The 70,718-nt window shown below is 39.5% G+C and overlaps 5 protein-coding genes across 11 annotated transcripts; 2 read left to right on the forward strand and 3 right to left on the reverse strand.

Annotated features, from left to right (window-relative positions):
• Positions 1 to 575: 575 nt before the first annotated feature.
• On the reverse strand, positions 576 to 8,126 carry LOC118246265 (protein phosphatase 1 regulatory subunit 3E-like). The gene has a single exon (XM_035543196.2). It carries the CDS (start codon positions 7,932 to 7,934, stop codon positions 6,969 to 6,971), a length of 966 nt encoding a protein of 321 aa, XP_035399089.1. The 5' UTR covers positions 7,935 to 8,126; the 3' UTR covers positions 576 to 6,968.
• Positions 8,127 to 13,748: 5,622 nt separating this feature from the next.
• C12H16orf46 (chromosome 12 C16orf46 homolog) lies at positions 13,749 to 15,347 on the forward strand. Its single transcript, XM_035543657.1, has 2 exons — positions 13,749 to 13,871; positions 14,316 to 15,347. Exons 1-2 carry the CDS (start codon positions 13,749 to 13,751, stop codon positions 15,345 to 15,347), a joined length of 1,155 nt encoding a protein of 384 aa, XP_035399550.1.
• Positions 15,348 to 20,640: 5,293 nt separating this feature from the next.
• ATMIN (ATM interactor) lies at positions 20,641 to 35,615 on the reverse strand. 6 transcript variants are annotated; one of them, XM_035543195.2, is made up of 7 exons: positions 35,455 to 35,615; positions 30,761 to 30,886; positions 29,682 to 29,881; positions 26,732 to 28,716; positions 26,455 to 26,533; positions 23,704 to 23,741; positions 20,641 to 21,576 (listed from the first exon to the last, which is right to left on the reverse strand). In XM_035543195.2, the coding sequence occupies exons 1-4, from the start codon at positions 35,482 to 35,484 to the stop codon at positions 26,886 to 26,888; spliced, it is 2,187 nt and encodes a 728-aa protein (XP_035399088.1). In that variant the 5' UTR covers positions 35,485 to 35,615; the 3' UTR covers positions 20,641 to 21,576; positions 23,704 to 23,741; positions 26,455 to 26,533; positions 26,732 to 26,885. The 6 variants fall into 6 exon arrangements, with proteins under 6 accessions (XP_035399088.1, XP_035399085.1, XP_035399084.1 ...); XM_035543192.2 differs by having other exon boundaries at positions 26,886 to 28,716; positions 35,455 to 35,603; XM_035543191.2 differs by having other exon boundaries at positions 20,641 to 21,533; positions 26,744 to 28,716; positions 35,455 to 35,603.
• Positions 35,616 to 36,532: 917 nt separating this feature from the next.
• On the reverse strand, positions 36,533 to 46,294 carry CENPN (centromere protein N). Its single transcript, XM_035543188.2, has 11 exons — positions 46,161 to 46,294; positions 45,829 to 46,011; positions 43,928 to 43,973; positions 43,154 to 43,210; positions 42,702 to 42,778; positions 41,175 to 41,351; positions 40,338 to 40,439; positions 39,736 to 39,787; positions 39,159 to 39,271; positions 38,085 to 38,208; positions 36,533 to 37,801 (listed from the first exon to the last, which is right to left on the reverse strand). The coding sequence occupies exons 2-11, from the start codon at positions 45,997 to 45,999 to the stop codon at positions 37,686 to 37,688; spliced, it is 1,035 nt and encodes a 344-aa protein (XP_035399081.1). The 5' UTR covers positions 46,000 to 46,011; positions 46,161 to 46,294; the 3' UTR covers positions 36,533 to 37,685.
• An 85-nt stretch (positions 46,295 to 46,379) lies between these two features.
• CMC2 (C-X9-C motif containing 2) lies at positions 46,380 to 60,043 on the forward strand. 2 transcript variants are annotated; one of them, XM_035543186.2, is made up of 4 exons: positions 46,380 to 46,483; positions 52,777 to 52,896; positions 56,638 to 56,709; positions 58,236 to 60,043. In XM_035543186.2, the coding sequence occupies exons 2-4, from the start codon at positions 52,816 to 52,818 to the stop codon at positions 58,308 to 58,310; spliced, it is 228 nt and encodes a 75-aa protein (XP_035399079.1). In that variant the 5' UTR covers positions 46,380 to 46,483; positions 52,777 to 52,815; the 3' UTR covers positions 58,311 to 60,043. The 2 variants fall into 2 exon arrangements, with proteins under 2 accessions (XP_035399079.1, XP_035399080.1); XM_035543187.2 differs by lacking the exon at positions 46,380 to 46,483 and adding an exon at positions 46,593 to 46,834.
• Positions 60,044 to 70,718: the final 10,675 nt, after the last annotated feature.

The raw sequence follows: 70,718 nt of genomic DNA on the forward strand, positions 1-70,718 counted from the left end.
AAAAGCACAATTGTATTCATGTATCTCACACCTTCCCTCTATGAGAGCCACTCTCTCACCACCTGAAATACTGCAGTTTCTGCACCACCTACCGCCTAGCGCAGGCTTTTGGCAGCTGAATACCAAATTGCACAGACTGCTCCAATTGTTGCTGGTGACCATAGCAATGCAAAACTGGGAAGGATTAAAGCCACAGGCAACTGAAGTGCAAGCATCCCTGTCTGAACTACAGACTGCTACACTGGCTATCTTTGAAACTGCGCCGAGATACAAGACTGTAAAGATAGCTACCTATGTTTATGCCAACTGATAATCCCATCTTATCTTCCTGAGAGCTGATTGCACTTCAGGAGACCAGACTTCCAACCCAACTCAGCATACAACAGCTTCCAGAGAGAATATTCTGAACAGAGACTGCTTGAAGACATGCAGGCTTGAAAACCTGGCCTGAAAGCTGAATATTTGTCTTTGGATGTGCAGGCACATCACCCAAAGCATTCCTACGTGCACTACGGATGAATCAGAACATAGTTGTTTGTTGGTTAAAAAAAAGAGGTTTATATATGCTTGCAATTTGTATCATTAATCTTTAATGACAGCAAGAAGCTACAGGTTTATAAATATATATTTTTTCATTATTGTGACAACCAGTGACTAGATGCAGTTTTGGTGGAAAATAATCTGAAATACTGTAAGGCTAGGTAAGTTACAAGGCATTACTAGAAAAAGTTGATTTTGAACTTTTGGTGATATCACAGTATTGTTACAAATATTAGAAACAAACATTACTTAGTGAAATACAAACATTGCAGAAGAAACTGCAACCAAAAGTAACTTACTCGTAAAGTTTACAGTTAAGAAACAAATTCTTACTTTTTTTTCCAACAAAGTCAAGGTAAATCGAAGAAACAACAATAAAAGCTTGCACGTAAGGAGCCCACTCTTGAACAGACAGCATCTCCATTACCAAGAGAAACAATTTACCACTGTGCAGGAGGAGTTAGGTTTGTTTAAACCTCTTCAAGAACCTTAATTTTTTTGTCGCACATTTTTTTGTTAGCTTTCCTGCACTGCAACGTGGATTCCAGTCCTGATCAACTTTAAAAACATATATATATATTAGCTTTCTGAGTTTAAAAGTATAATACAATTTGGTTTATTTCTAAGATACAGGAATACAAAATTTTAAAACTCACAACACTAACACAGTGTTTTCTCCTGGAAGGTGACTAGAGAAAAGTATAACGCATGAGACTTGCATAATTGTATGAAATATTATCTTGCTACTGTTACTTGGAGTATGCTTATGATTTAGTGAAGTCAGATTGCACAAAAAAAGAGCCTAAAAATATAACACCATTTAAGACATAATTTCCTTAATGACACTTTAACAGAATATTCTACACACAACACAACGATACAGCAACCATAGCAATCAAGTCAATCGCTAAAAAAACAGGTGCACCATAATATTGCATAGAAAGAAATCCCTGGTATAAATACACTTGCACTGGAGACTAGGACTTTTTTCCTGCCTTACTAAATCAACAGACGTAAGTTTTTAAAAAGCACATCTGACATTTGACATTTTTCTTGGCTATATTCTTTGGAATTACTAGTGCATATGTTATTTCAAGCACAGTTTTATTCTGCATGCTATTGTTTAATATTAAAAAAAAAAAAAAAAACACAAACCGAGAGGAAAGCTGTTTGCCTATCTCCCCCTAAAAATGAAATGTAAAATGTAAAATAATTGTCTAATGTTGCGTGACAATACAATCAGACCTTTCTCAAAAACAGAAAGCTCAAACAAAACTCAGAATAGCTGAATGAAGAGAATATCCATACAAGATAGGAAACTCCTGGGTTAAAAAAACCTGCCTGTAAAATAATTTAAAAGCAATATTCAAAAGCTGGATAAAGAAAGAGTCGAACCTCAGGAACAACCAATAGTTTAATTCCCTTTGATTGTGGAAGACCTACATTCAAGTCCATACACTGATTAAAGAAGTACTCTTACCACCTAACTATTTTGGGACAATTCTCTCATATAAGCTAAACCTGAGAAATCCTTCCTATTGAAACACATACGTTTCCCTGAACATGCTCCATTTTGAAAAATGTCGCCATCTTTCATTAAAAAATCGTGATCCGCTCTACATAAGGCTATTTTTTTTTTTTTACTTTACAGCAAAATTGACTACATTTACTTCCTATATTAAACTATATATGCTCATAAAATGTTAATTTTGGTGCTCACAAAGTTTTTAATTTCAGTAGGTAATCCTTCCATATATTCAGAACATGTACACATGAAATGCATACAGGAAACAGAATTACAGATGACTTGCCAAAAGGCCATGCAGTATATAATTGGAAGGTAGATGTCATTTTCTTTAGATATTCTCTATAGTGAACACTTTAATCCCATGATACAAACTGTGCAGAGAGATCAAGTCCAACTATAAGTTTTAGCTATATGCATTATGCAGCATCAGGTAAATAACAGTAAAAGCTGTAAAGACCATCATGTCTACACAAATAAATTTAATAAAAAACTAGAATTTCTGGTTTCAGATAGAATATATATTTAGAATATCTGTGTAAGTGGTGAATATATACAATAAATATATTTTGTTATATTAACTATGGTCACAGTTTTTTTACCTAGCTAAATAATTTCAGAGGTGTACCAGGAAGACGCGGTTCTGACAGTAACTTCTTTCACTGTAGTATGGGAAAATATGATCAAATTCTTCTGGCTGTTACAGGTGCAGGACTTCTGGCACAGCTGAAAGAGTGTCAGGAATTAGAATTGATTATTAGATTTTTAGTATAAATTTCATTTTAATGAGAACGCCATAGCTGGACTTTTGGTGGGAGCGTGAAGGAACAAATGAGATTTCTTCCTAGGAAATGTTGAAAGGCACATAAAGATTTCAATGTATAGTTAATAATATGTTAAAAAGCAGATTCTGAGTATTTCTGTCGGTTACTTTATGTTTAAAATACAGAATTAGATGTTTGCCTGTTGGCGCTACTGAAAAACATTTCACGTATCTGTAGAGATCACGCATATGCATGAACAGACAGCTGTTTGTTCAAGTGATGCACCTTCCCCTCACATACACTGCAATAACAAAACGTGTGCACTTGCTCTGCTATTTAATACGATACTGAGGCACACACATTCACAACAAAAAGTTATTTGCAAATGGTAAAAGGAGAAAATAATTAGCCTGAAGTAATGTACATTTATTGAAAATGAGCATAACATTTCAATTATTCTTTACACTAATGAATAGTAACGTGGTTAGCTAGCTGAAATTCAGTTTACAGTCACTTAATTGTTTTGATCCCTGCTAGGGCTTCTATTGATTAGGGTAGATTTCACAAATATTGCCATAAGAGGCATGGAACCACATGCAAAAACTCTATCAGTTTAAATGTGCACCAGCAAACGTGAATGTGCATCAGACACACAGTACGATTTGACTTACTGTAGGAAGTATCACTATTGCACATAAAATAAGATGGCACGTTTCATAAAGCTACAACTTTGTACAATAAATGGCAGACAGGTTTTTACACCTCCAAAGACATAATGAATGTGATTATGAATAATTCACTTAAAAGTGAAGTACGCTACCTAAGGATTATTGCCTTGCCTACACCTTCTAGCATCACTTGGAAAGGAAGGTGGCATGGGCTTTATCCATGCAAATAAAAACAACTGAGCTGTCATTTTTTCCAGAAAAAAAGATTGGCTTGAAGAATTTGTATCCTGAAACATAATTCAAATATTTTACTTTGCCTTCTAAAGTTAACTTTGTGGAACTATGTTCTTTAGAAATGTGTTTAAAAAAAAAAAAAGTTGTCTTGCTCCTTCTTCCATTAAAATTACTGATGCCCTGCCAACTTGAGAAGTACCCTGTTCAGCACAGGCTTTTCTCCTCAAAGTTATCATTTATGTAGATTGTAAGTTCTATTTGGGATTTTTATTTTATTTCACTTCCATTTATACAATGCTTCTAGCAAACCCCGCCTAAATAGCATCAGGCTGAAAACTAAAGGACTGGAAACCATACATGGATGCTGCCAGTGGAAAAAGTACTCGCAGTCAGTGCACCTAGACATGTTTTTGGAAATCTTGAGAAGAAATTAATGTGATAGAAGTGAAACTGTAATCAAAGCAGTGCAGCTTCAGCATATATCACTGATAGGTTTCTGTTAGAACACCTCACACTTCTTCCAAAGATGTCATCAGTAGCATCCTCCACTCAAAGCTGGCCGGGCCAACCTCACCTTTCGAGGCTTTAAATGGAGGTGTTTTTAAGTGCTTCCAGAAGACCAGGTCTTCTACTGGAGTTGAACGTGTATCACTGATAATCTGTGATCAAGCTCAAGCCCATAGTTACCCACGAAACTGAGTGTTGAACTAAACATCAGCTTAATTGCTTAAAAGCTCAGGAGTCAGCTTTCCAAAACATTCTTCTGGTGTATTACATCCTCAAAAGGTTTAATATTCAGATGTATATTGGACAAAGGGGTTAAACGTTCATAAACACATTATAGCATTGGTTAACCTAAAGCGCACAGAAACTACTTCTTTTCCCTCATATGACATCATTAAGATGCTTCAGAAAAACTGTTGCTGCTTTAGTACATGGGTAAGAAAGGCCAAGCAAAAAAATGTTTTGGAAAGCTCTAACACATAAATAAGGTGTTTGGCTGCATTTCCACCGTATTTCAAAGTGCTTTCAAATGGAGACAAGTTCGCTTCCTTCTCTCCAGTATTAAGGCTCTCATAACAAACTAGGTTTAACTAGAAGACACTTGGGCTTTCTTTATCAAACATACTACTTAATATGCATTAATCACGAACAGTTTAAGACCCAAGTTCTGCAATTCTATCTTTATAGATGTGTGCTAGTGATACATAGGGTTACTTCAATACAAGATCAGGGCCTTAATATTCTAAAATGTGAAATACTCAGTAGGTGCTGACAGTATATTTCTTTTATATTCTATTTCTATGAAGATCACATTGATCAGAAAACTTGTTGGGGAACTAAAACCAAGCTACCAATACTACAGGAAGGCTACAGTTGGTATGATTTCTATTAAACCAGAAAAAGCGGTATAGAGAAATTAAATTAAATGCTCTTTTCCCATCAACTTGCCAGACCATTTTTTCCAGAATTCACAGGTTTAATTATTCTGACTCAAACAGACCCTCAGGAGACAAAAGTGCTCTCAATTCCCACTGAAGTTGAAAGGTTCCATGAGAACCTGGCATTAATCAAGCTGTTTGGGATACTTAACCCTCACAAGGAGCACAAAGAATACAGTTAGAATTACACTTCACTCCTAAACAATCTACAAAAGGTCCAAAATGTTGAATGCCTGATCCTACAGCCCTTCATAATAGGAAGATGACACCAGCATTTGTTCTGCCACTCTCAGAAGTCATCTTTGTAGAAGTCCCTCACCTGCAAACGCAAACGTGCCTAAATCCTGGAAAGCCAGCACCCAGATTTGGCACCAGCACAACCTGTATTCAGCCAAACTCCTGAAAAAGCAAGTTTAAAAAGGAAAATGCTGTTCTCTGCTAGTAACATCCAAAATAGATCTTTGAGGGCAGAAGTCAACATACTCTGCAATTTCAATGTTTTTTATTGGTACATCTCTACTTCTATGCAAAGGTACTACTTTTCCTCAATCTGACTGACTACATATAGCTAGCCTTGTGAAATCCGCCACTTTCCGGAATTATTCTAAAAATCTGGAACGTTTTGTTTTGCAAAAGGCAAGCTCCTGCCCTTATACCTTAGCATAACAACTTCAATTAGACTGTTAACAGAAATAAAACTGGAAATGTTGCTTGGGATGCAAACCAAAATTATGGATTCAATTCCTGTCACCTCTAATTCTTTGGTGCAACTTCAGGACTATCCTGCCAACCTGATCATGAGCAGCTTTATGGGAACAACCCTACTGAAACAAGCATGACAGATCTTTACAATGTATCACGTGGATTTTAAAACAAAGTGCTTGCTTTATAAAACCTGTTAGTAGGCTGTATTTCCATTACTACGTGACACTATTTTTCTTAGCATTTTTCTAAATACGCTTGAATATATGAAACAGGGTTCAAAATTTTAAAACTTTAATCTTTGCTACAAACCCATCGGCCATTTTTACAGCATGAGAAATACAGCCATACCTGGGGGTATCTCTTTTGGGGTTCAACACCACCATCTGTCCCCTGCAATTAACATGAGTGACTGCGTCCGCGTGGACGCTGGGGTCTGTGGGGTCTGGGAAGGGACCCAGCACCTCAACGGAGCCAGGCTTGGTGAGGTGGGCTGAGGAAAGAGGATGGGTGCCCAGGGCAGTGCTGCCTGTGTTTCCAGAACCCAGTGCTGTGGGCACAGCACCCAGGAAGATCTGTTTGCACCAGTGGATCCTGATTTTCACTGATAAGTCCTGCAAATATTGACAGCCTCCCTCCCCTCATTCCAGACCCTCACTGTGCAGCAGCTTTGGTCACGAGCTCGAGGCGGAAAACACCGCACACACTGCTGCTGTGGGACTTAACACCTCGCACCCAGCCTTCGTCCTGACTGGAGCCTGAACGCTTATCCATACGCGGCGTTAATAAGATAGAAAAGATAAATAATTTATCTGTAAACGGAATTCAAAAAAATATCTTCTGGCCGCTTACGAAGAAGCTTCTGGAAAGGTGGGCTGGGTGGGGCTGCGGTTGGGACGGCGGGAAGGGTGAGGTGAGGTGAGGCGAAGCCGGAGGGTGCTGGGGCGGCTCTGTGAGGCGAGGCGAGGCCGGAGAGTGCCATGGCTGTCCCGTGAGGCGAGCTGCAGCCGGAGGGCGCTGGGGCCGTCCTGTGAGGTGAAACAGGGTGCCGCGGCCGCCCTGTGAGGCGAGTCCGGAGGGTGCCGGGTCCCCCTCAGATGAAGTGGATCCAGGCGGTGCTGTCGGGGTCCTGCGGCGGGCAGACGGCGGCCGGGGACAGCGGCCGGCCCCGCAGGCGGTAGTTGGCGCCGCCGTTGTTGTCCCAGTACTCGGCGCCGGCCACGCGGTAGCGGACGGCAAACTCCAGCGTGGCGTGGGCGGTGACGGCGGCGCCGAGGGGCAGGTGGAAGGCGAAGCGGTCGGTGCTGCCGTCGGGGGGGCCGGAGGGCTGGTAGGCGGCGGGCACCTCGGCGCAGCTGGCCCAGCGGTTGAGCGTGTAGCGCACCGACACGGCCTTCTCGTAGGCCAGGTTGAGGACGCGCACGGCGCCGCGCAGCCCCGCCGGCTCTGCCCGCACCCACTCCAGCCTCACCTTGTGCTGCCGAACCCGCTCCGCGAAGCCGGGGCTGGCGCCGGGCTGCGGAGGGAAGAGCGGCTCCAGGAGCGGCGGCGGCGGCCCGAAGAGCACCGGCTCCAGCTCGCCCAGCGCCGGAGGCTTCCTGGTCTTGAGGAGGTCGGCGGGGCGCGGAGGCGGCGGTACCCGCGGCAGGTCGGCCTGGCAGAAGTGGCGCACGGAGGTGAGCTCCAGGCCGAGCGAGTCGGCGAAGCGAACCGTCTTGCGGCGCGCCGGGCTCTGCTGCAGCGCCGGCCGCAGGCTGCGGTCGCCGGGCGTGGGCAGCGACTTGGCCCGGCGGCGCTGCGTGGGGCTGGGCGGCACGGCGGGCACCGACGGCTCCCGGCCCCGGGGCGCCGCCGGGGGCTTCTCGGCCGCCGCTTCCCGCACCACGGGCGGCGGCGGCGGCGGTGGAGGAGGAGGAGGATCGCCGTCGGGGCTGCAGCCGCCCTTGCACTGCTCGGCCAGGCTGCCATAGAGGCAGGCGCTGCAGCTGAAGTTGCGCGGCAGGTAGAGCCGGGGCGGCGGGGCGGGCACGGCGCTGTGCAGGGAGCCGGCTTTATCCATCGGGGCGGATGGCGACGGGGGCTAGCGCCCTGCTCGCCGCCTCAGCCCGGCGGCCTCCCCGCTGCGGCCGGCCCCGGGGCCCGCCGGTGGGTGCGGGATGCGCCGCCGCTCGTCATCCTCCTGCCCCCATCGCCTCCTCGGAGCGCGGCCCCGGCTGCTGCCACCGCTCTGCGGCTGCCCTCGCTCTCCTCCTCCTCTTCTTCCTCCTCCTCCTCTTCTTCCTCCTCTTCTTCCTCCTCCTCCTCCTCCGCCTCCGCGCTGCGTTCTGGGTCTTTCCCGGAGGATCTCACCCAGCAGGAGGAGGCGGGCAGGATTCCCCGCTTACGGTTCATTGCGGCGCTCTTCCCCGTCCGACCCGTTACAGAAATAGCTGCTGAAAGGAAGAGGCAAAAGGCTCTGGCAGATTAGAAGGGGGCGATAAGGAACGGCTGGCTCGCGAGCTGGAGCCCGCAGTGTACATTTAAAGGAAGAAATCCAGCTAATCCGCTATAATGCGATTAGGGTGCATCTGCCGAATAAAATACACCTGCCAGAGCCCGGCTACAGATTGCCATCTGTAGGGAAAACAGCTCCGGTCTAGACGCGGAGGGCTGATGAAGAAAACACAAACAGCGTTTGTTCTTTTCAGAAGGTTATTTAATAATTGCCAGGCAATATTCAAATGAATTAGAAGTAATGAAAACCAGACCTGGTGCGGGCAGTTCAAGGAGCTAACAGACTAGTTTAGCAAGCCGCTTCATTCCAGTCTTTCCGTAATCTGGTGCTCATTTTTAATTAGTAAATTGCATTAAAAGCAATGATCCTGCCAAAGGCTGAGCCTGAACTGTGTTGACATCTGATTCTCATTTAACTTCTGAGCAGGAGCTTTTACACCTTCGTCATTTTATTTGCAGCACTCGGTGTTCCTTTGCAAGTCTAGGCAGTGGAAATAACGGCTGATGGGATTACCAACGGGACAAGTGAGCCCGGTAAGGACCAAGAGTTTAAAAAAAGCCACCAGGACACAGGGAAAAGCTTCCTGTTGTCTTATATTAAAGCTATTGGCTTTAATTCCTTTCTTAGTAGGTAAGAAAATAATTCCTATGTTATTTCCACTGAGTCCCAAATCTTTTTAATGGCACATGGTTCATAAGTAGGGAATGAAAAAAATATGCCCAGCAGTGTTGAATTTGACAATGTTATACTTCCCAATGATTTGTGGTGGCATTCTCTTAAATTCACAGGATGATCACAATTTTTGAAAAGTCAAATAGTAGTAACATAAAGAATTACATCTGAATTCACTACCACAGGATCTTATAACTGTCTTACATGTACTTTAACTCATACTACAGGAAGGATTCATTAGGCCGCTTTTCCATGCTTCCCTCACAAAAATGAGCATTTCAAGAAAACGTGAACTCATGCTTGGTTTTCATCTGCTCATATTAATTTAGGGGAGAAAAAGAACTGACCCAAATAGTTGTTGAAACAGGCTTTAAGGCTGCATCCTTTAAAATGCTTTTAGTAATTTATCTGTCACAATGAAAACACTTGATTCTTTTTTTTTTTTTGCTAATGTTAACTTCACTTTTAAACCAGTGGACAGTGAGAAATTTATTACATTGATGTGTAAAGTCTTTGTGTTTTTAAGCTATTGTGAAACTATCAGGACTAATAAGTTAAAGTGGCTTAAACCTGATTTCATATAGGAAGGCTTTTCAGTCAGTTTTGGACACGTCTGTGGTATATACTGGCAACAAGACTGGGGTAAGTTAGTTTCTGCTGTATTTTACACAATAGGGATGCTTCAGCAGTGTTCAGCTTCCCCTCTTCTGGTAACTTTAGTTGCCTAACTTCTTCTTGTCATAAACTTGTGTAATACTCCTGTTTTTTGGCCTTTTCAAGCCTCTTGTTGCAGCCCAGAACCTTGGTAATATTTTGTGGAAAAACAAAACAAAACAAAACAAAAACACAACAACCAACTCCTTTCTTCACTGGTGATTGTAAGCCATGTAGCTCATGTGAGTGAGTTAAAAATGTAGATTCCCCAAAGTCAGTAAACCAAAGACTGGCATAAAAAGTGAGAAAATCCTGTGATAAGAAAACAAAAATATAACACAGTGAGCTTTGGACTAGCGAGGTCAAAGCAGCATGAGATGCAGATGGACAACCACATAAACTGATTAATGTAATGAGAATGCTTCAGAAATTTCAGTTCATCATTTTTTTTCCTGTCTCTTTTTTTTTTTTGCAAAAGAAGGAGTAGAGGGAGACTTCATATAAATGAATGCCCACTGTAAAAAAAATCACAGAATATCCTTGTGGAGTAGAGTTAAAGAAAGCCTTTTACAGGGAATGGGAATTAAATGGTAACTAAATCATCAAAACATCAGTTTACCAGTTAATCCTGGAGGTGCTCAAATTTTCACCTGTGATTTCCCCCAGTGACCTCAAGCTCTGGCACACACAGGCACCTCAGCCCTGTCTCTCTTGAGCACTGTCACCATGTAAACTCACCAGGAATACCAGGATCCACCGCAGAAGTATTTCTCACTGTAATTTTCTTGATCTAAACATTCTGCTCATGTTGTTCTGAATGTACCATAGGGGTTGCGCTGCTGCTTTTTTTACGCTTTTGCTCATTTCCAAACAGTGAGGCTGTGGGGACATGTACCACATCTTTCACTTCTGAAGGTGTCTTTATTACTAGGCTGGCCTTGCTCTTCCTTTGAATTTAAGAAAGATGTGGTAAATTAAACAGTTTGAGGCACTGAAATTTAACAAACATACACAGAAATTCCCTCAAATAGCCCGTAGCCTTGTGCTGTGATGTGGAAAGTGTGGCAAGAGTTTGTAATGGGAAGCGTCAGACACCTTCACTTCTAACAGGAAATTCTTTCAGCTTTGCCTGCTGTAAATAATTGTACACAACAAATGCTAACATTCTTAGAAGTGAGCAAGCACTACCACATATGCAAAAACTATGGCTTAATATATGCAGTGGTAGGCACCCGTATACCACCTCCTCTCTATTTAGTTCACAGAATTACGAACATGTAAGTTTAAAAGTCTGTTGTTTTACATTGCTAGCTACATTAAGGACATTATCCAAGGCTCTTTTCTAAATATTAACGTCAGCAGCAATTTGATAATGAAATAATTAGTTCTGACATAGCTAGCCCTTCGAAAGCAATACCCTCTACCTTTTCACTGGAAAATAGTATTTTTATGACAAGACAATTTTGAAGGTTCCCGCAGGACTAGATCAGTCGTCATGTAAATCGTTGAGCTCTGCAGTGTTGCATAAGAAAAGAAAAGGTGTTACATTAAAATTAGTCTCCATTGACTGAGGAAATGGCAATCAGGCATTGTTTTTATTCCTACAGCCTCCTCTCCTTTGGCAGATTTAAATAGCACAACCGTAGAATAAAATTTTGTCGTAATAACATTGTCCTACTAACTTTTTGTAGACCAATCACTGCATCTTCCAGCTGGCATCAAAAATTTTAAAGACAGCCTCTTGTTCTGCCTGTGTAGCACTGAGTGACCCTGACATTTCCGCAGTGCCAAACTGCATTTAAAATCAGTCTGATGCTTGAGAATTTCCAGCTAACCAAACGGAACCTGGTCCTCTCTTTTAATACCATTTAAACAATGTGGAGAGCAAAACTGATTCAAATCACTGAAGGCAATGAACTGGGAGCTTTCTTCTGTTGCATTTATTTATTGTCTTGACCCCAGGTAATCTAGGAGAAAGCAGATGCTGGTGCTGGGGAGCATTAAGCAGAACTACGATGGAACCATTAATAGGGGAGGAGTGTCTGAGTGCTGGGGCTTATCCAAAGTGGCCGCTGTCACATGTCTGCTCCAACTTTCCAGAACAAGTTTATTTTTAGTAATGAGAATTGTCGGGAGATAAAAGGGATGTAAAGGCGAAGTGCATTACGATTACATCAGCTTTTGAGATGAAATTGTGACTCAGTACGTGAATTCAAAAGGTCAGCTTCTACTCTCATTTACATCTGTGCAGCTCTTCTGATGCTGATGAACTATGTAGGTGTTACACTCAAATATCACCCAAGAGTTTAATGATTTTATGTGACTACATGAATCTGGCACTGATATTTACATTCACAGTTTGTAAGCCTTGAATGATCCATTTGTTCTGCATGCATATATTTAAAAAAAAAGACACCCCCCCACACCATTTCATGTTAGTGAATAACTCAGACCTCTAATTTTCCCTGAGAAAATATCTTAGTCAAATCTCAGAGAAATGCCAGATTAGAACTGGGTAATATATCTGAGCGAGGCATAAAAAATTGAAGTATTCTGTTAAAGAACAATTTGAATTATATTGATCTTTAATAGCAAATATTACCTTCTCCTAACCAGGATGTGCAGTCTTTAACTATGAGGATGCAAGCTGTGTGATTCACGGAGTTGTATCCAGGATGTTTGGTCTCAGAGATCAGTGAATGTTTTCCACAGGACTGCATGTTCTGACCAGCAGAGCTGTGACACTTTGAAGGGTAACTTTGTGGCTGGTTTGTGGGTTGCTTTTTTTGCTTTTTACTTTAAATATCAAGATGCAAAGAAACCTATAGTAATAACAAGAACATAGAATACTAAGAGTTTACCTCAGTTCACGACCTTGTGAATCTGCCTTCTGTACGTCTTGAAGCTCACACACAATTTTATTAGTTAAGCATTAACCACCTCTGTTGACTTAAGTGATTGGCTTAAGACTTCAGGAAAGTGTGTAAGCTATAAAAAGCCCAAAATTAAGAATGCAATGGAAAAAGCAAAGAAAAAAAAAAAAAAAGGATCTGTCATTTTTCGGAGAAGATGATAAAGAGCATTCCACTTAAAGTATATTTTCTCATACAAATAGTTCTGCTCTTTTTAAACAGATTGCTTGTTTTCAACAAGGATAAGTAACAGCAGTGCTGAGACTCTTTTGGTCCTAAAACTTTTAATGTAGAATTTCATGAAAAGATCTGAATAAATGCACTTTGGGATGTCCCCAAATCCCATTTTCTGCTAAGAGTGTTGCCAACTGTCTTAATGCCGTCCTATAAAATAAACACAGGACTGTTTCTAGCAACTGCAAATGGTCTCAGTAGTGCTTGCTAATGATTCTAGGAATTAAAACATGCACCTCACATCCTTGATTTTAATTTTTACATTTTTCAAATTTAAAGGTCTTTTGGTCAGGCAGCGATTCATTATAAGTGATGAATTGTAATAGATTATTTAGATTCATGGTATTGTAAGATCAGTTTGTCTCCTCATTTTGTATTTGTTTCTTCATCACTTTTTCTTTCATTTCCTCTATTTGGCCATTTCACATCCATTTTCCTCCTGCACACAACTCTTGCCCTATTCATGTTTTTAGACTTTATATAGACTCCCTCCTTCCTCAGTGTGCATTCAGCACTTTGCTTTGGTTTTTCCCCCTTTCAAGCTACCTGGTTCTGTCGTTTCTCCCATTTGTGGTTCTTGGCTGCCCGTCCAAGCCCTCTGAAGGGCTTCAGAGCCCATTCCCACTTGGCATCTCCAGCCACCTCAGCTTCAGGTACGAACACCCACATCCACCTACAGGTGTGTATTTCCCATCCACACCCTCCCCCCCCCCCCAGCATCCACGGGAGAAGCCCAGCTCGGAAGGGAGGCCCGGAGCTGAGGGGCAGCCGCCGTCCCCGCCTCGTTTCCTCACAGACAGATCCCCCCGGGGACCTCCCCTCGGGGGCCCGGCGCCATTTTCCCGCCCGGGGCGTTGCCGTGGCGACGTCCCCTCAGGCGGCGGTGGCGGGGCCGGGGCCGGGCGGGATGCGGGACGCGGGTGGCGGCTGTGGCGGCGGGGGGCGGCGGGCGGTGCGGGCCCTGCTGCGCCTCAGCGACCGCGGCGCCGCCCCGGAGAGCCGGGCCCCGGGCTGCGGCTGGGAGGAGGCCGTGAGTTTTACGGCAGAGTGAATCTTTGACGTTATTTTATAGGGGGTTGGGGCTTTTTATACTCGTTTTTACACGCAGAGTGAAGAAAAAAAGGCATCTGCTTCTCTGAGATGCTGAAGGAGTGACCAGTGCTGACCTGTGACACATAAATGCGTCAGAGGTTACACTTGTCTCTTATCTCTGATGGTAAAACGGAAAGTCTGTGCGGAAGGATTATGATAACTCTCAGTTCCTTCTTTCAGTTCAGGAGTTCTTTTCATTTTTTTTTTTTCAGTTCAGGTGTATGCAACACAACAGACTAGGCCTGCTTAGGAATTAAGCTCCTTGTTTTGTACTCAGAAATAACATTGCTGTGTTCATTTACATCAGCCAAGACTATTCCTCCTACGTTTTCCTTACAATGCTCTACCTTGTCTTAGATTTAACATGTTTCTCCATTACCAGGTGCAAGGCTGGGGTACCGCCGATCCACTTGCTTGCTTTCAGCTGCAAAAACAGATCAAGAAATCAAAGGCAAGTGAAACTTCCAACAATTGCCTGCTTTGCTTAGACATGTTGCAAGCTACTGACAAATGTTCAGGCCAAGAAGTCAAGACTACAAGAAATCAATCAAAATCAGAAAGCAAGTTAAGCGTAGAGGCTGATACTGCTTCAGAAGAGATTTCAATCTATTCTAGTAAGTCTAACTGTTCTACAACATATGGCAGTAAAACAGAAATACGTAACAAAAAGGTACACTCTTTCAGAACATGCCAGGGTGAAAAGAAGAACCTGCCAATAAAAGAATACTGTATGTGGAACCTAGAAGATGTGAAAAATCCAGATGCTGTAAAGCATAAAACGATAAAACCCCAGGCACTTGATGTGCTTGATCCAAATGGCTGTGAATCTTTGACTTCAAAATCTTCACAAGTACTTCCACCTGTGAAACATGCCACTCCCAAGGATACTTCAGACCCTTCCTGGAAGAACAAGCAAGCCATTATCCTTCTGAACACACTCAATGGTACTTCAGTTGAGATTGCTTCCTGCAGTCATGACGCTAAAGGAACAGAGCAAAAGGGTAAAAAAGGAGCTGACACCATGAATGATAAAATGAAGGAAAAAGGAGAAATTCATGAACCATCAGCATTTTTCTCAAGTCATTCAGAGGTCTCCCTCCTGCAGGAAGATCCTGAACAGTTATCCTGGGACTGTGCTCTTACATCTGACAGAAGTATTGCAACCATTCCTAATCCTATTGCTTCCAAAAAGAACATTCATCACGCTTGTATGCAGGTTCCACACACAAAAGGAATACAATACACAAAACATGACATCCGAGGCTCTTTAACCTACAATGCCAGGAACAGGTATGCTGAGGTCAAGGAAGGAAACAAATCAAAAATGCAGGCGGCTCCCCTGCTTTCTGGACTATTACCTTCCCTAAAGGCCACTCACACTGCAAGAGCTGAACTGCCACCTAGACTGAACTAACACTTCTATATTGTAATCTCATGCCTTTTTTTTTTCCTTGTTAACTTATGGGGAAAAAAAATAAAACTTCCTTGTGAGCCACTGGGATATTTGTAGTTTTTTAAAATGCTATTAATAGCATAAGCTGATGAATGCCAATTATTTTCACATAGGTTTAGTTTCTTCCTGACCACAAGATAGATCCATTAGTCTTAACAGCTTATTCTGGGGATGAAGTGCAGCCTCTTCATTTAGATTCACTCTGAATGACTACTGTAGCCTACTGTGATAATTACGTATTTGATACTGCTGATCACTGAAACAATGTCTAACTATAAGAACATTCTACTCTGCAAGGCCTTTAATAATACCCTTAAAACAGTGCTAAATCCTACTGAGCTTCACAGACAAACGTTTGCATACATTCCTTGCTAATTTGGCACCTAGAAGAAACAGAAATGATCTGGAAAGCAGACAGTGGTGAGACTGACAGTCATTTACAATGTTTGTTCTTGTTTAAAGTAGATTTATTTTTTAATCCTGTTTTCTTTGCTTGTTTCTGTTTAATAGATGTGTATTCATGTATTCTTGTTTCATCTCATCATACTAAGTAGGGCTTCCAGATCAAGTTCTGTTTTGTTTTTGTGTTAAACAAAAAGCAAATTAAAAACCAGCGGTCTTTCCATAGAGACATCAGTAACTGCAATTCAATTGTAGCAGCTTTTTCCCCACAAAGAGCATGTTCCTTCACATTCAGGACAGATTCACTGCAACTTACCCTTCCCCTCTTCTGATGCTTTGATTAAGATTCGGAGTAGGGAAAGATAATATCAGTGCAAGACCCCAGTAGGATATAGTTTAAAACAGAACTTTACATTGAGGAATTCCATAGCTTTTTAGATTTATATCTTTACGAATTAAGCATGTGCATAAATGTAAAGTTTTTAGCAGTTTTTAGCAGTTTTCTGGCCTCAACTTGTTAATTGTGTTCAAGTATCCAAACATCACAGCTAGAGAATAATCACCTTCCAGACGTGTAGTTTCAGAGGAAGAAAAGAAAAAAAGATGACAAATATTCTGTGTACCTAAATAAACTATTGTGTGTTTATTCCTTTAAAAAAGGGAAGGATGATGTGGTTTTCTCTCTTCCCCCAGTACTGAAGTGACATGACCTCCAGAGAAGAACAGAGGAGTTGAGCGCTAGTGTTAAGTAACAATTCCAAGCTGTTCGCTTTGTCTCATAACGTTATTCTTCTGGGAATTGCTTAGGGAAATCTAGAAACCTTTTAGAACAGTAATTTGTATAGCAGGTGTGTAACAATTCTTTAAGCATGTACAGCGGCGTATCAGCTTGAGGTGCAGAGCCCTTGCACTGGAGGTTAGAACAGGGCCTCCATTTGGAGGGCAGTAAACTTGATTTTTCAAGCTACAGCACCTCTGTATGGGAGGGGAGTGCCACCTACTGAATGGCTAACAAAATAAGCACTTCTACCAGAAATAGCACAAAGTTGCTCTCAAGGTGTCTTCCGCACTCCTTCACTCTTCTTGAAGAAGAAAAGCTAAGTATTTCAATCTGAAATGGTAGTATTTTTTTGTACCTGTTTGCTATTTTGTTGTGAATCAAGAAGGAAAATTCTAAAGGTGTTGCTTTGGACAAACATATAATGTGATTATTGTTCAAAAAGTGAACAAGACGTCCCTCTGTTCAAATCTTGACAATGTAGTGGTACAGTTTCTCAGTGTTCTTGTCAATGACCTATTTCAACTGTTTTTGCCCAACAAATAGCTACAAAAATTTACTATCTCCCCACTACAGTATTTCCCTCAAAAGTTTTAGCGTAGTTACATTTATAGCAGTCGTGTAACGGATCTTTGATAAGTATGCACAACGATATATCAGCTTAAGATATGGAAAATGAGACATCAGGAGAAATTCACTCTACATAGATTCATACAGGACAGTAAGTATCAATGCTTTGTATTACCTCTACTTAATAAATTACTTAGATTTCATAAAGTGCCTGTATCATAAATTATGTTGCTTTTATGTTGCAAAGTCAATTTATATATACCTTAGGGAAGAATGTATCAATAAGGTTTTGTTTCAATGTGATGCTTTTGTGATATTAAAGAAACAGAGCAGTCAGTGATTTTAGAATAGGGAAATAGGGTAAGTGGGAATATTAATTTCCATTCATATTTTGATGCAGAAGAGTTATCCTTATAGCTGCTACTAAGATCTATACGCGTCTTTTATCTCTTTCAAAACTCTAGGTAACTGAAAATCTCCAGCAATGATTTTTTGCAGTCAAGATCTTAGTTGTTAATTTCCAGGAAACATACTTTTTTTGTAGTAGTAGTAGTAACTTTTGCCTTACCTGTTATTCAATCATAGTGCTGCAATTACTCATTCTGACAGAACAGAGACATCCTCTAACAAACCATATTCTTCACTTCTTTGTCCCCTTCCCTCTCACTTCTCTTTTGGCAGTGTCTTTTCCAGTCCTGTGCTTCATATTTAAATATAAAATACAAGCTCTCCAGTGGAAGGATCCTTCACAAACAGTCCCAAGATAAGTAACTTGAGTCCACTTATACTTGTTTCAAGTCCTCTGTTTTTCACTACATAGAAAATTCAAATGTAAATGCATCTATGAAATTAATAACATTAATAACGGTGAGGAAGGAAAGATAGTCTCTCCCACTCAGAGAACAGAAAATATTGCTGCTTCAGCAAGCAAACTGAAAAATGAACTGCATTATCAGTTAACAGTAAGTAAAGCCAAACGTTCATTATAGTGCTTACAAGATGCAGCCACTGCAGACAGCTAACCTATTCTTTATAGAAAAAAAAGTTCAAAGTTGAACCTAAAAATTATATTTCCACTAGTAACTAATGCAGAACTTCTGTACTTTGTTTCACAGGTAAAAGTCTTGGGCAGAGATGCTCCTTTCATTGCCATCAGGTACAAACCAAGTCCCCACTCCCCCAAATACCAGTAAGCAAAATTGTTACTTACAATATGGTTGTAGTAGCTCATGGAGACTTGGCCCAGTCAACCGAGTTTACAGGAGATTCAATTAAAAACTAATTGCAATTTAATCGCCAGCAAATCTCCTGCAAGAAACGATCTTTCCAGGAGGGGAACATTTCTAGCCTACCATAGCAAACCTTTCCATTGTGCTCCCTTAACAAATGGCTTTAAAGAAGAAAGGGATACTGGCCAATTTTGTTCTGCTCACACTTCTCAGGACAAACAGAAGGATTTGCCAAGAAAGGGGTGTAACAAAAGTCACCCAGCAAAGCTGCTAAGTAAAGAATTGGAACAGAAAGATACAAATTCACAACACTTCAGTCATGATAAACATAATTAAGTTATGTGACCTTGAAGACACTGGGTTCTTCTACCCCAGGAAACAGCAGCTTCTTGTTTACATGCAGATTCTCTCAAGAATAAAACCATTCCTGCTTAGGGAAAGGAAATAAACTTAAGTGCTAGATCAACTGGGAGTGTTTCCTGCATTCAAGGTGCCAAAACAAAACAAGCGAAAGGGAATTGGTAACAACAGTGTAAAAATACAATGAGAGAACACCTGAAAGCTAAATCAATGCTTCTGTCTTTTTGTCTTAGGTCCAGACTTCCAAGGGACTGACTCCAGAGAACACTTTGTCAAATCCTGAAGCCAGAAAGAAAATCTGCCTCTCTTAAATTCAATTGTTTTGACAGAATGCAATCAATCAGCTTGCCAACAAGCAATTTCTTTAAGTGAAGGAAATTCAGAATCTAAACACAAACTGATCCGGGGATGCTTTTACTGCCAACAGAAATAACAGTAAGTTCTCAGCAACACCAAACAAGAAAGTAGTTCAAAAACACGTGGGGCTGATCTCTGAACAGCTATCGGCTTCTTCTCGATCTGTTCTTAATCAAGAGTCAGAATTTGTCCTGCCTTTTAGACTGCCTAGCCATCTTTGCAAGTTTCATGAGGACAGTCTGTTCAAAGTAGCTGACTTTTGTCCACAGGCGAAATCTGCTCTATCTGAATAACAAGCCTGAAATAACTCAACCCAAACTAAGCAGAATATAATTCCTACAGCAGGAATAGCCTGTTATTCCTGCAAGGGTAGTCAGTTCCTAATACACTGACTCTTTCAAAGATAACTTTAAATGCTCTGAATGGGAATTTACTTTCTAGATACTTACCACATACTGCCCCCTGGAAATACCTTCTATATTTTGCTACCACTGGGGCTGAATGCTGCCTCACACACTTACCTCAGTGTCTGATGGCACTGAAAACAGCAGCCTGGTACACCACAGAGAGCGTTTCAGTTGTGACTATAGCTGCTGTAATAGCACAGATGAACTTTCAGTCACAGAGCATCTGGTCGTTCACCTACTCTGAATTAATATGGAAGTCTGAATTAATATGGAAGTTGACAAGATACACAAGTAAAAATTCAAACATTTTATATTCTCCAACAGAGAATGGTGGGATCATTATTATTAAGCATGGGGACTATACAGAAGGGGACAAGTATCATCCATGCTAGCATAATAGTATTAATTTTTAATAGTATTTTTAATACTATTTTCTCAATTACATACACCATATTGCAAAATAATATGGGCTATTAGAGAAGATTGTGATTTTCTAGCAGGGTACTTTGAAAGCTATTAGTCACAAAGCAGTTAATTTCTGCTTAGGACTTGAGAGATCTTGAAAATTACAGGAGTAGATGAGAGTGAAGAACTTAAAGTAATCCTTCTGTCCTGACAGTCTGCTGTAGAAGAAAGGCACATCAGTGAGCTGCAACTGGAAAGGTATTCCATTGTGCATGCAAGATAATTTAAATTTTGCATTCATTGCTAAGAAGTTTGAGGTGGAGCACCACTACTGCTGCCAGCCTGGATGCTGCTGGTCAAAAGAACCCAGCCCCAGCTACAGACATCCAAGTCAGCACAGAAGTCTATGCACAGGCTCAGCTAAAGAAGAGAACGTCTCTAATGGGTGTTCCAGGTTCATAAAATGTAGCACCTTGTTATTCTGATTACATTTGTGTTTTAAGTTTAAGCTTCCTAGGATTCATTGGGAAGTAGGAGTACATAACAAAACTCAACTTTTTTGCAGCCTCTGGAGATCAAGGACTGATACTGTAAGATCGCTGTAAGTTACAAAACCTCTACCAAACCAAAAGATAACCAGCTTTCAAAAGGTAAGATGTTAAGGAGGAATGGGTGGTACTTCCTAACAGGCACTGTATGCCCAGGCCTCTAGAGGAGATCACAGCCATTAAAACAGAAAGCAAAAATTGGTTGAAGTTAACTTTATTCCAAAATATGTATAATTTACAGGACTAAATAAGTGCTTCATTTGTGAACAAAATGTTTCAATACTTGTGAATAACTTACTAGTAGATTTGTGTAACACTTCAGTTTCCAACATCGGGAAATATGAAACAGTATTTTGGCACAGGATTTTCTCTGCATGCATTAATATACTTGAATGTTTCACAATTGTTAGGACAACATTCCTTCTTTGGGATTGTCACTTGTAAAACAGGTATAAGAAATGAGAACTTGCTTTTCTCTGCTCGTTGCAAGTTTATTGGCTTACATAGCAAGAATCATACATGAACATCCTTTGAAAACTAAATTTGTCCACTAGATCAAAATCCCACCAGTGATGAGAAAACACATTTTAAGGTCATTTTCCAGACGTATTAACTCACACATGCTTTGGGAAAGGCTCACCCGTGAGACGTATTACTCATCCATCCCAAATAGTTACAAGTTTAAATTAGATCATAATCAGTTCTTGAGTTCTGTAAGCTGGAAATAAAGGCTATCTTTCATATCTAGCTTTATTTTATCATAGATGCATTTGCAAATATCTGTAAAATAGAATATTATCAGTCTAGCTCTGCATGCGAGTGCTTGAAGCATGCATGTAAAGCATTACTTGTTGTAAAATGGATGCTGCATGGTCTACATCATCACAAGTCATCTATTATATTCCATCGCTAGTTATGTTGAAGACACTCCTGAAAAGCCAGTATATGAAAAAGAATCAGAAGTAAAGGACTTCTGTTGTTCAACTAGAGATCAGCAGCTCCTTCGGGAATTTCCACTGTTTCAGGCTGTCTGATTACATTTTCGGTGAAGCAGAAGAGTCGCACACGAGACAAACATAACATCACCCTGACTGCAAGGCAATGCAGAGTTGAACGACGTAGTTCCTTCATGCTCTTCATTGCATAGCAATGGCAATTTAAACAAGAAAATGCAATCATGCTCTAAGCAGCAAATCCTTCTAGCACTCATTTTGATTCGCATCAACCGTAAAAACAAACAAAAAGACAGTAACAAAAGGAACAGAATATGCAGGTTTGCACCATGCATTGAAGCAGCAACCCTATCCTCATAGTGTTCATACAAAATCATTAATGGAGGTCTGTTTACAGTAGATCTATTCTATTAGGAACTCAAGTATAGCAGCACCTTAAAACAAACATGAATGAAAATGCTTACAAGGCCCACAGCATTAAAAACATTTTGGTGTGAATGTATTTGGAAGAGTATGTTGTACATTAAGGTCATGTTTAAAAAAAAACAACACAAAACATTTCAAAAATAGCTTAAAGGAAGCTACACAGCCTTCACAATAAAGGCAAGTAAGTTTGGTGAATTGTCATGAATTGTCATTTCAGTAACATGCTATTTTGCAAGTTGAGCACCTTATGTTGATTCACTGTGTATTATATTTGTCTTACTTATCCCATATTTGAAAAGTTATTTAAAAACAAACAAAAAAACCTCAAGATCTCTAAGATCACAATCCTGTCAACGCTTACATCTCTTTTCCAAGCCTCACAAAGATCAATTTACATCTGACTAACCATGTGAGCGTGTTACCAGGATAAAGATTTAAAACAGTGGAAGGCCGTCACCTTTCTTTGTTCCATTGCTTCTACACTCTCAGGGTACATATGGCTAACAGGGAAATTTAACCTTTTGTTTTCAACAGAAAACATGACTGAGAGTGTGCCTTGGAATAAAATTTTGAAAGGAGTGTTGATTACATACATAAGTTACAGGTGCTGAGATGGTTAACAAGACAAGGTCTCCTAAGGCTGTCTTTACAGCTTTTTAAGTTAAACAGCTGTATTATTATTATTATTATTTTAAGATTTCATGTCATTTGGAAGTGAGAAGTTTCTAGACACAAACAGCTTTGCATAGCTAAGAACATGTGTCGTTAATAAACTGACTTTAAACTAGCAATGTCTTTTAAGCTGACAGGAAGAGCTAGGGGAAGGATTCGCTCCCTACTCAAAGCAGAAGCAAGTATTTACAAGAGTATTAGGGGAAATAGACGTAACCCTAACTCCTAAAGTAGAAGAAACTTATCTACTCTCATACAAGCTTTTAGCATCAAGTGACAAACAAACAAATATGGAAGGCAACAAGACAGGACTTATATTCTGGCTGCTTTGTGCTTCTCATAGAATGCACGTCCCAAATTTGCTTATGTTTCATTTCTGATTTTTCATATGCCTTCGAAGTGGAATGTATTTAACTTTTATAAGTCAGTGTTCTCTCAGAAGCGGAAAGTTTCAAGCAGAACCACTCAATTTTGCCTACACATGTACACAATTGTATTATTCTTAAACACCACAAAACTAAGTTCTGCTAAAATGTATCTGTGACTTATGAATATCTTCAGCTATCTGAAAAAGTGTAAGACACTGATACGTTTATTTTGAAATTGCTTGGAACAAGTTGGATCCATTAGACAGCACAGCTAGCGAATACACCTTTCCTGACCAATTCTTAACAGATTGCTGTAGTCTCAGTGAGGCTGAAATTATAGTAAACTGAAGGCAAGATTAAAGTTTCTGACAACCTGATGATCCAGAAGTCCCGTGAAGTCTTTGGAAACAGTATTACCACTAGTAATTTGTCAGGCTCTATAGGCATTTTCACTTGTTTTCTGGAGCACCAACTATCCTTCCCAGAGACAAAAGACTGAACTTGCTGAAGCAGCAGTTGATACACAATGGTAAATCTCAGGCTAACTTTCTCCTTAAGCACTATAGAAAAGCTCAAGCCAAACTACCAAACTACTGACTAATCCAGTTTTAGAGTAGTATTACACAGACATCCAGATTGAGATCCAGTAATTGCAGCATAACATAATTAAGCAGGAAATGCAAAGAGTAAGCACAAGTAATATTAGTATCACTTCCAGATAAAAATATGTGCTAAGAGGCTGTGGAGAATCTGATGTTACTTTTTGTATAGCGGTTCAAGTGGCAGTAGAGGATACAAAAGAGAATTAGCAAAATAGTAAGTCGCTACTGATCAATACTTACAATAGAGACAGTGCCTCGAAAATCAAATCAGAGACAAACTGCAGAAAAAGGGAGATAAGTATCATTTCAGTACTACCAAGAAATAGTTCTGATTGAAATTTATTTTGAAAACAATGGCCAAAATAGAAAATTAACCATTTAAAAGAATCTGTTTAATTTTTAAGAGTAAGTAGTATTGATCAACAATTTTTCAGATCAGGTTTCAATAGGTATCCTGTGGGATTCAGGAACTATGAACAGTCTGTTTTAGTCTTTGCATTTACACAAAAATAATTAACGTATCCAAAATAAGGGACATATGCCACCAGTGTAGGATCCAAACTTGTTTCTTTTATGGGGAACCAAACTTCTGAAAAAAATACATTAATTTAGGGAAGCAGCTCACTGACAAAAAATGTGGGTACATTTAATGATTTTTTAATACTTTCAATAAGTAACTTCATGTTGTAGTATTGTGTTCATCTAATTAAAGTTCAAACTTTTAAACTGATGAGGAAAGGAAATGGTATTTGCATGTTCTAACAAAACACAAACTTATAAATAATTTTAATTACAAAACACAATAAATGAGTAACAGTCATACTGTAAGACTGTCCACAAAAAATCCCCCCCCCCTTTTTTTTTTCTGAGAATCACTGATGTTAAAAGGTTTGGCTTACACCTTAACAACATGGTGATTCTCATTTGGATTTGTAAATTAGCTTCAAAGTCCTTGAAATGCCAGCTGGTCTCTCAGAAGGCTGAAACTCAAAGCCTCCCATAATTCTGTTCCTCATCGCTACAGTCCTTCTCTTGCAGAAACAGACCAGCTTTCTATATTCAGAGGTAACAAAGTTTCTCACTTCTGCCTTCTACAGCTGGGGAAAATAGTCTTCCCCAACTCTCAATTCCCTTTATCTCAGTAACCTAGGAATCAGATTTATAGCAGCTCGTGTCAGTCTAGACAACTCGCACACTGACGATGAAGAAGCCTCCGCATGCAGAAGCGCTCTCTGCTATTCCAGCCAGGGGGAAGAACGGAAAAGGAAAAACACTTCTGAAGCCCAAAGATGTAACACGACTAGACAAACACTGCAATGCAATAAATTAACTCAGTTTTGTCATTTACCTTATTTCTCAATTTCAAAGCAGGCAGGTAAACACAAATCAGTCATACCTTACAAAATAAAGAATTAAAAGCTATGTCTTCCTTTTCCAGTATATCCCACCCTCAAGATTAGAACTGTAGACCTCGTGAAAACTGGTGGGACTTTCCCCAAAGCAAAATTCTTGTACTTTCCCTTGGAAGTACAGTATTTATTTATGCAGTTTCTTCAGCTAGTGCCTGGAAGTGTCTGAACACCCACCTAGAAATGCTGAAAAACTAAAAAGGCAATGCATCCATGGTTTCAGGCCTTTTTTTTTTTTTCCTCCTCTCTCCCCAGGAGGAAAATGGAAGTTTCAAGGTTGAAGAGATGATCTCCAGCATCAGTTGAGATACTTATTAGTGTGTTGACTTAACTATGGCAATTTAAAGAGTAGTGGGAAGAGAGAATAAAATGGGAAGGTATTGCTCATTTTCAACAAAACAAGCTAGCTGCACTGGATGAGTAACCAAACTCCCACATCCTTGAGCTGAGGATATGGAGCTGCACACAAAGTGTAGTGAGTCTTCAAAAACTAAGGCTTAGACGAACATCTACTGGTGGGCTGCCTAGTAAATACACAGCCAATAACTCTCCTCTCATAATAGAGGAGTAAAATCTGTTACGGGCCCAGGAATTTGACACAAAAATGTTTTGCTTTTCATTAAGGTAACAGAAACTAAAACTTGCCCAGGACAAAACCAGAGGCCTACATTTTGCAAGTATTTTAAGGAGACAAAAATCAGTTAAGGCCGAATTCCAGCATACATTCACAACTGGCTTACATTTTTCATGTAAATGCATCTACTGCCAGTATGGTACCAGGGGTAAAATAAACATAAAATCGAGGGGTCACATGTTTCTCCTTGACAAATCAGTCTGAGTTTTTGGTTACACTCAGCAAACCCTCCAAAAGCTGCAGGCACCACCAGCTGCAGATCCATGTGCAAAAGCAAAACACACCTCCTCTTCCCAAAGGGTTTTGGTGAGCTGATCTTGCAGCTCGGTTGTACAGAGCTCAGTCTGCTTTGTTTCTGGAAGCAGAAGTCCAAATTCCAAAACCAGTAGAGTAGGTGCAGGAGTATCTTAGAGAATTTAATTTCTCACCTTTAATGGTTTTTGTTAAGGTAGTGGAAATATAAACCATTATAACATTTCCCATCTCATATCTTGGTAGAGGCTAGGGGAACTTCAGCAAAAACAAATTATTCCAGTTTTTGAGGCACAAGCATTATAACATTTGCATCTAACACTCAGAAATAATTTAAGCAGATCTCTCCTGAAGACTCTAAAAATATTTTAAGTCCCGTTTATTACACTAGCTAAAAGGACAACATATTTTTCTCTGTAATTATGTATTCTAAGTAATTTTCCTACCATTCAAAGGGCATCAGTGCAACCTGGGGAAAAAAACCTACTGCTCTCTACATTTTTTCTTTTAAAAAAACTCAATGTTCAATAATTCAAGAGTCTATGTATATCTAAGCCTGTCAGACAGGTGTTTGGAAAACTTATACAGGAGAAAGAACTGTGAAGGCATGAAGTAAAAGACGACAATACAGCTTATTACGTTCATTCCAGATTTAAAATACAAGCTACTAAAAAAAAGTAAACAGAAGTAGCTTACACTAAGAGAATCCTCCCCCGTAAGTTCAGGGAAGCATCTGAATTGGACAGGTCAGGTTTTGGTCCAGCACAACGGAACCCTATATATAAGCCAGAAATAGATATATATGGGACACCTTGGAAAGTTCTTCCGTTTTAACGAAGCAGTATCGGCTTTGTAAAGTCTGAGCAAAAAACATAGGCACCACAAACTTTTGTTTAAGGTTCAAACTTACATTAATGTTATGCCCTCCCCCACCCCTCTTTATGCACACATAGTGTATGTTGAAGTTACATACTCAACAAAGTACCTTCAGCATGAAAAGTCTCTTAGGCCATCTGCACGCAGTAACTACATTCAACAATGCAAAATGGGTGACTTGGTCAATCTCTCTCTCTCCCACCCCAATAATTTAATTTCAAACCACACAAAACAGTTTTGTGACACAGTACTCAATGGCTGGGCTTGTCAGAGCTCTGAAACAAGGAGCACAGCTCTTCACAGGTCTGTGTTTCTACCGAACTGAACTGGGACTCCATTGTATTCCAGGCTAAGTCAGCCAGAAGAAAGTCATCCATTGCTGTCTGTGTCTCGTTGCTGGTAAGGAATAAATTCCCCAGATTCTCAAAGCAGCTGTCCATAGTCTGTGTTTCAGCGCTATTGAGCTGGACTTTGCTTTCTATGCTCTGATTAGGTATGTTTTTAGTGGCAGGATATACTTCTGTCTGGGTTTCTGTATCCGATGAGTCAGTACTCATGGAGAAACTAGACTGCTTCAGAATGCTTCCTAAAGGCAGGTGGGTATTACTGTCCAAGAAGAAATTCAAGTCTGTCTGTGTCTGCGTATCAAACATCTCCAAACCTAAGAAGTTAGAATTTCCTCTGCAGCTATACGATTGAGTGGCACTGTCTGAAAATAAGAAATCAGTCTGAGTTTCAATGTCCAGCGACTCCAAAACTGGCTCAGAGTTTAGGGTACCAAGCTCACTCTCTTCAGTCTGAGTTTGGATATTGGATGCTGAAAAGAACTCTTCAATGTCAAAGTCTATTCCTGTGCTCTGTGATGGACCAGATGGCAGATGTGTGTCAGCATTAGAGCTAGTCTCGGACAAAAGGCCACGATTATCCAGGGTCTGGCCAGACATGTTTCCTGAAAAGATATTTTCCAGATCACTTAGCAAGTCCATTGTCTGCGTTTGATTATCCATCGTATTTTGAGGTGGAAGTATATTAGTCTGGGTATTAAAGCCGATAAGGGATTCAGACTTCACTGTATCTTGATTGAGGCTCTTGCAATTACTCCTCTGCAGCAAGGCTTGATCTATATTTGCAGCCATTAAGTTGTTTTCTGGAAGCTCAATCTGAGTAGAAACATTATATGATGGATGAACATTGTCAAAGATGTCACCGCACATTACAGCCTGGTCCATTTGCACTCTTCCATCAATGGAGTCCTGTGTTCTGTTGGTTTGAGTCTCTCTAGAAATGCCACATGTAGGGAAACAAGCCTGACTGAAATCATCAGTCTGAGCAGCTATGGATGAAGTCAGTTTGGAAGCAGGCAGCAGCGTCTGCGTTTGTACACTGATGGGTAGTGAAACCTGTGAACTAAATGACAGATCTGTCTGAGAGCAAGAAGACACAGAAGAATCAGGAGTCCAGGCTGCAGCCGGCACAAAGTTCTGTGAAATATAAGATAAGTCAGTCTGTACATTTATTGAAGAAATGTTACTCTTATGACAACCATTCCCTGGTTCTTGACCTGGGCTATTTGGTGCAACCTTGTCCAAGTCAACTTGCACACCAGTACTTACTGGTTCGTTATCACCAGAATTTGTTACTTTTGAGACAGGCATAGTGTCTTTAAATACAAGCGTTTCTGCCTCCAGTGCTGGAATCAGAATCCCTACAGACTGAGGCAAGAAATGAACGGTACTTAAAACTGAACCTTGATTATCAACAGCCACTACAACAGGTTTGACAGAAGAATCTGTTGCAGACACATACACAGGCAAGTGAGCGAGCTGCATCACTGGAAGTTTAACCAAAGCCACCTTGGGCTTTGGCAAAAGCATCTTCGGTGTACATTTTGGCTGTACTTGCTTCGTGAAGTTAGAATTGCAGGAACCTTCAAAAGAGGCCACTAGTTTCACTTCAGATGACTCCAATTCCTGAGTGCCAGGATTACTATTATGTGTATCGATGAGTGCTTTATTTGCTTTCTCTGCCAACTGCTGATTATGTACGGAGGTTTCCATTTTCCTTTTCTTACTAGGAGGATCCCTGTGAATATGAGATCAATAATTTATATTCTCTTCAAGCATAAAACATCTGCCTTCCATGTTTTGAGTCACTGCATTGAAAACAAACTCACGTCCCAGAGGAGGCTGGAGATGACAGGACAACCAATCCTGATTAACATACCAAAAAACCTCCATGCACTTCAGTTTTGTAAAATTTCATTCCTTACCCTCCCATTTATAAAAAAAAAAAAAAAAAAGAAATTACTTTTTTTTAATGAAGACCTATGTTCTAAACGGAGGTTGAGGTTTAGAAGCTTTTTTTCCCCTTTGTATGTTAAGCACTCTGATTTGAAGATGTTTACTCTGTTATTTTGATGTGAACTCTGACTGAGTATCGATGAAACAGAGTTTATAAAATCAGCACACAGGTAAAGGTCTCTCATGGAAACAGGATACAATTAGCACTCCTTCACACAAAATTTTGCAGCAGTTCAATCAAAGGAAGACAGGCTAGGCCTCAGGAAACAGACTGTCCTTTACGAAATATATATACACACCTTAAGACAACTATGAATCAAAATATGTATATATAGCTTTTTTTTTTTTTTTTTTTTTAAGAGAAGAATCCACTAAAACTTACAAAGGTGACTAGACTATTCAGGAAAAACTCAACTGCATTGCACACCATTTACCAGCTGTAAACATTTCCAAATCATCTCTACTTTCACAGAACTGTAAAAGCACTTCCGACAAGCGTTAGCAGTAACTCACTGTTTTATATACAAGGAAAACTGAAAATTGATCTTATTGATTAGACAATCATCACTGCCTGAAACAAAACAGAAACTGCTAAAAGCAACAAAACAAAGGAACTGCTGGAGAGTTAAAACAATGTGAGCCAATCTCAAAAGTAATCAACAGAAAGGAGACAAAAAGCCAGTACGTGGGACACCGAGGACTCGGGGATGAATACAAATAGCATTATTTTAATTGATTCTCTTTTACCTGTGCTCCGCAGGAATTTCGTGGCCAGTTCTGTAAATATGAGACAATAATGCTGGCCTGCTGGCATACGGGCACCCACAAGTACACCGGAAAGTCTTGCCACAGTCCTCTATGTGCCGTTTCAAATACCATTCTGTACCATAGGAGTTACTACATTTATCACATTTGTGCTTCTTTTCAGCATGCATCTTCATAAAGTGCTACAATACACAATGAAAAGTAAACATTAGCCTTCAGCTAAGTTAAAGATGATTTAGAGGAAATATTTACATTTTTTCTTTATTTGTTAAATAGTACTGAAGAGTAGAATTAGAATCTTTTGAAGTCTCATTAGGAAAAGTTACGAGCTTAAAGAATTGAATGGAAACCATTAAAGTTTGTAAATCTGCTTGTACTATGTGCATCTTACAATATATACTACCTTTGAGTTAAGAAAACTTGAGATTGAATAGAAAAGTTTCATTGCCCAAGCTGGAGTACAGGCGACTAGTGGAATGTAACAATTAACAAGTTTTTATTTGCACGTATTTTGTGTATACACAAAATTCATACTATTTTCAGCTCTCTAAGCTGTGAGAATGATCTCCTGGGAGGTGCCTGATCATATTAGCTCTTTATCAGCAGCTTTCACCACTTCAAAATGCAGATAAAAATGTATGTGCCCTAATGCCATAGGAATTTTCTTATTGACATTAATGAACTAAAGATGAATCTTGCCAAAGAGTGTAGCAAGTACATGTTGCAACATGGAGACACTCCTGAGGATCTACAACTGAGCAAAGAGTTTCCAGTCAAACAAGTCAACTTCAGAGCAAACATCAGAACTTTTCATTTATGGCACCAAGTGCTAGATATCCACCTCCTAGGAGCCAGGCTACCACAGGTGACCAGAGAAGAGTGGGTTTTTAATCACTCACAATGAAACAAGTCACACAGAACTCTATCCATGTAGAGTTTCTGCATATACTTATATATACTGGGTGGCTTTGCTCATATCCAAATGCAAGTGTATGCTCTCTGGAGATGAGATGGTCAGTATCGAATCGATATAAGAATAATACTTTAGGAAAAAGGATTACCTGTTTCACAAGAGAAAATTGGGAAAATGGTCTGTTTGGTCCTCTAGGGCAGCCTTCGATAGGACAGCAGTAGAATTTCTGTGGAGTTTTCAACCCCTTCCTTATTGGTGCATTAAATTTTCCATCCTGAAAAAGAATAAATTGGGAAATTGACAACAATTCTACAGGTCTGCACATTAAAGGCACTGTTCAGAATATACATCAACTTTGGCTCAATTAGTTTATGCAGTGGAAAGATATAGGAATAGAATTTTCCACGTGTGGATGCTACCTTGCAAATTTATCAGAAATACATCAGAATTACGAAGCAAAATAACAACAAGCTCTACAGAGCACCGGTACTGTACTATTCTACCAAGATATTTGCTTGAGGTTGCAAGTTATACCCATCTTTTGTGTTATTCGAGCCAAAAAGCTTTCCCTACATGCACTACACTACACTGCCAATTCAATGTGGTTTTATTTGTTAGTAGCACAGTCTACTTGAAGCTCTGTTAAAATAAGTCATATATTGTATAACACAATTTTCTGACACTAGAATTTTGCTGGCACTGTTTAGGGTTGACCTGCAATAAAATGAAGAATGCAAGTACATACTGTCACTTAATTCAGATCATAAACCAAAACTCACCTCTTCTATGAAACTAACAACTGGTATGCTAACTCTGAACCTCCAAATATGAAGCAACTGATATACCTGTGCATTCCAATAATATATATAATTTACCTCACTGACTTTATCGCATGCATACAACAGAAGAACATAACTGACTCAAAAAGGACCTCAGAAATACATATAAAAAAGACACACTGATGGGATCATCTGGATTGCTCAACAACAAAGAACCATTCCTATTGAGGACACAGCCATGGAAACCAGACAAGACACATCCCTCTAGACATAACCAAACTGAAAGGGTCTCAGTGGAAGCATCAAATAAGTGTCCTAGCCAAAAAAAAAAAAAAAAAAAAAAAAAAAAGGCAAACTATTAGCAAAAAACTGGTGCTCAGAGTAGCTGAGTCTCCTTCCATCGTGAGGCTGAGTAGAGGCCGACCAAGTCCCCAGAGCCAGTTAAAGCAGGCCAGCAGGCCATGATGCATCTCCAAGATCATTACTCAGGTGCGAGTTATTGGAGCATGCCCTAATTGAGCTCTGCGTCTGCTTTTCCTCAGCGCGATAACAATCGGAGTACGCACGGGAAGTGCTGAAATGTTGATTTCGTACCACCGACTCCCTAACTACGTTCTCTGGGCAGATCTCCAGCTGCTCCTGCTTACACAGGTTAGACCATCCGTAAGGAATCCGCAACGTGCAGCAGTACGATCAGGTGAAGTAAACACGGAGTACTCACAACAGCTGCCAGAGCAGAGGGGCTCACTGTTTAACCCGCTCTCCTTACTCAGCTACAGCCATAACCCAACAGCTCTGGGTTCTGAGCTACTGGAACCTCGTTTTTTGAAGAAAACCTCTTCTACTTCACCTGCACTTCAGGAATACCACAAAGCAGATTAGTGGGACACTTCAAAGATGCTTTTTTAACTCAAACCTCTCTCCTCTCAATCTAAGATACTCTATGTAAAATATACCTGAAATATCACTTACATTTGCACATGCTCAACACTGCAACTTGCTGACACCGCCACAAGTTCATTTGGATTAATGATGTCTTGTACTCAAAAAAGGAAAGTTTAGAGTCTCTTGATCAAAAACGGTCAGCTGCCAGTTCACATACACACGAAAACCCACCACCAGACTCTCTAAAAATGGAGTTTCTATGCAATGTTTTAACATTTTAAGCACCTTTCTGTACGCACCGCAGCTTTTCCCTTGGACAAACCATTCATAAACAGACAGGTTTTTATCTCTGCAGAAAAATTTTTGTGAAATTTAGTTGTTCCAGCCCCACTGCGTGCAATTACACTTGTTGACCCCGAATTTACCCAGAAACAATTTTACCAGATGCGACGAACCCAAGTATGCAGGAGGAATAAAAGGTTTACCTTTAATTCAAAACTACATTTGGTCTCTCCCACTGCAGATGAAATCACCAAGCTTAGTAAGCAGCAATTTGAGTTGCTTAGAAGCGTGTTATATTTAATGTTACAATCTAATAAATAACAAGGTAATATGTTCAGGCACTTAACATGTAAACCAGTGTCAGATTTTTAAAAACTACCCAAGTACTAATACGGAGAATAAACCCAAGTGTTTAAAAGCTATGTATACACAAGCGATGCATTTTTTCAGTAAAGAGAAGGGCATTTAGCCTTACTATAAAAACCTAGTGTGGTAGTGTAATATTTGCATTTGGGTAACCGACCCAAAGCGCGAGCTGCCCTTTCCTGTCCACCACTGGCTACAGTCTCCTTGCTATCACTGCAATCCACTGAACCCTCTCGTTTACATCAATTCCTCTAGCTGCATTTTTAAAACACACACAAGTCTTCCCCTTCTCTCCCTACAAGAATACAGACAAAATATTCAAAAACTTTTCAAGCCTAATAAAATGCCAGTTTCTAGCCATTGTCCTCATTTGTTCATTGGTTTATTTAAGCTAAGGAGCCAGAAAACAAGCAGCTAGAAATCAACACTTCATCATATCTTCTTTGTTAGGCCAAACAAGCCAAGTTCTTCTAATTTCCCTTTGTCAGACACCCTTGCCATTCATCATCCTTAGCTGCCCTTTTCTACACCTCTTTGGGGTTTGTTTTAGCTTATTTGAATCAAATTTCTGCCCGGCAGCAGAGACGGAAGATATCATTCTGAAATATTTCAGGCTCATCCTTCTCACAGCAGCACTACCCTAAAGGCTCCTATGCCTGTGACCAGGTAATTTCTGTGAGCGTTTCCCATCTCAGTTACTTCTGTTACAAACCAGGACTGGTCAATTCTGTTACCAGTTCACAGAACTACGACTTTGTATCACCACACAAGACCCTGTTTTTACAGGATCATCTCACTTTCTTATGTAAATGCAGTCTTCTGCAGTTACAATACCTCATCACTTTTGTTATTATAAGATATTATTGGTACTAACTGTATTAATGGCAATTAACCACGTCAACCTCCCTTCTCTTCAGCACTACGACATCATCTTCTTCCCCAGCACTTCTTTACTAGCTCATTTGCTAAGCCCTATTTTCACTAATACCTCGTGTATCACTAACAAACACAAGCTACTAAGTTCTTTTAGTCTTGGCAATCAGGTCTTTCCTAAACTGTACTTGGTGTCTGCTGCATATGCTCGGAGTACGAGCTCAAAACTTAAAGGATGTCTGCTGAACCTGAACAACCGCTTTAAGCTTCCTTTGTGCCTCTGCTCGTAGATACATGCAAGATACAATGAATAAATAAGACAGAAGTTGTTAGTGAATATCACATTTCTACTCATTTTTTCCCCCACTACTTTCAAGCGGAAACTGAAATAGTAAAATTGACAGCAAACATTAATGAGGAAATCTAGTGTGAATATGGAAATAGAGCGACTGGAGAGAGGAGACTGCAAGAATCCTTGAGACTATTTCCTTTTGTCCATCATGAGCTGAAACACATTGTTGACGCTAATTCACCATTTTACTAAACAAACGTTTGTTGTTTACAGGCTGTAGCTACATTCTCAGAAAGCAGCTGGGAATGCTACTCTTGAAGTTGTCCGGGAATAGCATTCATCCTCACACATCCCGCATTGTCATTTGGAGAAAAATAAGGGCATCGTTATGAAATGCCCACACTCAAAAACACGCGGGCTCAGCTGGAGCCCCCCCCCCCCGCCTCCTCTCCCCAACCATACTACATGTTCTCAGCCGTACAACAGCAACGAGGGCGTTCCTCCCAAATGGCATCCACGGGGTTTTGTTGCTGTTATTCAGACATGAAAAAAAATATAAATTAAGATCAGCCCAACTATAACACTCAGTGTTTGGATTATGGTGTTGCTGTTATTCAGGCATTACAAAAATAAATCATAGAATCATTAAGGTTGGAAAAGGCCTCCAAGATCATCTGGTCCAGCCATCATCCTACTGTCAATGTCACCCACAGAACTGTGTCCCGAAGCACCACGTCCAGCCTTTCTTTTCCTTGAACACCCCCAGGGACGGGGACGCCACCACTTTCAGCCCAATTTTAACACTGAGCGTTTGGATTATGATGTTGCTGTTACTGAGGCATTAAAAATTAAATAAAAATGAAATCAGCCCAACTCTTACACTCAGCATTTGGACTGTGATGTTGCCGTTACTGAGGCATTAAAAAATAAATACAATCAGCTTAACTGTAACACTCAGCGTTTGGATGGTGATGCTGACTGATACGGGTGGGAGATGTGGTATGTGGCAGATCACAGGCGGGACCCTGCCTTACTGCAGAAAGGCAATGAAAAAGTGAAATATAAGCACTGAGCGTCCAAGAACTTCACGTTACCGCAGCCGTGCCCAACGCCGGCACAGCAGCGGTTATTTAGCGGCGTTCTCCACACCACCGCTCGCACACGCGCTCACCCAGAGCCCTGCACCCGCTTTTTCCACAAGGGGGGGATTTAAAGGAGGGGGCGGCGGCAGGACCCGAGGCCTCCCTTCCCCTTCCCCTCCCTCCCGTCAGCGCAGGGCCGCGTGCCGCCAGGCCGGGCCGAGCCCCCCGCCGTGAGGAGCCCGCGGCCCCGCTCCCCCCCCTCCCTCCCTCGGGCGGGCGGTACCTGCAGGCGGTGCGCCTTGCTGAGGTGCATGCTGAGCGCCGGGCTGTTGGGCAGCACCTTGCCGCAGCCGGGCACGGTGCACAGGATGTTGGTGCGCACCTGGCACAGCTCCGTCACCGACGGCCGCACCAGCTCCAGGGCGGGAGCCGCCTCCCCGCCGCCGGCCGGCGGCAGCGGCTGCCCCGGCCCCGCGCCCCGCCGCGCCGCCGCCATCTTGGTGTCAGGTGCTCGGCCAGCGCTTCCGCCGCGCGGCGCCGCCCCGCCCCGCCGTCACTGCCCCCCGGTGTGACGTCACGCCCGCTGTCGTTACGTCACGCCCGCTGCCGTTACGTCACGCCCCGCAGGGGGCAGTCGCAAAGGCCCCGTCGTTGACACCCGTTTGTGGCCGAAAGGGAAAACGTTACCCGGGTGTTCGCGTGCTAGGGGCTGCGGCCTGGCAGTCCCCCCCCTGCGACGCTGTTTTTCTGCTCTCCCAGCCTCTTCGTTGCAGAGAAAGTTGCTGTGATTAATAAATAGTTGTCTGCTTGCCTGGAAGTTCGGTGTAACAGCCCTGGTTACAGGAAAGTTGTCTGAAAATGAGCGACCAACTTTTACATTGTCCCAAAAGGCAGCGCAGGCTGGCTTTTCCAGAAGCAGACCGCAGGCAAGGTACTTAAAGTGCTTTAGAGAACCGTGAAACCTTACGGTAAATCCTTGTCTCAGGCTTTAATTTATTTGGGAGAGCACGTGGCAGGAGGAACACTGCGCAGCCTGAAATGCACAGCAGAAGCTTAATGGGTCCGACTCCTGGAATGGAGTTTGAGGAGGTAAGCGTGAGACACTGATTGCCAACGCTTAATGGATGTAGGCTTCTGTGTCACACAAAACCTGGACTTGTTTCAGACACCTAATGCTGTGCTAAGTATTTGGTCAAGATGACATTGAAATCACAGGTGGAAGTGCTAAAAAAAATCTGTCACTGGCGGGTATTCCTAACTTCTTACACACTATATAGAGATGGCAAAATCAGAAATCTGGTATCTGCTATGTCATGTTTCAGTAAGCCATGCCAAACAAACTTCTAGGAGAGGACTTTGTTTACACATTTATTTACAGTTTGAAATGAAAAAAACATTTCCATGCAACCTTTGAAAACAGTTACGCTCTGCCATGAAGGTTTTTTGAGAGACTGTCTCTTCATATCAACATATCTGAAGTGAATTGGAAATCCATGGACACAAAGGACCCGCACAATAAGCTTCCAGGTAACAGAATTAAGAAACAAATATACATTCACTGTAACTGAATCTTCAGACCAAAGCTATATCTTATATTAGAAATAATACAGCAAGTTACATAAAAATATCTATATATAACAAATTACTGTTTACCAGAGCTAAAGAACTCCACTGTAAAGCCATTGGTTGCATCACTGAATGTTGCCATCTCCGTTCTGCAATCCTTACGTCCCCACGCTCAAAAAAGTGGCAGCATGCAAAGATTGCAGAAGGATCAAGTCTTCAATGAAAAACACACTCTAAAACACGGAATATCTCAAAAGAAAATTATTGCCAATTTCACTGTATTCCTCTAAGATAATATTTCATGAGATTAATACCAATAGCTATAATTTTTAAATTAAGTATTTATTGTTGGCTATTGCCCTTGGTGAGTAAAAACACTGAATTTGAATTAAAATGCAGTAAAGCTAGATGGAAACTTCTCACTGATTTCTTCATTCCCAGAGTCTCTTCTAGCCCATGCCCTGCAATCATCTTTAAACATAATTTTCATTTACTAAGACAAAAACATGCCTGGCCTGAAGCAGACTCGTAGTTCCACTTATTTGAATGGGATTGTTCACGTATTTAAAATGGCGCACGTGTTCCGTTTCATCGCTGCACTGCAGCAAAAATAAGAAGGCCACCTACACTACCGTAGCCATCTATACCCGTGACAGTAAACTGAACAGCTACACACGTCTTACTGTATCTGTATTAGGCTTTAGCTTCTAATAGCAAATACAGGTAAGAGCACTCATCACATTTAAATTTAAAATGATCATGATTTAAACTTCACAAATACCGGCTTTTTATTTTTTAAGGGCTAGCCTGAAGCCAGAAACAAAAAGCTTTTAAGGGAATATCAAAAGAATAAGTTAGAATTTTAAAATCTTAAATTTTATTATTATTTAGATTAATATCAGTAACAAACAAATTGTGTATTTCGATATGAAAAAAATTCTGTTTAAATTAAGGGCTTACAAAGCTTCCTGGAAGGACACCCTTCCTCTCTCTAATTTTAAAATAATTCCTAGCTTTATGTGGTATGCACGTGAGTAGTGGCGAAAGAGGGGCATCAGCCATACCTGTAGAGAGAAACAGATAATTATAGCTTAACTCAGCCAATATTTACCTTTCATAATTGTCACATAATTGAAAACACAGCTTGAGTATCTACATGTAAACTGTTAAGAATAAACAGGTATGTGTTTAGATGTGAGGTTTTATAGTGGTAACATTTTTATTGTACCAAATTTCTATGCATTTCTAAACCATGCAGACTCTCTTATACAAGGTACAAGAAGCAAGTAAAATGATTAAAATATTTCCGTGGATTTTTCCTGCATTTTACAGAGTTGGAACACTTACCTGCTGGCGCCAAGGATTTCAGTGATTCTAGAAGATCTGGGCTAGAAAACTTGACCAGACATCGGAATGGCTCTCTTCTCTCCAAAACATCCATTTTAGGATCACTTTTAAACATTGTCTCAAGCTGTTAACACAAAATTTCCAGGCAGCATAAGAAATGCGTGCATTTTATGCGCTTGTTATCCAAATGGTGTAATATTTGGGGAATCATAGAATCATTTACATTGGAAAAGAAATTGCATTGTCTGTATGACATGACACACTCAGAGGCAAAAACTGTACAGCTGTATGCCAAATAGCTTGTACATCACTGTGAGTAGTTACAGCTGTAAGTAACATTTCAACTCAGTTACAATAGACATATTTAATTTTTATCTTCAAACTTTTTGAGTCAAGTACAAAAGTGATTACTAGCCAACGAGGTCACAAAGACGTTCTGCAAGTTTCAGCATACTAAGTGTTTATGAAACTACTGTTATCTCTGAAATTATCAAATGAGTTTGAACAGGTTAACAATGAGGTAGAAGAATCACCTTTTTTTTTTTTTTTTTTAATTATTTCTTAATGGTAACATGATTCTAGTTGGAGAAATATTTTGTTAATAAAAACAGAGGGTGCCACCCTGTGGTAAACAGTTCTCTGGTGGAAGTGACAGCCAGTTCAAGAACACAGCAAATCATTAAGAATCTCTCAGAGTTTCCAATGTATCTGTTTATCAGATAAAATCAGCATTATCCGTGAAGTTAAATGATGGTGTTATATGTAACGTGAGCTTTAAATGTACTTCGAGTAACCATCATTTCTCATGCCTCAAAACATAACAGGTTTAAGTCTAGCTTTACTACAAAACCAAGTCAAAATGCATAATTAACAAGGTTGAAAGACTGAAACATGATCTAGCGTTCTGACCAAGTCTCAATGCAAATCTGTTTCTAATGCTAGTTTTAACTGATTTATTTTAAAATGTCTTCCTTGAAGTTTGAATAAATACCGTATTTATTATTTGCAATTTAACGTAGCTATAACTATATTAAAATTACAGAAAAATAAAGCAAAATTTATTTACTTCACTACCTTATATTGTGCAAATTCGAGTTTGGGTTGGGGACCATCACCAAAAACTTCCCGATTCACTCTCTGTATTCTTTCTTTCTCACTTTTGTCTTCTTGAATTATCCTTACATCCACTGCAGGGGAAAAAGCAGGGAAGCAAAGAGGAAAAAAATATAATCAGAAACACAAACCAAAAAAAAGACAACCATTCCAGCTGATATAAATATTACTTTTCAGATCAGGTGAATGCTCAAACAAAAAATTGGAAATAATTTTAAAGAATTCATCAGTATCTGTTTCATAAGGTAGTTGTTTGCATCACGTGTATTCTCATTCCTTACCAAGAAAGAAAACAAGCTAATAGGAAAGGAAATACTGCTGATTGCATATTCTTGCTTTCATAAACATGCGTCCAATGACAGTCACAGGGAAAATATTTGCCTCTCCTAGTGATACCCATATTATCCAGGGATGGATAATATGTCAATATAACACAAGCACATTCCCTATTATGAATCTCATTTCATAAGCCAGATATTTTAAAGTGCAAACCTTACAACTAATGACATTCAAACTATTTAATTTCAAATACACATACCATTTTCCGTGGCTACATTCTTTTCTTGTTTTGGATAGTGGGTCTGGAAGTTCTGGGGAAAAATGAAAAGGAAAAAAAAAAATAATTTAGTTCACTTCTGCTTTTAGAGGTTTTAGCTGAAAAGAACTTTCCAGATTTCTTTTCACTTCTTGTTCTGCAAGTGAGTATTCCAATTTTTGACTACAAGAGTACAAAGCCTAGCTTTATTTTGAGTAAACAATCCCCATCCCACGATATTTGTGAACATTTCCCTAATTACAAGCATTACATGGGTGAGCAGAGTAAGCGTCCATTCTAACAGCTTCCAAATCATTACTCTAAGAAGCCTAATGAAACAATGCTAAAAAGTCCTAGGATTGAATTGGTCAGGCACATAGACTAAGTTTAACCATCAGGAATAATAAAGAGTAAGTGGGATACCAAGTAATTACATCACCACTGTAATGTTACCTTAATGAAAAGCTGTCCACCTCAGTAGTTCAATATTATTGTAACTTGATGATCTCTTGGAAGAGGTGAATTTTTCCCCTGCTAGGGGGTGAGAACTAGGCCTGAAACAAAAAGCAAGACTCGTCTTAGGATGTACTTGTGAAGCGGCTCACCTGGCTATATCTCTTAAACACAATATCTTTAAGGGAGTTTAAACAATGACTTCGAAGCTCCATTTCACGGATGTCATGGTAATTGGAAGCAACAATCAGTGCCTTTAAATAAAAATTAAAATTGTTTTAACATCAGCTTTAATTATCACTGTGTTTATAGTATAGAAAAAGATAGTATTTCTAGACATTGAGATGTTTTTGTTTCAAGGGGAGCAACTGCTCTTTAACTAGCAGGACTCATGTCTGAAAGATGTTGCATAGATGCTTACAAAGGTTAAGTTAATCTACAAAGCATTCAGGGGATTAACCAAATAATCAGATAGCCTTATCAGATAAAAATACATAAATAAATAAAGCAGATTAATAAAATAATGAAATCACTACTACAGGCATCTGCTAAACAGATGAAGAAGACTACAAACACTGATCATCACGATTTTATGGAAAAAGTTAGTAACATTGCCTGATGAGCTCATGCATTTAATTCTTGACATTGTTTAACTTCAAGAACTGTTAACTATGTTGATTTAACTTCAACTTCTGTAAGACAATTTAACTGAATATTGCCTAACATTTGATTAAAATAGAATAATTTAAGATCAGCAAAAATCACAATAAACTGAGTTTATTCATGATGCACATTCTAAAGGTCACAAAGATAGAGTCGTGTCCCCCCACTCTTTTTTTTTAAATTCAAGACCTAAGGGGAGAAAAATCTCATGCAAATTAAAAGATTTCATTAAGTGACCAATCTTTACCCTTCCTTTTAGAAGCTAACAGAATTATAGATCCACAAGACTGTGGTGGAGTCAGGGTCTACACAGTTTTGTTCTCTACCTGACATAGCAGAGGTAAGTTGCTCTTAAGCACAGAGACAGAAATGAAGACGTAGGGAGTCTGTGAATGGTATACAACGTAGCTGGTTTTGTACTGGTTTGGTTTTGTATATGGTGTTCCCCAGGCAATTCTAATCCAGATTGCATTATCCTCATATTCGCGAAAGCTGATGGTGACCTGAATAGAAAAAGAAAAGTTTTGCTTGAAATGCAAAATGCACATTCAGGTGTCCAGAAAAATTAAATCATTAAGCCTGCAATCACAAGACCCAACACAACATACTATACCACTGCTTGAATAAGAAACAAATCCCACTAGTGTGGTAAGGATTGTATTTAAATCAAATTTCCACAGGAAAATGATAATCTCACAAAAAGAAAAAGTCACCTTTCAAACTGTACTATGGCTTATTTTGCCCCTTCAGAAGAACACGTATATCAATGGGAACTGAAATAACTTATTACAAAAATCCCGATTCTGTCTTTTGGGAAAAGAGCAACACAACAAAAACGTGTCTATTTAAATGGAGGACAAGTAGCAATATTTCAAATGTCTGATATTTGAGAAACTAAACTTTTGATCAGCTTAGCTATTTTAGACCTGAACATATTATTTACCACTGTTCAGTGGCAATGCACAGTCAGAATTTTGCGGAGTATTCCTTTTCCTGTTCTTGTAGAATTGCACCTCAGTTACTGTTACTTTCAGCTGCTTTCTACGTTGACTCAGTCTGGGAGACAACAGTGGGAACACTTCCTTAACAAAAAAAAAATTGCTTTGACGGAGGCACGCAGTCAAGCTCTTTGTACAAGTAGGTTGGAAACTGTTTGAACATGTGGACCAATATCACCTCTCAAAGTTTTTTGTAAAGGAGGCTTTTTTTTCCCCTTTCTTTAAATGAAAATACTGCAAATCTTATTTGAGCTTTATGAACTAAATATGATTACTTGTTAGTCTGATTTGTATTTGTTGCCCTCTACTGTTTGCCAGTGAGAATACTTTGTGTCAAGAAGTGATTAATTATTCAGAGGCATTCTTCTGCTCCCTGGCTTTAACAAAGCAATTAAGCTAAAGGAAAGACTTCTACAAATTGCTCAGTAAAAACAGTAAGATTATAGCACCTCCTTTCAAGATTTTTCTTATCATGCTCATTTTTGTAGTCTTGAAACTGCTTCTTGCTATTGACAGAGATCTTTCAGTCATTGTAATATAAAATGTCACAGCTAAGTTCTCACAACCATCACAAAATGTCACTTTAAAATCAGAAACTATTTTTAATGCCGTATTTTAAGGCAAACTCATATTTTATTTCACTCCAGCATAACTGTAAATTTAATAAAACAAATACGCAATAAATTTTTCCTATTTCTCATGCACTTCTTATCATTCTTACTATTCCCAAATGAATAATTCCATTTCATTTTGATGCAGATTGTAAGAAAAAAAAAAAGTATCTCACTAATCTTATGGAAACAATCCACTAACACCCAACCTGTGCAACAAATTTAGAATGGATTTTTTTCTTACATTTTTCAAAGCTGATTGAAGTCGTCTTTTAAACTTTTTTTTGAAATTTGTAAAGTCAAACAAGTCTGTTTCTTCCCCTGTTAAACAAGAAAATAAGTTCTGTTTATAAAAAAAAAAGATATCACAGAATTCTGTTTATAAGAACTAGTTAAGAGATATTTTCACAGTTTTGCTGAAACAATATTAAGGAGAAAAATGCTGACGTTGCATAGCCTTTTTAGAAGATCTGTATATTAAATGAGCCTCATTATTGATACATATGTAGGGTTATATATGTTACTATTTGATTAGTAATTACTTTCCAATAATTGCTAGAAAGATTAAAATTAAAAGTATTTGAAAAATATTAAAGATAAATCCGTAACAGACTATATTTTTATTTAAAAGATATGGTATGAGGCAGCACTGCAGTAAGCTGCTAAGGACAGTAATAGCAAGGAAAGGTACTTTACCTGTTTTTTTCATCTGGTAAACACTCCACACTCTTTTGTTGGGATAGATGTTGTTGTCTAGGAAAAACAGGAATTGGTCAATAACATCATCTATCATCAAAAAGTAATTAAAAGAACAAATCATTTTCCACTTTTATGACCAGGTCATTACTTCCGATAAGTCAGTATAATTTATTCAGCATTCTTAACTACCATCAATAGCAAACCTAAAAGCCAAATACTTTTTTAATTAAAAGAGATAGGAAGATCTCTTGTAATTTAGTTAAGCAACTAATAAAGGATATTTAATGTTTTAAAGAAGCACTTGACCTAAAACAACCAAGTGTCAATCTAAACTAAAACTGAGAAGTGCAGAGTGTTATATAAGCCAATGATTCTTCTAATCAAGATAGGAATTAGTATTGGAGTGAAATTTCCACACGGAGTATTTGCTGACAGTTTTTGGCCATGTCATGCCCTATTGGAGCAAAATGTTAACTTATTTTAGGGTTCAGTGCAAACTGGAGAAATCTCTACGTTTATAGCTGTGTTCTGGGTGTAACTTACTGCAGTTGACATCTATTTAGAATTTAGGAGAAACAGACACGCTTTGTTGATTTAGAACTTTGGAAATTAAAAAAAAAAAGGTCAGATTCAATAGGATTAATCTAAAATGTCATCTTTTTCCAACAAACGCATCCATGCCTTATTAAGGCACTTGCCATGTAATTAAAGGAGTTAGCAAGTTATTCAATAAAAGGAAAAAGGAAGTTATTTTTATTCATTTTTACTTACAAATTATGTCCAGAATGGCTGCTTGCTTTATGTCTGCAGAATTTTCCTGGAATGAAAAATGACAGAGCATGGTGACTGTCCTGCATTTCCAGAACGCTCTATTGCGCTATTTGACATGAAAAATCTCAGGACAGGTAGTTTAAATCACATTGCACTTAGGTCCACAGCATCCACGCTCTCCTCTAAGACATCAAAGATGGTCCCAATACATACAATACGGTTTTGAGATATCAATAATGAAAGCTATTTTGGCAGGGTTAAGTGTTTCTTCTGCAGCAATAGCAAGAACATCGTCCTTCTAGTCTGATGTACAAGCAATTAGAAAGTAAAATTAAGGGGTGTTAATGACGGTATGCAAAGTTGACTAGTATTTCACTGTTGGGAATTTTAACATGCTTGGTTCTTCATTTAATGTTTACAGCATAAAAAGATGTAAGAAACTATGACACTACTTGTTATAGACAAGTATTTCAAAAACATACAGTTCTAAAATTCTGATCCTAAGAATAACTTAGTAATTAATTTAATCCTTTTGTGGCAAATAATCTCAGTATGAAATTCAAAGAGAACTATACAAAAGCTACAGAATTTAAGATGTATCAATATTAACTGTATCTGTCACATCTGGGTTATGATACTATATATAGTCCTGTTACACCAGAGTCAGAGTACAGAAGTAGCAGATCAGAAAACTTTTCTGCTTGCAGTGCGCAGAATGGAAATAGTGCTAGACAAGGAAATTTTTCAAGAAATTGAACTTATGAAAATCCTCCCCAAAAAACAAGCAAGTGACATTAAAATGGGAGTGAAAACAAAACAAAAACAAACAACAACAAACAAAAACACAAGAAACCCCACAAACCTGTCTATGTTTAATTCACAAGGAGCAGCATGGAAATTTAGAACACTCAAGTGTCAGCCCAGGTATATATAGCCCCAGAGAGCTCTAGACAGAACCATTGAATATACAAAACTGTGGAAGTCCTCAAAATTTTATATTTATATGAGCTAATGGCGAGTATATGCTTACACAGCAAAATAATCACAGAATCGTCTAGGTTGGAAGAGACCTCCAAGATCATCTAGTCCAACCTCTGTCCTAACACTAACAAGCCCTCCACTAAACCATATCACTAAGGACTACATCTAAACGTCTTTTAAAGACCTCCAGGGATGGTGACTCCACCACCTCCCTGGGCAGTCCATTCCAATGCCTAACAACCCTTTCAGTAAAGAAGTTCTTCCCAATATCCAACCTAAACCTCCCCTGGTGCAACTTTAGCCCATTCCCCCTCGTCCTGTCACCAGGCACGTGGGAGAATAGACCAACCCCCACCTCTCTACAGCCTCTTTTAAGGTACCTATGGAGAGCGATGAGGTCTCCCCTGTGCCTCCTCTTCTCCAGGCTAAACAATCCCAGCTCCCTCAGCCGCTCCTCGTAAGACTTGAATGATAATCATAAGAATGATTATAGCATGTTTGATCATTCCTACAGCACTAAAGATGCTATACAGGAGGCTCCAGCAGACAGAAACTAGTGCTGTTACTACCTGTATTAAAGAGATTTTCACTAGCATTATATAAAGAGTAGACATCTCAATCAACGCCTTCATTTTATAGTTTAGAAACATCCTCATTTTTTAATGAGCTGACACTGTGATCTTAAACTACCTCATGCACCTCATGGCTCCAAACACGTACTTCCATGTTCAGTAAGGGCCAACCCTGCACTCCTACCAACCGTGCAAAACTAAGGCTGTTACTAGCTTAGCTTGACATTTCCCAGCCTACAACCTATTACTTAATGCTAGATTATGGCCAAATAAAATCCATTTTAACCACTGGCGTTCCAACACGTGCTCTGCCGGTCGCTGACGGGCAGCCCCCAGGAGCAGGATTACCTCACAGAGCTGCACAACCTCCTGAGAAATGCTCTCTTTGGTCTGACGGAAGTTTATAGCGCTCAGCTGGGTCTCGGACAGAAAGCCCCATTTCCGCAGCACGCCCATGATTTCATCGCGGGGGATTTTCAGCACGGTCCTGCGGATGTACTCTGCGACGACCTCATCCATGACGAAAAACACCTGAAAAATTGAAAGATTAAAGGAAATATTAAATATTTCACCCGTGAGGGGGGCGTGGGGGGGGGGGGGGAGTGCTGAGGGCTCTGAGCAGCGCCGGCCGGCCCCGCTCCTGTCAGGGCAGGGGGCAGGAGCCCGGCGCTACGGCTCACCCGTTGCGCCTCAGGCAGCGGGCGCAAGGGGGGCACGCAATGCCGCCCACTGCAGCACCACTGGCAGCAGCAGTAGCAATAGCAGCAGTAGCTACAGTAGCAGCAGCAGCACTAGTAGCGCGCCCGCCTCGCGCCCCGCCAACCGCCGCCCGCCTTTCGAAGCACCCAATCAGACGCCGCGGCGCGCTCGGGAGGGCCAATGGCAGGAAGCCCCGCTCCGCGCGGCCCCTTCCCGCCGGGCGCACTGAGGCGGCTTCCGGCCGGGATCGAGGCGGGGGCGGTGCTGTGGGGCGGCGCTGGGGGGCTCGGCCCTGGGGAGCGGAGTAAGTGAGGGGGTGGCTCTGAGGGGAGAGGCTCTGAGGAGAGGCTCCTTTATAGGAAAGAGGGGCCTGTGGGGAAGTGTCTTTGCGCAGCTCGGCCTGAGGAGCCGTGTCCTTGTCCTGGTCCTGGCCTGTGCTGGGGCCGGCCTCTGGGTGCCCCTGCTCGCCTCACGCCTTCAGTCCCGGCTCGAGGAGGGCTCCCCGTAGCCCCGTTGTTCTGTCAGGGAGCAAGGGACTGCCCGTCACAGCTCCCTGGGCTTTGCCTCCCGTGCCCCCGCAGTACTTTAAGGACTCCTGGGAGTGTTGAGAGCCACGGGCTGAAAGCAGTGTGGGGTGTCTCTGGGCCTCTTCGGCGTAAGTGCTGGTAATTAGGGGCAGCAGCGCCTTTCTCCTTATAGCGGAGGTGTGTAACGCTAGCAGCGTTTGCCTTCTGCCAACTGCTGTGCAGCTTCCTTGAGCAGCTCCTGGTGCTCAAGGGATGAGGCGTTGTGCTCTGATGGGAGCGTGGTCCTCTTCATCTGTTTCTCTCACGAGTGGGAAAATGCTTGTACAGTAGGCAAGGAAATTCTGCTAGTTATTAAATTTTGGTCATCTTACCTGCCTGATTGGGAAGAGAATGAAATAGCAATGAAGTGAAGCCTGGTCTGGTGGAGGCAACTGAAGTACAAGAGCAGCTTGCACAAAACAGGAATTTGTCAACAGGGCCTCATCTTTTGGCATGCTTTAATTTTATACTCCCTGGGTCTTGTCGTTCTTGTCCGAATAGTCTTATTTTCCTTCTGAAATCTAATGTAATAGGTCTGTTAATAGCACAATCTTGCAGTCCAGTTTACCTAAACGCCTGAAAACTATGGATGAATGCTCTTCTTGTAAGAAAATATGCATTTGCGCAATTGGAGCTGTAGTAGCAAGATAGTGCTGCAATTAGTCTGCCGAGGAACGTGATCTGTAACTCTCCACTTGGTCTCTTTTTATAAGGACTCTTGAATTTGGAGAAGAAGAACGTGGGGTTTATGTATACAGGACAGCCAAGCTGATCATGATCAGTAGCTTTTGAGTATCTAAGAATAAAATGTGATCCTTCATAGTGGGAAGGCAGCAGGAATAGAAGGAGATCACATCTATAATCTCTTGTGATGTAGTGATGTATTGTACAGTGTAACTTACTGCATATTGTAATAAAAATATACCATTAGTTGTACCTTTGCTACACTGATGCTTGTTGTATGAATAAATCCTTAGGTAATCGATAAGAGACGAAAATGCCCTATTGTGCTTTAGTTGATCTATTACTTTAGTCAGAAATGAAACAGTGGAAATTACTTGGTATTCAATTTGGTGTGCAGCTTGTTTCATTCATTAGGACTAACGCCTTCTTTACTTGCTTTGGTAAGTGTGAAATTGGGTACGATCTCACTTTAACAGGCATTTACTGCTAAGAGTAATGGGAAGGATGTTTAATTGTGGGCAGAAGGCGGTCATGAAAAAGTTAAAATGAATTTCAATCTTGTTTGTCAGACTATTTTCTTATTCTTTAGGCTCAGAGAAAGTAATAGAATCTATAAAGAAAATTTTAATGTGGTATCATTCCCCCACACCCCTTTTTTGTGTTTCCTTGCTGCTTACAAGCCTTCAAAAATATGTATCTAAATTATTAATCCCCCTCCATTCTAATATATGATATTGGAAAACCAGTGTGTGGTTTTGAAGACTGAAGTTTAAGAGATCATGACTACTTTTTATAAGATTTAGCCAAAAGTTATTTATTAAAGTGAAGGTGTTTATTCACCATATAATTTATTGGAAATGTTGGCAAGCTAAGGGTCATTCTCAGCGTGCCTACTGGCAACGTAAGAGTAGCAGCATAGAATGACACTAGAATACCCTGATCTAGAAGATGTTAACTGTTACTGAAAGCTGAAAACAGGGTCCTTAGATCAGAGTTCCCCAGGTTTTTGAATTCATGTTAATCAACTGTGATTTCTCACTTCATTGAATCTTCTGAGTACTCTGAGCTATCATCAGAAACATTCATAAGTTCATGTCTATGACTGATAATACTAGGAATGCAGAAATTGTGATCAAATGATCCAGTAAAAGGGGACAATGTTGTGTAACTGAGAACTTGGGACCAAAATGTGAGGGCTTACTCGACTTGGACAGTGAAATAAAGTGCAAAATGAATGTTACCCATGGGATACAGTGGTTTTCTAGGAGTTTGTAGGTCTGCTTGCCTTTCCCTCCTCTGTTAGTATATTCTTGGTCGCAGTGCTGCCCTGTGGGTGTTACTTGAGTGTGTGCAGCAAATGTAAGCGTTTTGTGGTGCTGTAGAAAGCTCAGTGCTTCGGGTTAAGGATCGTAGTGAGTAATGATAAGGATGCAGTTAGCTGCAGCTTTCATCTTCAGTGTTGACAAACAAGGATTTGCGTTTTACTTTTATTAGTCTTTTTTTCGTGATCACTGTGTGAATTTCTGCTTCTTTTTTTCTTTACTATTGTCTTTGGAAACTTGGAAAAAATAAATAAATGACTTACACGTGCAACTTTTTAAATGGAAAAAATTGCAAAATTTGGTTTAAAAAAAATAGCCTTTTAACACATTCTAATGAAATATGGAAAAAATCTGAGGAAAACGTTTGCCTAAATTGAAACTTCAATAGTTTTCTCCTAAACATGGAAATATTAAGCATTAGGGTAATCAGTGAGCTTAAAAAGGCAACCTCATCTACTTTTCCTTCTACTTCAGGGAACTGATTGGTCTTCATTATGGGAGATTCTGGGAAAAGGAGAAAGAAACTGTATTCTTTTCTTCCCTGGATTCCTGATGTGCTGGTCTTACGCTTCATTTGGGAAAGGAGAGGGAATGTACAAAGCCCCTTCCTTCTCCCCACGTCTAGATATTTCCTGTAAGGAGGTCAGGAGGAGAAGCTAGCGACTGGAGAGCAACAAGCACTTCATCCTAGATCTTGTTGTCTTAACAGACGTGTGAGTGAAGTGCACGCGGTGTTCTTGGCCTCTTCTTTTGGGACAGCGTTTTGGTTCCCGGCTACTGGCTAGGTATCTGCAATTCCATAATACTTGCACATTCCTTCTGTGCATTAAAAATCAATATTTGACATATTGAACAAGTGTGTAGATAGGTTTAAAGATTAGGGATGGGTGTCAATTCTCAATAATTTATATGTTGGTTCCTATTAGGAAGTCTTTAGTGATTTGATATACATAGTACTCAAGATGGCTTGTGCGAGGATTATCTTCCAGGTATTATTTTTCTAAGCAAAAAGTGTCATCACTGGAAATTAAGTATCATTGTCAGAGATGCTAAGGCTTTTGATTCTTTAAAAATCTGTTTTATATTGGAAACCATAAAGCTAGAACATCCTTTATTTTCCTCGCTTTAAGATGAACTGCACTTTTAATTCTTTTTTTCCCTGAAGGATAGTGTAGATTTAGAAACTGGTTGAGGAAGTTGACAAAAGCAATCATCTTTATCCATCTCTTCCACCTTCAGAGGCTAATAGTTTATAGAAATTTGCAGTTAGGTCTTAGTTCTTACAACACTTCAACCAAATCATTTAGCTAAATTTATACTGTAATTTTTAACAGGGAAGGACAAACTGCAGAATTCAGAATCTCATATAAAACACATTGAAGGGCAGAACGCTTTTTTGCAACCCAATGAAATATGTCCGTGTGTTTGTGTAGAAGGTTCATCTAAATACTTCTCTCCAAATATTTGCTTCAGATATTAATGTTTGCTTAGCATTCTACAGTCCATTTTCCTCTTAAAATAATTGCTGTATTTTCCTAATATTTTTCCTCTACTTTACTGCTAATATTTCTTCTACAGCAATTTCATGTTTATGCTGACATTCTTTATCCAGCATTTCGGTTAATAGTTTCCTCAGAGTGATTTATATGGCTTTTTCCCAGTCTTTCTGCTTATTTTTTTAGTACTTTTTCATACTTAGTGTCCTTATGAGCTATCACCTATATAAAATTCTGTCCATGTGGACTTAAATTTTAGTAAGATGGCAACTTGCTATTTTCATTTTATGTTACAGCATTATTAAAAAGCAACTAAGGAAACTAACAGCTCGTACTCTCCTTTATCATACATATTTTTGTTACCCTTGAAACTCTTTTTCTCTTTTAGTCATTCCCCTCTGGCAAAAATATTTTAGCCTTATGTGATCATTCGTAGATTGCTGGCTCACCTGACACTCCTAAACATAAATATAATATTTAGCACTGATAACACTGTTCAGTCGTGAACTTCAAAAGTACTTGAAGGCTCCAGGTAAGCCTTCCATGACCTCTGTAAGATGTCTTATTTTAATCCCTGGTAGCCTACATGAACTGCATGCTGTATCTGGTAACAACTGGAAAGATCTTAATATTTGAGTGTAACATGAAAAATAAAGTAAGGGGCACTGACCTATGTGTGAACTGGTGTGGCTTCTTGGTCTTGTGACCTGTACGAGGTGCCATTGGGGATTCATTTGAGTCAGGTGTCATTAGAAGGCTTTTAACTGATGAAATACAACTGTGGTAATTGCTACCTATTTGTGGCATTGATAGCTTTTCTGAGAAACCTTTGTGCGCATGGCAGTGATTTCTAATCTTAGTTTAGAAAGAATGATTTTCCTTGAAATGCTCCCTTTGACTTTCTAGCACGTGGTGATGTGCATGTTGCCTGTTTCTCTAGAGCGTTACCCTTGCTTTCTTCTTCCGAGACAGCCAGCTCAGATGACGGTTTTAGGAAGAGCAGTCAGAGGCTGAATGATAAAGAGGTTTAATAATCAACCGGGTTCGTACGTGTTAAAGTAATGTGCAGTCATTGAGCAGGTCACCCTCTCAAGGGAATGCTAACTTTGGTGCTATCAAAAATTCTACTGATAAATTTAAAGCATATTGACTTTGTGCAGTGTGCAATCAAAAGCTGGTGGCAATAACACAGCAGGGTTCTTAATCACTTTGCTGTTACAGTCATGCTCCTGCTGTCATATTTCTAAAGGCTCGTTTGTTAATTTATTGAATTGAATGCTGAAGCAACTCGCGTGGTTTCCAGCTTCTGTGCTAGGAGTGCGCGTAGCGTAATGTTAGACTTCCCGATAGCATGGGGGAGAGTCTTGAAATAAATGACTGGAAGTCTGTGCGGCATGATGCCGAATGTATTCTCGTGGGTCTCCAGAGGCTTGTAAACTTGTTTGGATTTTTAAAATTTTGTTTGCTTGTGGGAATATAATTCTTGTTAAGCAGAACGCATGATGGGAAATACTGAGTAAATTAGTGTAGATAGCTCCTCAAGCCAAATATATTACTTGAGTATTCTAGGAATAGAAGAGTAGATCGTAGCTGCCAGCACCGCAGCTGAACATTGGAAGTTTGCAATTGTAAAATCTGACCTCTGACTACTCATGTTTAGATTGTTTAGTTGGAATGTTAAAATAGCGATGACTGCTTTAGTACAAGGTGTAGCGGTATTTGCCTGATGCTTGCAGCTAGCAAGCTGCTCTCTTTGGGAGGAGGGGGAATGAAAAAAACACTGAATAAACAAGCCAAAAGAGATCTATTTAACTCAGTGGCAGTGTGGTTAATACAAGGAGAATTTTGTCAAGATGTCTACTTGTCCTACTACAAACTGGACGTTTTTACTTCCCTCCCTGGTACAGTGATCTTCTGCAACAAAGTTGTCATATTACTTCGGTCATTGTTATATCACATTATCATCCCTTGCAACAAAAGATCTTGAAAATTACTTCTGGGAATATGTATATTTTTAAATGGAATGTAAATAATTTTAAAATAATATTTTTAAAAATAATATATTTAAAAAAAATCTCAAATTTGCTCCTGCCTCATAGAGCCCTGCAGAAGAGGACCTGGGGGTCCTGGCTGACATGAAGTTAAACATGATTTAGCAGTGCACCCTTGCGGCAATAAAAGCTAACAGCATATTGGGCTGCATTAGAAGCGTACCTAGCAGATCAAGGGTAGTTACTATTCCCCTCTTCTTGGCGTTCTTGAGGCCACATGTGAAATACTGCGTTCAGCCTTTTTGATCACAAAAAGTTTAACTGAGAGTTTATATTCTAATATTTGGGCTCTGCAGATAAACAAAAGGCATGTGCTGGTTTTACTTACCTTACCTGTGTAATATGAACTTTGCGTGTTAAGCAGCATTTTTTATTTTTTTGTATAATAATATGTGATAATTTCTGAAGTGGTCAACTTGAACTCTTATTTATACTTTTTTATACTTATACATATTTTAATATTGTTTAATCTTCTCAGATTCTTGGCCTTGAACTACTAACATCATTGCTACCTAAGATGCATCCAGACCTGTCTCCTCATCTGCACACTGAAGAATGTAACCTAATTATCAGTCTGCTCAAGAAATGTCACAAGGAGGTAAGGAGTTCTGAGCAGAGAAAAGAGTGGGTGGGATGGGAAATGAATGTCAGATAAATTAGTGAGAGTATTATATGATCATAGAGAGAAAAACCTCCTTTAGGCAGATCAGCCAGGAAATGTAACTAGTATACTTTCACTGGAGAGGTATCTGACAACTGCATGTAAAACTTTGTCCGTGATGTCACTAGGAAATAAAATAAAACTTTAAATTTTCTGTGCTAGTGCTTGACAACTATGGACCTATCTAATAAAAATAAATAATTTCTGTGCCTTTTAGTACTCTGTGCATGCGTGTTTCTCTCTCAAAAAAGGCAACTTCAAATGCTGTCTTTTTGTATGCTTGCAGCATTTCTGTATTCCAGCTGTCCGCAGGCCAGATGAGTTAGTCTATTTATAAGCAGATGCGTCGACGGGGATCAGGGCGTGCAGCATGCCTTACGTTCAGTGCTTGGAAAGCTAAATGTGAATGGATACTTTACTTCTTAGTAGGCACCTACTAGGATGTAAAATAGCAAATTGTCTTGAGGCAGCTACAGCTCCTTCATTGGTTCAAGACAGAAACTTCCTCTCCCTCATTTAGCAGCCTTTTTAAAAATTTGATCAGTAGTAAACTTCAGATGTAGAAGAGTCAGCCCCTGCATTGAAAGTTATCTGCAGCATTGTTGCGTTATTATTTATAATACCCAGTTCTCCGAGTTACTCTAAATACATGTTCTGTGCAGATATATTTATGTATTAGTACATGAAAAGTTAGTTTAATTTTATTTTCCATGTGGACAAAAGTATATTTAAATGTTGGATATGAATACAATATACAATGGCTTATAAGATCACATGTAATCTACAGTATTTTCACCTCCATGTTCAGATATGTTTATAATTTTTCATAATGTGGTTATCTGTTTTGATCAGAACTCTAAATTTATCTTTCCAAAAGTCATTACAGAAAGAAAAACAAGGCTGACAATACATGAAATGAGTGAAGAAGTTTGGGTGAAAGAGGGATAACATTTTTGAAGATCTGATTTTAAAGTAGCTAAACTAACGTATAAAAAACTTTAGTAGTACCTATTTTTTATGATTTCTACATGACGACAATACAGAGAACAGTTTTAATTGCAAAATCCAGTTTTAAGGAGTATACTGTACTGGGTTTGTTCAGCAATTTTATTTTGTTGATCTTTGTTACTGCAATGTTTTGAAATGTAAGCAACCTTGGATCTGCTAATGACGTCTCACACAGCATTTCTTACACAATTGTCTTTCTGTTCCTATGCTCTACGTAGATCTTTTAAACCTAAGATACAGAGTTCTTGGGTAGAACATCTCCAAATTTTAAAATCAAAAGGTATATTAATTGTAAGGTTTGTCTTTCTTGAGTTCTATAGTTTTAGTTTTCCTAAAAATGTTGCTTTAGGCAACTTGAGAGGTTGTAGTGAATTTCTTTTTATTAATCTTTTCTTAGTTGAATTTTTTTTAAACAACATTAATGTTGTACAGGTGCTTAGTAGCTAGAATTAAGCTTGAAGACTCTTTGTACATTAACTACTATGGTATCAAAAGGATTGCCAAATCTAGTGACTGCCACTGTCAGTTAAGAGGGCAATAAAACTCTGATAGGCAATATATATTTAAAATGTCTTGAATTTTCATAATTGCGAAAACAGCCAATCAGGAAAGAAACTACACTCAGATTTGTCCTGCTTGTTGGTACATACATAGTTGGGCTTCCTATGTGTTGACCTGAATCTACAAATACTCATTTACTATTTGAAAGTAACGGCTGACTATTTTTTTTTTTAAATGAATGTTAATATACATGTATTTTTAATGTAGTTTATTAGACTACCTTGAGTTTAATAGAGAGCTGGAACTGAAAGTGATTCAAAGGATTCTGTGACCAATTTGACTTAGGAAGGTATTAGGAACAGCAATAATACAGTCATGCACATGATTATATTCTCTTGTTTTGGTTTGAAGTTCATCTTTTTACATGAAGAGGAATTGCTTTTGTCAGTCTTGTTTTTGCCTATGAGAACATATTTGTGCTGGTGCTCTCAGAACAGAAGGAGTGAAGATGGCTTCTTTCACAACCATTTAAAAGGAAGCAATAAGTTTTTGTTTAAAATTGAAAGGAAATGTACTGAAATAGTGTTTTGAAATTGAAGTCACTGAAATCTGAAGAGTGTGATCTTAATTATAGTTATCAGTGACTACCTGCTGTTTTGTCAAAATGCTGAAATGGCCTTCAGCATTCATTATATATGAAGATCCTTCATGTATAATTTAAATTAATGTTCCTGAGGGGTGGAAAGCCTTATCTTGAATTGTATGTCCAGTATTTGCATTTTCACAAAAGTCAGTTTGATTTATTTTATTCCTAATCTAGGGCCTGCCCATTATATCAAGTCTTAGATCTAGTGGAGAGAGGTTAATGGCATTCCTATTCGATGTCATTATTTTGATTATTTTTTTTAACAGCTCTGCTCTTATGCCAAGTGCGTGCCTTAAAAAGACTTATTTTTATAGATGGCAGCTGAAAGAAATGCATATTGTCTTGCACTCATATCACTGTAATGGGAGTAATAACTATTTTTGGAAAAACAATTCCCCCCCCTCATAATCTGAGCCAAAAAGAGTTGACAGTTTAGGAGTCTGCCTAAATAGATGTGGATTCAACTCACTGTATGCACTAGTAAGAGTGGAGTTAGCTTGAAATGTGGAGTGCTCATCTTGAAATTGGACATACTAGTGTGAGAATAGAATAAAATATTAAATCTGCATTGGCTAAAATATAAATGTTTTAGAAGCAAGATTAGCTTGAAGTAAAGTGACCATTTATCACATGCAACTGCTTCGGTGTCATCTGATGCCCTTTATAAAGCAGAGAGGTATAAACAAGCTAATTATAGCGCTGCCATAGTTAAGTGTCTGTCATAAACTTTATTAACCCACTCCTAAATTCAGTCATGTTCTATTGGCTGACATCTGTCTTTGCCCACTATTTGAACTCTTAATAGTGTTCAGCGTGTTTCTATAAATCCATCTAGGCTCTCATCAGCTACAGAAATGTGCATCAGTTTCCCTAATGAAAACTAGGTAACACTTAAGTATGCTCAAGGCCTATAGTTGAGCTGCGTCATAAAGATGATAAATGCATCCTTTTCAACTTTGATATTTGGAGAAACATTAACCATCCCGTTTTTATACTAGTTTTAATGTTTCAGTCACTTAAGTCTAGTGGCTGCATCTTTTGGACCCACAACACATTCTTCACATAGCAGGGATAACGAAGCACCGAGTTCTTTGCCTCCAGGATGCCTGGAAATCTTCCTATGTCTTTGTAAGTCACAAATGAATTCAGAACGCCGAGTTTTTGTATGTTAACGAAGCCAGTGCTAATTGTAAGACTGATTCCTAGATCAATAAAATGTATGCTCTACATTTAGACTTAATGGCTCCAGTGTAGGTATCATATTTCAGTCTGATAATACAACATGGTGAGTACCTTAAACTTTCAGCAAGATAGGGATGCTTCAAATGATGTTTAGAAGTACCTAACGTCTAGCTACTCAGTAAAAAAAAAAAGTTACAAAAGCATAATTTTTCAGGAAAAGAGAAGTGGAAAAGACAGCCAGGATATATTGCAAAATCCAAGTGACTTTTAAGAAGCTTAGGGCTTCAGAGGAAGAAACCTTTGAATTATATTTTTTTTTTTTCTTCTCCCTAACTTATTAGCACAACATTTTGAAATTTTTTGGCCATTGCAATGATATTGACCGTGAGATGCGGAAGTGCCTAAAGAAAGAGGTAAGAAATAAACAAGTTAATAAAAGTTAAATATTTAATACAAGAAATTTTAAAGTCCGTGCAATAGAAATTATTGTGTTTTACTAAGTAGTACAAAGCAATAAATAGGCCTTGATTTGATATGTAAGCACATTCTGGAGCGAGCTCTTGAAACCTCAATTATACTTTCACCTGACAAATTTACCTAAAAAAAAATTTGCATGAACAAGGCCCAAAATGATGTTGAGATCAATGGAACATGCATCTCTGCCTTTGCTTGCTACTTTTGGCAAGATTTGACATGGGAAGTAACAACTGGGATCACAGAGGATGCTGTTACAGTCAGTATTTTCCTGTGAAGATGTAAATATATGTGCCGATGAGATTTCCTTACAGGTTTTACTATTTCACTGTTTTTCTTGTCAGATTAAAAATCTTGAAATAATTGCAGAGTACAGTTCAGAATGATTGCTTCTTGCACAAAACTTTGTGCAATAATCACTTCTTGTATTTCATGAAACCGGGTGGAAGTCTCAGATACATCATTAACACGTAGTGCAGCTTGGGTGGGTCTCAGATGCATCATTACATGTTGTGCAGTTTGGGTGGGTATCTGGCTTTAACAAATGGCATGGACTATTTTTGGAGATACAAAAATAACCAAATACTTAATTTTAACCAAGCAAATACTGCAAATAGAAACTGACACTTCACAGGTTCCTTCTAGCCAGAACAGTTCGGGCCCCTCTCTTGCTGCTCCTCCCTCGTTTGGTCTGTGGGAATTAATTTCATCTATACTTGTGTCAAATACCATTTTTCACCCTGTAAAAACTGTAGCACGGATTTGGAAAACAAAGTTCCTTTCCTTGTGACCTAATGTTTTTTTCTTCCATTGAAGCCGTTATATTAAAAAGACTTCTTGAAGGCTATGTTTGTCTGCCTTCTTAAAATATACATTAGTATGGTATTACTATAAAGAACCTGAAAGGTTGTTCACAAGCATAGAATAGGTACAAATGAAATTTCTGAAGATCCATTGTTCTCATTCTACTTTAAAAAAAAAAAAAAAGGGTTAGTGAAAAAATAGACTAAAAAAATAGTCTGACAACAAATTCATTTTTCAGAAGGCAGACACACTTGCATTAGTTCATATCTTTTAAAAGCAAAAGAGCCTGACCAGTGCTTTAGAACAGCACCAATGCAACTTTTTTCCTAGTTCGTATGAGAAGTGTAGCTGTCATACTTAAGATGGATATGTAATTAACTTCCTCCGTAAGATTAACTGATAAGATTAGCTGAATCTTCTTTATTAGAATGTTCTAATACTATTTAGCTTAATAAACTCAAACTTAGAAACAAGTATTTTAGTCAAATAAATGTTAATTTTGAAGCAAAAATGAACGAATATAGAGATATCAACATGAACTGCATTTCTAATATATCAAATATACTGTTTCTGTTCCTGAGTAATAAGTCTACATTTTTAAATTTGACTTATCTGTTTAATGATAATAGCTGATCTATTATTTACCTTATCTTTCTTCCAGTATGAAGCAAACAGGGTCAAGAACCAGGAGACACGACGGAGAATAATTAATGCTAATAAAAACTCTGAGAAGTGAGCTGTACTGTAGCTGGACAGCTGCATCTTGATAGTGACACTCGCATAAAAGTTGACAGAATATTTCTTTCAGATCACCACTGTTGAACCTATTGTTTGTGACATGATGGAAAAATAAATGTACTTAAAACATACTTATTCCTACAAAGTCTAACTGAATGTGGAAAAAAAATGAAAATAATAAATGATCACCCATAAGTTAATTTTTGACCTTGAAAAGAAAAATATTGTGGCAATTCTTTGTTCTGGCATAGTTTTGTTATGACTGTTAAGTAACGATGAATCAGTGTGTGTAGAGTATTATGCACTCAGAGCTGCTATATTCCCAGCCTTGTGTTGAGTTGCATTTATTCCTTCATGTTTAGCAGTTTTTCATTTTTTTTCCTGCAAAACACTGAATGACTTTTCATTCGCTCCTTGTAATGTTGTGATAACACTGCTTAAATGAATTATTAAAAATAAATTTTAAAGCGACATGGATTAAAATTGGAAGTGGCCTATCAAGCAATAATTGGAGCTCTGGTATTTTTATTGGAACCAAAATCATGAAGTGACCATCTTCTGTTGAGAATATTAAGAAGTCTTTAGAAACTCAGAATGGACATTTTTCAGGGGTTTACAGAGCATCGCCTTGATTTTATGCTGAGCGTAATCAGTGTATGCTGAGTAATGTTGAAGAGGAGCGCTGCCAAAAATACAAGCTACGTTGTTCTTCCACATACGCTTGTTCTAAGGGGGAAGTCAAGTTATGTGCAGTGTGCTCTAGGTGATCCTGCTTGGCAGGAGGGTTGGACTAGGTGATCTTCAGATGCCCCCTCCAACCTCAGCCATTGCAGTGATAGAACTGCTTTTCTGCGAGTCTACTTATTTTTAAATGACTGTTCTGTTTTGCCTAGCAAAAAAAAGCTATTAAAAATCAGTTTTATTGAGCTAAATATAAGTGTCTTGAACGCTTTTGAAGAAAGAGTGCCTATTCTCCAATGAATTCTACAGTTTGTTATAAGAACCATTGTTGATGCACAAAGTTATTCATGCATCTATTTTTTTTGGAACAAAGCTATATTTTGTGTTCTATTTTGAAAGATTACTTAGAAGAATTTTACTTATTTTTCAATACCTGGATGGATCTGGTTAAATCGGTAAAAACTTGACCACAAGTGTATCCTTGTAGAAGGTGAGAGAGAGAATTCCAAGAAAAACTGAAACAACTACTGCTGCATGTTTTGATGTGCTCTCTGTGTTGTTAGAATAAGTAAATGATGCATTATGTGAATTAAACACTTGAGTGGTTGGAAGTGGTGCAGTCTTTTTGTGGGTGTTCTAAGAACGCTCTTGAAGACTTTATGGTGAAGCTCCCAAACTGGGAACACTGAATCTTTGATCCTTCTTCCATTTGTGATGACAAAAATGTGCTTCAGGCAAGCTATTAAATAGGATTGGTGTTGCCTGTAATCTATAAATAAATAGAGAATTGTCCTAAAGATTAGGTTGAGAAGCTGGTATCTGAGTGCGAAAGCACTGAAGTTTTCTTTTTTCTTCTTCCATCAGCTTCTGTGAGTCCAGATCTTCCACTAAATAGCAATAAAATAATAATCTAAACCACATAACATAGCTCATTAGTCACAATCATATTTCCAAAGATTAGTGTGCTTAACAAATGAAAGCCCAAGTTTCTTGCACAATTTATATTGATGCTTTAAACTACACTTAACAATAAATATATTTTACAGATAAGCTTTGTGTAATGAAAGTATGATCACATTCATCTTTCTGGTTTTCTTTGCTAATTCTGTATGAGTGTGATTTGAGACCACCCCACACTCCTGTGGTTTTCTACCTTTTTTTTTTTTTGGGGGGGGGGGGGGTTATATTGCAAAGTTGAACATGAGGCTGAGAAGTACTAGTGTAATAATATTTACAATTTATCTGCTGGGGAAAGAGGGTAAGGGTTAAATGGTAAATATGGGTTGTTTTTGTTTGCTTCCTGAAGTGAACTGAGTAGTGATTAGGGGACATGTTGGGTGAAATAAACGTTATTTATAAGGACTTTGAAGCCAACTTGTTGTGATGTCTGTTATACCATAGAGATGTTTTCTCCCCGTTGTTCTTTCTGAAAGAGTAACTTTAAGAGAGAAGAAAAGAAATTTGATGGGGCTTTCTGTTGCATCATGTGAGAAGTTCTTAGGCGTTTCTTGTAGGAAAATGAAGAAGGGGGGAGTAAAAGCAGAGGGCAAACAGCAGCTACGATACAGACCTGGCCAGAGCAGTGAGGTTTTCAGATCCAAGAGCCAACACAAGTCTGCAGAATTCAAGGATGGGAGGAGTACACAGCAAGAGGGTGATAGCACTACCCAGTAAAATCCTTTCAGCTCTACCAGAGACACCTGGTAACTGTGCTACCAGCGGTAAAAATCTGCTGCTTTATTGCTCACGTTTGTTTCCAACTACTCCAGAAAAGAACCTAGTGTGAAGCCATAAAAGAGGACATTAGCAGCAGGGTGGTAAAGAAGTTCTTAGAGTATGCTATTTCATTGGTGTATCTCTTCCTCAAACTGGGTGGACTTTGTCTTGCTGGGAAATCAAATGCTGATATCTTTTCCTTTTCTTTCAGTAGAAGGAAAGTCTACTGACCAGCACCGGCACAATGTACGTACAGCAGGGCTAGTTCCTGCTCTGGTGTTAAACTCTGCCTGCAAAGAGCACTGTACTGGTGATCAATTCTATGGGGAATAGTTTAAAACATTACTTGTCTGTCAGGGGAAATTAATGAGAATTATATTCCAGTGAGTGCTCAGCAGCCAGCTTGCTGTAAATTAACTTAGTACACCATCTGCAGCGAGTGCCCTGGTGCAGCAAAGCTTGCTTTGCCCCACAAACAATACCAGAGCATAAGCAGCACCTATTGCATGTGTGTCCGTGAGCTCCATGCTGATACGGAGATAAGAATTCGGTACATCGCTGTTTATCCAATTTAACTTTGATCTGTGCTTTCCTGTAGTTAATTTAGTAATTAAGTTGGTAAGCTGTAATATTGGCTTTCATGTATGTGATTATTTATACTGTTTTACACCTCATCCCATGTATGACCTCCATCCTTTTTGCCTAGTTTTTTGGACTTTTAAATGTTTGAATTGAAGGGCCAAAATGTGCCATGTCTGCATGGTTCTTGTATAAAGGACAGGATATACAAATATCCTGTATATACAACAGGATTTGAACCTGATTTTACTGTTAAGCCTGCAGCATTATCTGAATGTTAATATATTATGAATACAGTGTTTGTCTTTTCCCTTTTTCACTCTGGTTGGTAACACCCTCAGGTAATTATGGCAGAGCCATTTGTTGCAGATAAAGACTATCTGTAGTTTCTAGATGTTGCAGGAGAACCTAGGTTGAGTTGAGCTGACCATTTTTACAGTTTGGGTGAGGACTGTAGTCCTGCAAGTGTTCCGGCCCTCGTCATTTTCTCAGCTGATACACTGGCTATTCGAGCAGTTAGGGTAATTGCTCACAAACAGTGATAAGTCGATAGTGAATTTTATAGCTATGCATAACTTCCTGAAAATGAGGGTGCACTCAGAATCCGGTAAGAAATGTAGTCTTGATACACACCGCACAGGAATGATTAATATGAGTAACTATAAAACTGAAGTATGCAGTTGAAAAGTTGGAATTATGCATATTCTGAATCATTGTAATGAGTATTTCTAATGTTATTTATACACTTTGCTTTTAGCTTTACACATGAATAGTGACTTAAACAGTCAGGGGGTTCTTAGTGCTGGCACTGCCCATGCTTTAAAAGAATGCGTAACATCTAATGTAAAATCTGTCTGATATAAATGAAAACATGGTATGGAATACCTAAAATGATGTAAACAAAGTGAAAAGTATTTCAGAATCTGACAATTTAATTGAAAATTAATTATTAACACTTGTGCTTAAGCAAAGGGATTCTCTGCTTGGACAAAATAATGGATTTTAGGACTGTAGATTTACGTTACACATTCAGTGTTATTAACATTCACTGGAGTGAAATATCACGGCAAATCTTAATTGTCCCATGACAACCTTGGCTTATTTTATAGAAACTTGCACTTGTAATTCACTAATGTGAATTCTACTTTGCCTAATACAAGTAGGAGGAAACGTCTTCTTTGCTGGAGGTGTTTGTGTCACTCAGGATAAACAGGCGTTTGGTCTAACGGTGCTCCATGGTAGCCATGCTTGCTAAGCAGCAGAGCCTGCTTGTGGAAATTAAGGTCTACTAAGAAAAACTTTCAAGCGATTACTAAAATCACATTATTTTTAGCCTAACAATGGTTCTTGGGAACTGTCATGCTTTATTCTTTTGGTCTGTTGGTGACATTTCAGAGGCTGGGGACTTCGATATGGAGCAGATATGTCAGCCAATGGGACCTGTTTGTGTTTTTTTTTGTTTTGTTTTGTATTGTTTTGGTTTTTTTTCCAAACAAAAGGTAAGCATGCAGAAAGATCTTTTGGGGGATTCGTTATCTGTAAAAGATCTCACCGATGGCTTTACAAAACTTATCCCCAGAGCAGTACTCAGCCATCTAGAATCTGATGATTTGTTTTGGCTTGGGAAAAATTGTCAAATGTCTTAAAGAATAGAGATGCGTGTGACTAAGTTATATTATGGGAACCTAGATAAACCATCCAGTCCTTACATTAAGGTTTGCTGACCATGGGGTCACCCAAGTACTCCGAGGATGTTATCGGTGACATCACTGTTGATGCCAAGTTTTCTTGCACAATCCCACCTTATTATCACCCACTTTTTTTTTTTTTTTTTTTTAAATCACGTTGCTCCCAGAACAGCACGGTTGAAATAAGCAGATTTGGTTGGTCTTTGTTGTCCTCAGTGTTTCACAGGGCCGTGGCACAGCCCTGGAAACCACACCAATCGTGTAAATAATCCTCGCTGGTTGGTTTGGTAGCTTTAGAAGACTACACCTCGCTCCCTCCCAACCCCCGGATTTGTAGTTAGAGCTATAACAGGTATTTTGGAAAGAGCACCGAGGTGCCTGGTGCAGGTGCTCCTCTTTTCCAAAGTTCAGCTAGATACTTGAACTGGCTGACACACCCGGCTCCAAAAGCCGCCAGGATTGTAAGGTCGTTCTCAAAGACAGCTGGCAGTGTTGCAGTTTATTTTATTAGTGATTCATTTCGGATAGCATTGTGGCCTAGCTGTTAGTTTGTCGCTTGCTTTGTGTGCTACAATACTACAATGTTTCATCGAATAGCACTGGAGACTTTAAGTGTGATTCATGAAGTAATCCAATGGAGCTGTCTGTGGGAATTGAAAATTCTACCTTTTAATTCTTTCATTTTTCTGCAGCTTTCACAGCTAAATATTTTTGTGGGTTATTTTGCTGTATTTTGGTTTGCTTCCTATTCTCACATTGCTAGTAATGAACATTTATAGTACTTCAGGTGTAAGAGGTGTTAGGCAGCTGTGGTTCCAAGCAGCCCATGTGATCACATTCAATCAGTGTTAAATGCATGCTACTGAATAGTTGTCTTTGGGATGCTGATGGTCCCAATTTAATTTAAACTTCACCCCATTAGTGCTTCCAAAAAACCTCAGCGGAAAACAAATCAAAAATCAAATACCCAAATAAGGAATTCCAAATGGAATAACAGATTTTTTGTAATTAGTCCATAGTGTCTTCATTTAGGTGAGTATACAAGTGTGTGGTATGCAACAGCAAACGGTCCTGAACCTGGCTGCTGTTCACTCTCACACAGCTAGCAGAAAGCGCCCTTGGAGAACGGGTTTTCAGATCCAAGACATTTTCGTGATAAGAGGGTTCTTATATTTTAACTTTGCCCTTACTGTGATGCTGCTGTGTTGCTGTGGGTTCTGTTTTGCAGCATGGCCAACAACAGAAAGAAACCTCAAACTCTCCTCTGCAGCTTCTTGGTATTCAAAATGGAAACTCTTAAATCATCTCCTAGCTCTACCAAGAGCAAAACATTCTTCCTTGAATTTTTCAGTGCTGGGCTTGTGTTCAAGGGTTTCTGTGCTTGGGGCTGTGTTCAAGGTGAGGGGGAAAATGATGTAGTTGAGCTAAATCTCATTGGGAAGTTGCGTATTATTGCAAGAAGTCATGCCTCAAGTGGAAACACTTACATGGCCAGTACTCACTGGAGGTGTTCTAATGCTGCGTCTGCTTTTTAGGTCTTACCACGTGTTAAAAGATACTGCATACAGGAGTTGTGCATTGCACGTTATGCTGGGAAACAAGAGAGGCCATACCTGCAAGTGAAGTGAGAATTCTCACTTTAAGCAGAACAGCAGACAGGGAGCCTCGGCTATGAAAAAATCTCGGTTGTGTGGGTTGAGTATCTGGGGAAGAACTTGAGGAGGGTCTTTATAGGGGCTTTTATTTATGGCTTGGTGGGGCTGGCATTGTTTGTGGCTGTAGATCAACAGGGGGCAGTTTTAGCATATTGCTGTGCTCTTCAGCTGAAGTTTCCTTAAGCCCTAACACCAAAAATGGTGCTTAGTGATGTAAGTCGTGCCTGGCAAGCGTAGGTCATATAAACCTTGGTCCCTGCTGTGTCCTTTCCTTGGTTGTTGTGTTGCCGTCTGTTTGTAGCCAAGAGGGTTCCAGAGACTGCACAGCAGTTCTTGTTTTATGTGAGTTATTAGGAAGGGAGAAGAGGAAAAATTAAAGGCAGCAGTGTAGGATTGTTGAAATTAGTAGTAGTGGTCCAAAGCTACTTTTGAAGTTGGGTTGTGCGTGTAAGCATATTTAAGGATATGTGTCTGTATAAATATATAAAAACAAATACAACAGTGAAAGAAAGGAAATGGCAAATTTAACCATTTCAGTATTTTTCCTTAAACAACAATAACAATTTATTATAAAGAATACCAGCATTTCGACTTGATCAGGAATGACAAGTAATGCAACTTATTCTTGATGTTGCCATAAACTCTTGTAAGTAATTATAGCTCGCTGTCCAAAGTTAAATCACGTTATTATCATCTTCTTTTCAGCTTCCTATCAAAGTGGTAGTGAATAAATGCTTCTACATAGCCCCTTGGGGTCTGTGGTGTATTACAGAGAGACAGCATCTAGCAGATACAGATAAAAATAGCCTGGGGAAACCTCAAGTCTATCAAGACTCCTAGATTTTAGCGAGTGATGGATCTAAAACGAAGACACGGACTTAAACATCTGTGAACTTAAGTTCAGATTCAGATCTGTTTTTATTTTACAGCTTCCCCTTATCTCTGTAAGCAGAACCAAAACCGTGGTTTCAAGTCTTTCTCCTCCTGAGGATGAGATTTATGGGCTTGAAATGGAACCCAAATTTGGTGTTTTACGCGTTTGCTAGTCTTATTTTTTTAATATATTTTTTTAATGGAACAAAATAGGAAAGCTACCTTAGCAGCTGGCTATTTAGTGTTTTACCATAGCTAAATTAGGATTCTCAATTTAAATGTAAAACTGGTCCTTAGGAAGGGGAAGAACACAAGATGCTGCCCTGAGACAGTTGGCAGGTGGCAGGTTCACGTAGCATTTTCCTGAAAACTGACACTCCTTGATCTTGACTTGAAGCCTCGTAGTGGAATGATAACAAATTATTCCTGTTGGGCAGAGACCGCTTACAGCACAGGACAACAGTTACAAAGAAAGCGCGTGAAGGAATCAGATCAGATACACTAGAGATTGTCTGTTATAAGCAAGTATGTAGATGGAATTTGAAACTGCAGCTGATTTTCTGCAGAAATTGTATTCTATTACATTATTTTCACAGCAATATTTGAGACATCTTTCCATTAGATAACTTTTGAAATTGTTTTAAAAAAGTGTTCTTTTGTTCTTTTTGGTTTACAAATAGACAGTGGAGCCTGGCTAGTAGTTTTAGTTTGCGTGGTTGTGGGGAATTGTTTAATTCTCCATTCTGAGTCCTCTTTCCCTAGGTCAGCAGCCAGCAGTGAGGAACATTAAGTAAAAATAAAACTCCTATTTTTAGTTCAGCTACATAATGTCCTATTTATATTGCTGAAATTTCAGCTAGTACCTGGCCCCTTTCAGTTCAATGAAACATCTCTCCTCCATTAGTCCTCATCGCTCTTTTTCTCATACCTGCCCCACTTGATTCTTTTGCAGCTATTTTTATCGGTTTGGTGATGCTTTTCCGGCAGGGCTCTGTGCTGACAGCTATCAATTCAAGAGATTCGTCTCCAAGGAAGGGCAAGTAGCAGCTAGCAGGCAATACGCAAAATTTGGCATAATTGATCCTCAAAATTTAACACGGTGGAATTTTATTTTGAGAAAAAAAAAAAAAGCTGCAATCATAATGATGTATCAGTCTCTGCAACATCCAGATAAATTTCTCCTTCTGGTTTCAATCCCTCATGACTACTGAAAACAAGGTCCTTTAACTTCATTTTCCTCAGGATGATACATGACAGTCATTTTCTTCTTTCCCCATTTGTTTTGTATAACTCTTACACAGCTCACCGTATTAACAAGAGACCAGCGAGAGGGAGAGGAAGAGGAACATTCACACAAACATCTCATGGTTAGCCAGTAAACTGGCTACTATTTGGAAGAGAAATTGATAAAAATGTGTTAAAAACCTCGGAGTCTAGCAGAAGGCTGGTGTTTTGGCAGGTAAAAGATGGCCCTCAGCACACGACCTGAGAAAAAATGCATTTGCAAAAGCAGTTGTTGCCCTGACCGTGATCTTGGAGATAAGGCAGCCACTGTAACAACAAGAATAGCTCCAAAATACGTTTGTCAGCTTGAGGAGTTACAAGGAAATGTTGATGTGCCACTGGGCATTGTTCCGCTGCCATCAGAGTGGGCTGCAAAATGGCAATATCACTTGGGTTAAGCCAAGACTAATGCAGAAAAACTCCTAGTTACACCCTGTAATTCACCAGAGACCAGGCACCAAAAATAACTTTTAAAAAACATTTTATTTATTTCCTCCGTCTGATGTATCTTGCTTGGAAGAAAGGAAATGACTTGTAAACCTACTGCTTTTCAACCGGGTTGAGTCATGCTGGAGACTGACGAGGAGCTGGACGGGGGCGGCGGAGGAGGGAATGCAATTCTGGTAATGTGAAGACCTTGTCATTGTGTGGCAAAGTTTGAGTTTTAAGAGCCATCATTATGCTTGAGAGAAATCTTTGCACAATGTGTGTGAGACATGCATGATGCCAGATGTACTGTGCTGGAAGAGATGGAGCAAGTAGTTTGCCAGGCACGGCTGGTGTATTATAACGGGTAGCAAAGCCTGATGGCCAAAACGGCTGTTCTTGGGGAAAATGGGGGGCTGCTTTCAAACGACAAAAACCAATGTAAACCCGCAACTTAAAAAGTGAACAACAAACCCTCTAACCCATGCTGCTTCACAAAATTCGGTGTTAGAGGTACAGAACACTTTTTATAAGTAGGTTCCATTTATAAATAGCTCCATATTGCCATGAAATTTCAGGTATCTTCAGAACAACAAAAAAGCTACTGTTTGTGAGTTCCCCATTTCACCTCCTTATTTGAATACAGATCTAAAGAGAATTTCTCCTTCTCAGAGAGCTCAATAGTTTTTTTGTTTGTTTGTTTGTTTTTTTCCTTCTTTAATATGCATGTTTTTATATCAGAAGCAATGACAAATGAAAAATAACAGGTACAAATACAGGAAAAAGTACATACTGCTGCTCTGTCTCAAAACCTCCATCAGTAGTTGGGTAAAAGACTCCTTTTGGAGAGAAGGACGGTGGTTGGGAGGAGGTTAGGTGGGATAAATGTGTAATTCTGTTGTCAGATTCGGTATTGCAGACCTGAGGTGGAGACTGTGCTGAGTTTATGGTGGCTTCCTGGGTAAAGAAATCCCCATTTTTAACCTTCTTTACCTTTAACGAGTTCTGATAACTTCATGTCTTGTAGCAAACATCCGAGTTATTCATTAAATGACTAATATTCTTGTACTTTATACAGTCATAAATAATGTGTGTTAGATGTGACCATTCCTGGCAGAGCTCCGAACTCTGTTTCTGCAAATAAACATTTGTTTGCCTTCTACTTAATAACAATTGAGGGAACGAAGATACTGCTGTAGTATTTTTGCAAATAGTTGGAGTGTTTACTCCAACATTTTCCCAAATTGTTATTTTTTAGTGACAAGCACCCGCCTCTTTCCTGATTTCCCATCCTCCCCTCACCTTTCACTTTGAGCAGAATCCTTTCCAAAGCATTCGGTTGGATCTGACCCAAGTACAAATACGTTAAATTACGCCATTGTTCTGTTTTTCCTGAAGTTTTTTTTTCCTTTGTCTAATGCAAACCCATTTGATGCTGTCTTCTTGGCTTTGTGGTACGCAGTGTGTAAATGTACCATAGCCTTTCAATAATTTCTGCATGTTTAATTTCAGTATCTCTTTTTCTTTTCGTAAACTTTGCAAACAGTTCCAAATGGGTGAATTTTGTAGACATGGTGCATTACTTGTTTCTGGCACCGTAAAAGCCAACTTAGTATAGCTACATCTGCATTTGCGATTAAACATCTGCATTTAGAGGCTGGTTTAAGACAGGAGAAGAGTGATGAGGTAATACCCTTCATTCATGTTAGAGAAGGACACTGGAGCCAAACTTTTATTTGAACTGTATGAAAAGCAGGTATTGTTCTAGAGCACAAAATGTGACAATAAAATAGGAATAGGTGGCTTGCTTTTGCACGCATGCGTTCTGCCTGCTGTGAATGAGAGGTCATGGCTGACAATGAAGCCAGTGTGTAAAAACAGTTTGTGTCCCTGTGTCCTTGATCTAAGGTCCTTAGTGCACTGAGCATGGTTAAAGTATTTGTCCATCAGCAGAATATTTACAAAAATGGTGAATAGTTGTTTATGGTGGTGCTCAAGCTTGTCTGTTTCTTGGACGTTACCAGAGTAGACTGGTTTTGTGCACATCTGTTGGATTGTATTAACCAGCCCATCAAATTAAACTCTGGGTGAAGTTCTACCACGAAGGTACTAACGAACCTGGTGGTGACGCAGAACCCAGTAATTTTTGAAGGTGGTCAATCCCTGCTTTGATCTCTCTCTTCCCCTGCCACTTTTCCTTCAAAGGCTGTCAAAGAGTGACCCATCAAAGCAATCTGACAAAGGGCGGCAGCAGCAGCAAATTGACAGTCTGGAAGAAGATGGTCAGGGAAACCATTGCTGAAATACTGACCCGTGTTGGTCTACCTATAGAAAATAGAGCTAGAAACGTTAATTCAGAAAAAAAGTAAATCATGAAGGAGTGCTGAGACAAATCTGGTTTTCCTGAGTAGACCTGGGTTCTGGAAATCGGAATGATTGTTGTAATTGGCAAGAACAATCGTGCAATTGCATTTTGCGAACTAGCTGAGAAAACATCATTTCATGGAAGGCAGAGCAAGGTATGAGTTTACATGTTTCAGAAAGCCATTCTTGGCACCGCTGAACATCATTTTACCTGTGTATAAACAATAAAGCATGAGGGCCAGAAGAAAGGCATGCATGGACCTCTGAGCATGTACAGAATCTGTTTTTCTTCAAAGGACTGGGCATCCTAAGGTCATTAAAATGCCATAAAATCTTCATTTTTGAACACAGTTTTGGACCTCCTGTGTAACAAGAGGCAAAACCAGAGGTGAACAGACAGGACTTAGAAAAGACAGCCCCCAAATCTCCGTGTGATGGTCTAAACACTGAGTTCTTCTCTGGCATGCTGCTGCCCTTTAACTTGAAATGGGGCATGGAATAGGTGACTGGCCTGGGCTTCCTGAGCTCTCTACTGACCTGGACGCTTTTTAAGTCTTGGTTTTGATCATTCGGCATTCTCTAACCCGTTTTCCTATCTCTAAACCCTCTTAGGGAGAAAAAAAAAAAAGTCTAATCCATATTGTGGATTTCTGCTTCTGCATGAATATTTTGTGTTCTTGAGCTCATTGCTCTCGAGGAGTACACTTGAAGGAGAAGGCAACACAGATGTATTTGTCCCTCTTGTCCCAAATGCCTAGTCATTAAAATGCACCAGCCTTAGCAAGCTCTATGTGAATTTTTTGTAATATTTTGGGACAATAATATTTCCTAAGTGATTGAAGTGCAGCACGGGCTGATAGGATCAAAAAACACTTCTCCAGAAAAACTTCTAGTTGGTTAGGCAGGCTTTTTCCCTCAAGAGTAGTTCTGAACCTGGTCTTTCTTTGGACCCTTCGTTTGCCACTAATTCATGTTTTTCATTTGTGTCAGTAGGATTTATCTGCTCTGATGGTGATGTCCCAAGCTCTGCAGGTTTTTGCTTCAGTTGGATAAGTAGAGAAAAGTGATAAAATTAACAAGTGTATGCCTCCTTTACTTCAGCTGTGGCAAAATCCAATTGCTCCATCAATTTGAGTGACA

Source organism: Cygnus atratus, chromosome 12 (assembly GCF_013377495.2).
Source record: "Cygnus atratus isolate AKBS03 ecotype Queensland, Australia chromosome 12, CAtr_DNAZoo_HiC_assembly, whole genome shotgun sequence".
NCBI lineage: Eukaryota > Metazoa > Chordata > Aves > Anseriformes > Anatidae > Cygnus > Cygnus atratus.

Excerpts from the sequence above, each read along its gene's own strand:
- LOC118246265 (XM_035543196.2), bottom strand. The coding sequence starts at position 7,934 with ATGGATAAAGCCGGCTCCCTGCACAGCGCCGTGCCCGCCCCGCCGCCC.
- CENPN (XM_035543188.2), bottom strand. The coding sequence starts at position 45,999 with ATGGATGAGGTCGTCGCAGAGTACATCCGCAGGACCGTGCTGAAAATC. Across the intron at positions 40,440-41,174 it reads ACTTACCTCTGCTATGTCAG|GCACTGATTGTTGCTTCCAA; the intron begins GTAGAGAACAAA and ends TTTTATTTAAAG. Across the intron at positions 39,272-39,735 it reads GAATGTAGCCACGGAAAATG|TGGATGTAAGGATAATTCAA; the intron begins GTATGTGTATTT and ends TTTCCCCTGCAG.
- ATMIN (XM_035543195.2), bottom strand. The coding sequence starts at position 35,484 with ATGCACCTCAGCAAGGCGCACCGCCTGCAG. Across the intron at positions 30,887-35,454 it reads GCAAGGCGCACCGCCTGCAG|GATGGAAAATTTAATGCACC; the intron begins GTACCGCCCGCC and ends ATTCTTTTTCAG. Across the intron at positions 29,882-30,760 it reads AATTTTCTCTTGTGAAACAG|CACTTTATGAAGATGCATGC; the intron begins GTAATCCTTTTT and ends TGTGTATTGTAG.
- C12H16orf46 (XM_035543657.1), top strand. The coding sequence starts at position 13,749 with ATGCGGGACGCGGGTGGCGGCTGTGGCGGCGGGGGGCGGCGGGCGGTG. Across the intron at positions 13,872-14,315 it reads GCTGCGGCTGGGAGGAGGCC|GTGCAAGGCTGGGGTACCGC; the intron begins GTGAGTTTTACG and ends CTCCATTACCAG.
- CMC2 (XM_035543186.2), top strand. The coding sequence starts at position 52,816 with ATGCATCCAGACCTGTCTCCTCATCTGCACACTGAAGAATGTAACCTA. Across the intron at positions 52,897-56,637 it reads TCAAGAAATGTCACAAGGAG|CACAACATTTTGAAATTTTT; the intron begins GTAAGGAGTTCT and ends CTAACTTATTAG. Across the intron at positions 56,710-58,235 it reads GGAAGTGCCTAAAGAAAGAG|TATGAAGCAAACAGGGTCAA; the intron begins GTAAGAAATAAA and ends TCTTTCTTCCAG.